The sequence below is a fragment of the Macaca mulatta genome, chromosome X (genome assembly GCF_049350105.2).
Source record: "Macaca mulatta isolate MMU2019108-1 chromosome X, T2T-MMU8v2.0, whole genome shotgun sequence".
Taxonomy (NCBI): domain Eukaryota; kingdom Metazoa; phylum Chordata; class Mammalia; order Primates; family Cercopithecidae; genus Macaca; species Macaca mulatta.
Window position 1 is genome coordinate 84311967 of NC_133426.1, and position 62016 is coordinate 84373982.

The 62016-nt window shown below is 41.3% G+C and overlaps 1 protein-coding gene and 1 long non-coding RNA gene across 7 annotated transcripts; one reads left to right on the top strand and one right to left on the bottom strand.

Moving 5' to 3' along the window:
* Positions 1–34162: 34162 nt before the first annotated feature.
* On the bottom strand, positions 34163–37960 carry LOC144338775 (uncharacterized). Its single transcript, XR_013413155.1, has 2 exons — positions 36758–37960; positions 34163–35100 (listed from the first exon to the last, which is right to left on the bottom strand). It is a non-coding gene; the product is annotated as an uncharacterized LOC144338775 (long non-coding RNA).
* Positions 37961–38188: 228 nt separating this feature from the next.
* PGK1 (phosphoglycerate kinase 1) lies at positions 38189–60641 on the top strand. Of its 6 annotated transcripts, none has more exons than XM_077987838.1 (11): positions 38189–38530; positions 43862–43943; positions 47832–47987; positions 48104–48248; positions 51395–51498; positions 52133–52252; positions 57187–57301; positions 57547–57726; positions 59242–59419; positions 59696–59794; positions 60160–60641. In XM_077987838.1, exons 2-11 carry the CDS (start codon positions 43912–43914, stop codon positions 60198–60200), a joined length of 1170 nt encoding a protein of 389 aa, XP_077843964.1. In that variant the 5' UTR covers positions 38189–38530; positions 43862–43911; the 3' UTR covers positions 60201–60641. The 6 variants fall into 6 exon arrangements, with proteins under 6 accessions (XP_077843964.1, XP_077843963.1, XP_077843962.1 ...); XM_077987837.1 differs by having other exon boundaries at positions 38189–38406; XM_077987836.1 differs by having other exon boundaries at positions 38189–38375; positions 43893–43943; positions 59696–59819; positions 60123–60641.
* Positions 60642–62016: the final 1375 nt, after the last annotated feature.

Here is a 62016-nt window from a genome sequence, read left to right on the forward strand (position 1 = left end):
TACAACATTCGTAGACTCGGATATTCATAATTAGGTAGATTTAATTATTGCTTCTAAAATAATGTTCATTGTAATTGTCAAGGTAAAAAAAAACACAGGCTCTGGAAGTTACATGTGTGTTCATTTAAAACAGTAAGCAGGGAGACGGAGCAAGATGGCTGAATAGAAGCCTCTTTTCATCTTCCCCAGAGAAACAGCAAATTAAACAGCTATCTATACACACACACAAAATCACCTTCATAAAAAGCAAAAATCAAGTGAGCAATCACAGTGCCTGATTTTAACTTCATATCAGTGAAAGAAACACTGAAGAGGGTAGGAAAGACAGTCGTGAATTGCTGGTGCCACTCCTTCCTTATCTTCAGAGAGCAGTCACGTGGTGCAGAGAGTGAATTTGTGCAGTTGTGGGAGGGGAGAAAGAGTTCAGTGATTGTGGGACTTTGCATTCGAACCCAGTGCTGCCTATCACAGCAAAAAGTAACACTGGGCAGAACTCAGCTGATGCCCACAAAAGGATCATTTAGATCATCGCTACCCACTGGGGAATTGTCCATCCCGGTGGTTGGAACTTGAGTTCTGGCAAGCCTTGCCACAGACAGCTAAAGTGCTCTGAGGCACTGATATGGTTTAGCTGTGTTCCCACTCAAATCTCACCTGAATCATAGCTCCCATAATTCTCATGTGTTGTGGGAGAGACCCAGTGGGAGATAATTGAATCATGGGGTCCGTTTCCTCCATGAACACTGTTCTCATGGTAGTAAGTCTCACGATATCTGATGATTTTATAAGAGGAAACCCCTTTTACTTGATTCTCATTTTCTCTTTGCCTGACACCATGTAAGACGTGCCTTTGCCTTCCACCATGATTGTGAGGCCTCCCCAGCCATGTGAAACTGTGAGTCCATGAATCCTCTTTTTCTTTATAAATTACAGAGTCTCAGGTATGTCTTTATCAGCAGTGTGAAACAGACTAATACACTACATTAGTACCTGTAGAGAGGGGCACTGTTGTAAAGATACCCAAAAATGTGGAAGTGACTTTGGAACTGGGTAAAAGGCAGAGTCTGGAATAGTTTGGAGGGCTCAGAAAAATACATGAAAATATGGGAAAGTTTGGAACTTCCTAGAGACTTATTGAATAGTTTTCACCTTAATGCTGATAATGATATGGACAATGAAATCCAGGTTGAGGTGGTCTTAGATGGAGATGAGGAACTTGTTGGGAACTGGAGAAAAGGTGGCTCTTGCTATGTTTTAACAAAGAGACTGGTGGCATTTTGCCCCTGCCCTAGAGATTTGGAACTTTGAACTTGAGGGAGATGATTTAGGGTAACTAGCAGAAGAAATTTCTAAGCAGCAAAGCATTCAAGAGGTGACTTGGGTGCAGTTAAAAGCATTTCATTTTAAAAGGGAAACAGCATAAAAGTTCAGAAAATTTGAAGCCTGATGATGCAATAGAAAATAAAAATCCATTTTCTGAGGAGAAATTCAAGCTGGCTGCAGAAATTTACATACATAACATGGAACCAAATGTTAATTGCTAAGACAATTGGAAAAATGTCTCCAGGGCATGTCAGAGACCTTTGCGGCAGCCCCTCCCATCACAGGTCCAGAGGCCTACGAGGAAAAAATGGTTTTGTGGTCTGGGCCCAGGACCCTCCTGCTGTGTGCAGCCTAGGGACTTGGTGCCCTGCATCCCAGCTGCTATAGCCATGGCTAAAACAGGCCAAGGTACAGCTCAGGCCATGGCTTCAGAGCATGCAAGCCCCAAGCCTTGGGAGCTTCCACATGGTGTTGAGCCTGTGGGTACACAGAAGTCAAGAACTGTGGTTTGGGAACCTCCACCTAGATTTCAGAGGATGTGTGGAAATGCCTGGATGTCCAGGCAGATGTTTGCTGCAGGGTCGGGGGTCTCATGGGGAACCTCTGCTAGGGCAGTGCAGAAGGAAAATGTGGGGTCAGAGCCCCCATAGAGAGTCCACACTGGGGCACTGCCTAGTGGAGCTGTGAGAAGAGGGCCACCATCCTTCAGACGCCAGAATGGTAGATCCACCAACAGCTTACACTGTGAGCCTGGAAAAGCCACAGACACTAAACACCAGCCTGTGAAAGCAGCTGGGAGGGAGGCTATACTCTCCAAAGCCACAAGGGCAGAGCTACCCAAGACCACAGGAACCCATCTCTTGTATCAGTGTGACCTGGATATGAGAATATGAGACATGGAGTCAAAGGAGATCATTTTGGAGCTTTAGGATTTGACTACCCCACTGGATTTTAGGCTTGCATGCGGCCTTCAGCCCCTTTGTTTTGGTCAATTTCTCCCATTTGGAATGAGTGTATTTATCTAATGCCCGTAGCCCCATTGTATCTAGGAAGTAATGACTTACTTTTTATTTTACAGGCTCATAGGTGGAAGGGACTTGCTTTGTCTCAGATAAGACTTTGGACTATGGACTTTTGAGTTAATGCTGAAATGAGTTAAGACTTTGGGAACTGTTGGGAAGGCATGATTGGTTTTGAAATGTGAGAACATGAGATTTGAGAGGGGCTAGGGGTGGAATAATATGGTTTGGCTGTGTCCCCACCCAAATCTCATCTTGAATTGTAGCTCCCATAATTCCCACATGTTGTGGGAGGGACCTAGTGGGAGATAATTGAATGGGGGCAGTTTCCCCCATACTGCATTAGTGGTAGAGAATAAGTCTCGCAAGATCTGATGGTTTTATAAGGGGAAACCTCTTTCACTTGATTCTCATTCTCTGTTTGCCTGCCACCATGTAAGACATGACTTTCGCCTTCTGTCATGATCATGAGGCCTCCCCAGACACGTGGAACTGTGAGTCCATTAAACCTATTTTTCTTTATAAATTATCTAGTCTCAGGTATATCTTTATCAGCAGTGTGAAAATGGACTAATAGAGGCCCTAAAAAAACTTGAAAGGCAGTCTAGGCCACAAGGAATGCAACTTCTAGGCAAGTCCTAGTGCTGTTCTGGGCTCAGAGCCAGTGGACTTAGGGGGCACATGGGCACACCAGCCAGTGCAATCAAGGGAGTACATATGCTACCCCCTCCCAACTCTAGGTAGTGAAGCTCACAGTTCCAAAAGAGACTCATTCCTTCCACTTGAGGGGAGGAGAGGGAAGAGTAAAGAGAATTTTGTCTTGTAACTTGGATAGCAGCTCAGCCACAGTAGGATAGGCCACTGTACAGAGTCCTGAGGTCCAAATTTTAGACCCTAGTTCCCAGATGACATTTCTAGACATACCCTAGGCCAGAATCAAATCCCCCAACTTGAACGGAAGGACTCAGTTCTGGAAGGATTCATCACCTGCTGACTAAAGAGACCCTGGGCCATGGATAATCAGCAGTGGTAGCCGAGTAATACATTCTGTGAACCTTAGGTGAGACTCTGAGATGTGCTGGTCTCAGGTATGACCCAAGCACATCTCCAGCTGTTGTGGCTATGAGGAGAGACTCCTGCTTGAGAAAAGTAGAGGAAAGAGTCAATGGGACTTTGTCTTGCAGCTTAGGACCAGCTTAGCCACAATGGGGTAGAGCAATAAGTGGGTGCTTGGGGTCCCTGATTGTAGGGCTTGGTTCCTGGATGACATTTCTGGACCTGCCCTGGAACAGAGGGGAGCCCACTTTCTTGAAGGGTGAGTCCTGGGCCTGGCAGCATTCACCATAAGCTGACTGAAGAGCCCTTGTGCCTTAACTAAACATTGGTGATAGCCTGGCAGTGTTCCCCACTGGTCTGTGGTGGCGGTGGCCATGGGGAGAGAGTCCTCTGCTTGTGGAAGGGGGAGAAAAAAGTGGGAAGGGCTTTGTTTTGTTGCTTGTGTGCCAGTTCAGCCACAGTAGAATAGAGCACTAGGTAGATACCTAAGGCTTCCAACTCAATGCTCTGTCTCCCGAATGGCACCTCTAGACCTGTCTAGGACTAGGGAGAACTTGCTGCCCTGGAGGGAAGAGCACATTACCACCTGCTGATTATAGAGCCCTAGGTCCTTGAGCGAACATAGGCCGTAGCTGGGTAGTGGTTATAGTGGGTTTTGGGTGAGACCCAGTGCTGTTCTGGCTTTAGGTCTGACCCAGCACAGTCCCAGTGGGGGTCACAGGAGTGCTTGTGACACACATCCCCCCAGCTCCAGGCAGCTCAGCAGAGAGAGAGAGAGTCCCCATTTGTTTAGAAGAAAGTAAGGGAAGAGAACAAGAGTCTCTGCCTGGTAATTCAGGGAATTCTTGTGGTTCTTTTTTGAGATGGAGTCTTGCTTTGTTGCCAGGCTAGAGTGCATCTCAGCTCACTGAAACCTCTGCCCCCAGATTCAAGCGATTCTCCTGTCTCAGCCTCCCAGGTAGCTGGGACCACAAGCGCATACCACCACACCCAGCTAATTTTTGTATTTTTAGTAGAGACGGGGTTTCACCACGTTGGCCAGGATGGTCTCGATCTCTTGATCTCGTGATCCACCCGCCTCGGGTTCCCAAAGTGCTGGAATTACAGGTGTGAGCCAGCATGCCTGGCCTTCTTCTTGTTCTTATCCAAGGATACCAATGTGGTACTTCTATGAGTCTGCAAGAGTCACAGGATTACTGGGCTTGGAGTGCATCCTAATGCAAATATGGCTGCAGTGATAAAAAAAACAAAAAACAAAAAACAAAAAACAAAAAACTTAGATCACAACGCCCAAGTTCCTTCGAATGCCTGGAAAGCCTTCCCAAGATGGAGGAGTACACACAAGCCCAGACACCAAAGACTACAATAAATACCTAATTCTTCAATACTCGGACACCCCAGAACATCTGCAAGCATCGAGACCATCCAGAAAAGCATGACCTCAGCAAATGAACTAAATAAGTCACCAGGGACCAATCCTGGAGAGGCAGAGATATGTGACATTTCAGACAGAGAATTCAAAATTTTGAGGTTATGTCTGTTTTGAGGAAACCCAACAATATTCAAGATAAAACAGAAGAAATTCAGAATACTGTCAGATAGGAGCTCCAGTGGTGCAATCAGTTAGCACACAGTACTTACACATAATATTATGAGATAAATTTAACAAAGAGATTGAAATAAAAAGAATCAAGCAGAAATTCTGGAGTTGAAAAATGCAGTTGACATATTGACTTATGTATCAGCCTCTTAATAGCAGAATTGATCAAGCAGAAGACGGTATTAGTGAGACTGAAGACAAGCTATGTGAAAATACAGTCAGAGGAGGGGCTGGGCACAGTGGCTCACGCACCTGTAATCCGAGCACTTTGGGAGGCTGAGGCAGGTGGATCACCTAAGGTCAGGAGTTCGAGACCAGCCTGACCAACATGGTGAAACCTCGTCTCTATTAAAAATACAAAAATTAGCCGAGAGTGATGGTGCACGCCTGTAATCCCAGCTACTCGGGAGGCTGAGGCAGGAGAATTGCTTAAACCCAGGAGGCAGAGGTTGCAGTGAGCCGAGACTGCGCCATTGCACTCCAGCCTGGGCAACAAGAATGAAACTCTGTCTGAAATAAAATAAAATAAAATAAAATGAAATAAAATAAAATAAAATAAAAATACAAGAAAGAAAATACAGTCAGAGGAGGCAAATGAAAAAAAGAATAAAAAAGAATGGGACGGGTGTGGTGGCTCATGCCTATAATCCCAGCACTTTGGGAGGCCAAGGTGGGTGGATCATCTGAGGTCATGAGTCCGAGACCAGCCTGGCCAACATGGCAAAACCCAGTCTCTACCAAAAAATACAAAAATTAGCTGGGCGTGGTGGCACACGCCTGTAATCCCAGCTACTTGGGAGGCCGAGACACGAGAATCACTTGAACACCAGAGGTTGCAGTGAGCCGAGATCAGGCCACTGCACTCCAGCCTGGGTAACAGAGCGAGACTCTGTCTAAAAAAAAAAAGAAAAAAGAATAAAGCATGCCTACAAGATCTAGAAAATAGCCTCAAAAGGGCAAATCTAAGAATTATTGACCTTAAAGAGGAGGGGGAGAGAGAGAGAGAGATAAGGTAGAGAGTTTATGCAAAGGGATAATAATAGAGAACTTCCCAAACCTAGAGAAAGATATCAGTATTTAAGTACTGGAAGGTTATAGAACATGAAGCAGACTGAACCCAAAAAAGACCACCTGAAGGCATATAAAAATCAAAGCCCTAAAGATCAAGGATAAAGAAAGAATCCTAAAAGCAGCAAGAGAAAAGAAACAAATAACATGCAATGAAACTCCAATATATCTGGCAACAGACTTTTTGGTGGAAAATTTACAGGCCAGGAGAGAGTGGCATGACATATTTAAAGTGCTGAAGGAAAAAAAAAAATTTTACCCTAGAATAGTATTAGGTTGGTGCAAAAGTAATTGCAGTTTTTGCAATTACTTTTAATGGCAAAAACCTCAATTACTTTTGCACCAAGCTAAATATATCTGGTGAAAACATCCTTCAAACATGAACGATAAACACTTTCCCAGACAAACAAAGCTGAGGGATTTCATCAACACCAGACCTGTTCTACAAAAAATACTCAAGGGAGTTCAACACAATAAAAGCCATAAACAACAGACTCACAGCAAGTATCATACTGAATGGGGAAACACTGAAAGCCTTTCCTCTGAGATTGGGAACATGACAGAGTTGCCCATTTCCACCACTGTCATTCAACATAGTACTGGAAATGCTAGCTAGGGAAATCAGACAAGAGAAAGAAATAAAGAGCATCCAAATTGGAAAGGAAGAAGTCAAATTATCCTTGTTTACAGATGATCTAATCTTATATTTGGAAAAACCTAAAGACTCCATCAAAAAACTATTAGAACTAATAAATACAGTAAAGTTGCAGGATACAAAATTAATATAGAAAAACCAGTAGCATTTCTGTATGCCAACAGCAAACAATCTGAAAAAAAATCAACAAAGTAATCTCACTTATAATAGCTACAAATAAAATAAAACACCTAGGAATTAACTTATCCAAAAAAGTGGAAGATTTCTACAATGAAAACTATAAAATACTGATGAAAGAAAAGGAAGAGAACACCAAAAAATGGAAACATATTCCATTTTCATGGATTGTAAGAATCACTATTTTTAAAATGTCCATACTACACAAAGCAATCTACAGATTCAACGCAATCCCTATCAAAATATCAATGACATTATTCACAGAAATAGAAAAACCTATCCTAAAATTTATAGAGAACCACAAAAGATCCAGAATAGACAAAGCTATCCTAAGCAAAAAGAACAAAACTGGAGGAATCACATTGCCTGACTTCAAATTGTACTACAGAGCAATAGTAACCAAAATGGTATGGTACTGGCATAAAAACAGACATATAGATGAGTGGAAGAGAATACAGAACCCAGAGATAAATTGTTACATCTACCATGACCTCATTTTTGACACAGGTGCCAAAAACATACATTGGGGAAAGGACAATCTCTTCAATAAATGATGCTGGGAAAGCTGGATATCCATATGCAAAAGAATGAAACTAGACACCACTCTCTTGCCATATACAAAAATTATATCAAAATGGACTAAAGGTCTTAAATCTAAGACCTCAAACTATGAAACTACTACAAGAAAACATTGGGGGAACTCTCCAGGCATTGGACTGGGCTAAGACTTCTTGATAGATACTCTACAAGCACAAGCATCCAAAGCAAAAATGGACAAGTGGGATCACATCAAGTTAAAAAGCTTCTGCACAATAAAGGAAACAATCAACAAAGTGAAGAGACAACACAGAATGGGAGAAAATGTTTGCAAACTGCCTATCTGACAAGAGATTAATAACCAGAATATATAAGGAGCTCAACCAACTCTATAGGAAAAATTCTAATAATCCAATTAAAAATGGGCAAAAGATTTGAATTGACATTTCTCAAAAGAAGACATGCAAATGGCAAACAGATATAGGAAAAGGTGCTCAACATCACTGATCATCAGAGAAAAGCAAATCAAAACTACAATGAGATACCATCTCACCCCAGTTATGATGGCATTTATCCAAAAGATAGGCAATAACAAATACTGGAGAGGATGTGGAGAAAAGGGAACCATCAAATATGGTTGGTGGGAATGTAAATTAGTAAAATCACTGTGGGGAATAGTTGGGAGGTTCCTCAAAAAACTAAATGTAGAGCTACCATATGATCCAGCAGTCCCATTGCTGGGTATAAACCCAAAAGAAAGGAAATCAGTATATCAAAGCTATATCTGCATTCCCATGTTTATTGCATCACTGTTTACAATGGCCAAGATTTGGGAGCAACCTAAATGTTCATCAATAGATGAATGGATAAATAAAATGTGATACATACACACAATGGAGGACTTTTCATCCATAAAGGAGAATGAGATCCTGTCATTTGCAACAACATGGATGGAACTGGAAGTCATTACGTTAAGTAAAATAGGTCAGGCACAGAAAAACGAATATTGCATGTTCTCACTTACTTGTGGGAGCTAAAAATTGAAATAATCGACGTAATGGAGATAGAGAGTAAAAGAATGTATCCTTCACAACTGGGAAGGGTAGTTGCTGGATCGGGGAGGGGGGAATGTTAATGGGTACAAAAAATAGAAAGAATGAATAACACTTAATATTTGCTAGCAAAACAGGGTAACTTTAGCAAAAGATAACCCAGGCCAGGTGCAGTGGCTCACACCTGTAATCCCAGCACTTTGGAAGGCCAAGGTGGGCGGATCACCTGTCAAGAGTTCGAGACCAGCCTGGCCAACATGATGAAACCCTGTCTCTACTAAGAACACAAAAAATTAGCCGGGCATGGTGGCGTGTCCTGTAATCCCAGCTACTCGGGAGGCTGAGGCAGAATCACTTGAACCCGGGAGGCAGAGGTTGCAGTGATCTGAGATTGCACCACTGCACTCCAGCCTGGGCAACAAGAGCAAAACTCTGTCTCAAAAATAAATGGAAGGGTTGGCCTGCCCCTCCACACCTGTGGGCATTTCTCATCAGGTGGAAGGAGAGACTTGAGAAAAGAAATGAGACACAGAGACAAAGTATAGAGAAAGAAAAAGTGGGCCCAGGGGACCGGCGCTCAGCATACAGAGGACCCGCGCCAGCACTGGTCTCTGAGTTCCCTCAGTATTTATTGATAATTATCTTTACTATCTGGGAGAGGGGTAAGTGGCAGGACAATAGGGTCATAGCAGGGAGAAGGTCAACAGAAAGACATATGAGTAAAGATCTCCGTGACATGAATAACTTTAAGGAAAAATGCTGTGCCTTGATGTGCATATGCAAACATCTCCATAAACATTTTCAGTGAATAAAGAGTAGCATTGCCGCTAGCACGTCCCACCTCCAGCCCTAAGGCGGTTTTCTCCTATCTCAGTAAATAGAACATACAATTCGGTTTTACACCGAGACATTCCATTGCCCAGGGACGGGCAGGAGACAGATGCCTTTTTTTATCTCAACTGCCAAGAGGGCTTCTTTCCTCTTATACTAATCCTCCTCAACACAGACCCTTTACCGGTATTGGGCTGGGGAGCAATCAGGTCTTTCCCTTCCCACGAGGCCATATTTCAAACTATCACATGGGAAGAAACCTTGGACAATACCTAACTTTCCTAGGCAGAGGTCCCTGCGGCTTTCCTTTCCGTAGTGTTTGTGTCCCTGGGTACTTGAGATTAACAGAATGGTGATGACTTTTAACAAGCATACTGCCTTCAGGCACTTGTTTAACAAAGTACATCCTGCACAGCCCCAAATCCATTAAACCTTGAGTCACCACAGCACATGTCTCTGCAAGGACAGGGTTGGGGGTAGGGTTACAGATTAACAGCATCTCAAGGCAGAAGAATTCTTCTTAGTACAGAACAAAATGGAGTCTCTTATGTCTACTTCTTTCTACATAGACACAGTAACAGTCTGATCTCTCTTTCTTTTCCCTACAATAAATAAATAAATAAATAAATAAATAAATAAAAATAAGATGAAATAACTTAATTGAGCTGCATGCAGTGGCTCACGCCTGTAATCCCAGCACTTTGGGAGGCTGAGGTAGGTGGATACCTGAGGTCAGGAGTTCAAGACCAGCCTGGCCAACATAGTGAAACCCTATCTCTATTAAAAATGAAAAAAAAAAAATTAGCTGGATGTGGTGGCACGCGCTTGTAATCCCAACTACTTGGGAGGCTGAGGCAGGAGAATCGCTTGAACCCGGGAATCAGAGGTTGATGTGAGTTGAGACGACGCCACTGCCCTCTAGCCTGGGTGACAGAGTGAGACTGTTTCAACAAACAAACAAACAGAAAACCTAATTATACATTAAAAAATAACTAAAAGCATATAATTGGATTGTTTGTGTAACACAAAGGATACCCCATACCCCATTTACTCTGATGTGATTATTACGTATTGTCTGTCAGTATCAAAATATCTCATGTAACCCATAAATATACACACTTACTATGTACCCACAAAAATGTAAAAAACGGTCTACTCCGGACACACTGCCTATAGGTTAGCCCTGCTCTGCAAGGAACAGTAATTTTTAAAAAATGCAACCATTGAGGAAAATGTGGCTTCCTCACTAATCCTGCCTTGTGGATCCAGGAGAGAACTTGTTTGTGGACTTCTAGTACTGACTCCTGGTTTCCTTTTCCAAGTTTTCTCTCAAACATAAAAAAGCATACTTAATATTATGCATTATACACAAGTAAATTTATTTATGCATGTGTGTGTTTACAAAGTGTTGGGTAGATCTTTTGAATCATCTCTTTGAAAATGCAAAATTATAACCACTTGCAATGAACTGTGCTAACAAGATGAAGAAATGCTCATAATCCAATTTTCAAAATTTTTATTTTATTGTGGTAAGAGCTACATACCATAAAATTTACCATTTTAACCATTTTAAATGGTCATTATGTTCAGTGGCATAAGCATGTTAACATTTTGTGCAACTGTCACCACCATCCATTTCTGTAACCAGGCATCTTAACTTCAAAATGCATTTTAAAACTTTTTTTCCCTTTCTTTTGAGTTTCAAGATGTAACCTTGAAGCAAACTGGAGAAGTCTTTTGCCACAGCCTTAAAATAGACTCCATGTCTCTCCCTTTCTCACTGTATATACTCCCTTCACATTTCTCTAACCATGTGCTAGTATCTAATTATGTGGCTACTTAGAAGTCCCAGGGGCTAATCTTGAGACAGACAGAACATGCCTGCAGATCTAGCTGAAAATTCCTGAGATTACCTCAAGGCTGACTAGTCAACCCGTCCATTGTTTAGCTGATGCTAGTTCATGCTGTAAGTGGACTGAGACCCAAGATAGCCACCAGAACAAGACACATAGACATTGTGCTCAGCACAATTCTTGCATGCCTTTCATATCAAATTTTCCCTTTTTAAGCTCTTGCCTTCTCCCCAAAATTTGAAGTGATTGCTTTGAATGGAAATCCAGCCACTCCCCTATTACCAGTTTTGGCTAATAAAGTCACTTATTTTCCTAACAGACCTTGCTCTTGTTATTTTATTTATTTATTTATTCATTTATTTATTTTTGAGAGACGTAGTCTTGCTCTGTTACCCAGGCTGCAGTGCAGTGACACAATCTATCTCGGCTCACTGCAACCTCCACCTCCTGGGCTCAAGCGATTCTCCTGCCTCAGCTTCCCAAGTAGCTGGGACTACAGGCTTGTGCCACCACGCCCAGTAATTTTTCGTAGAGATGGGGTTTCACTATATCTTGGTCAGGCTGGTCTCAAACTCCTGACCTCAGGTGATCCACCCGCCTCAGTCTCCCAAAGTGCTGGGATTGCAGGCATGAGCCACCGTGCCCGGCCCTTGCTCTTGTTTTTTAATGTATAATTAGGTTTTCTGTTTGTTTGGACTCTGCAAGCAGCAAGCAACTGGACCTGTGTTCGGTTACATTTCCAGAACTTTTTATCATCCCTAAACTGAAATTGAAACTCCGTACTCATTAAACGATAAGTCTCCATTCCTCCTTCCCCCAACCTCTGGTAACCACTGTTCTGCATTCTGTCTCTATGAATTTGATGACTCTATGTACCTCATATAAGCAGAATCATACACTATTTGTCCTTTTGTATCTGGCTTATTTCACTTAGCATAATAAATTCAAGGATCATTATTTATTTTTAATATGAAAAAAGAAAAATAAGGGGCCAGGCGCAGTGGCTCAAGCCTGTAATCCCAGCACTTTGGGAGGCCGAGACGGGCGGATCACGAGGTCAGGAGATCGAGACCATCCTGGCTAATATGGTGAAACCCCGTCTCTACTAAAAAATACAAAAAAAAAAAAAAAAAACTAGCCAGGCGACGAGGCAGGCGCCTGTAGTCCCAGCTACTTGGGAGGCTGAGGCAGGAGAATAGCATTAACCCGGGAGGCGGAGCTTGCAGTGAGCTGAGATCTGGCCACAGCACTCCAGCCTGGGCGACAAAGCCAGACTCTGTCTCAAAAAGAACAAAAAAAAAAAAAAAAGAAAAAAGAAAAATAAGATCTATGTGTACTACCATGAAAATCTCTCTAACACATATTGAGTGAAAAAAAGCAAAACCATAGGTATATTATCCTGTAATTTTGTGAAAAACCAAGAGGGACTTGGAAGGTATGGAGTAAGAGGAAGACTTATTTTCATTGCTTATCCTTTTGTATGATTTGAATTTTAGTCAACCTATGTATGTATGTATGTGTTTTCCATTGTTTTTTCAATGCCCATATTCTTTGACCTAGTATTTTGAATGCAGGAATTTATAGTAAGGAAGTAACTGGACAAATACTTAAAGATAGGACTATTTCTTGAAGCATTAATGGTGAAAACTTGGAACTGTAATTATGGTTAGCCACAGCACACTGATAAAATAAGTTATATGTCCATATAATGGAATGTGATAGAGGCTTCATAAATGACAGTATTAAATTATATATTTATTGAAATGGAAAGATGTCACAGTATATTGTAAACTAAAAAAGCAGGTCACAAAATGGTATGTCAAGCATTTTTTCACTTTCATATACATGCATTTATATGTCTGTATGTGAAGGAGCATAGCTATAAGGATATGTACCAGAATTATTTATTTATTTATTTTGAGATGGAGTCTCGCTCTCCTGCCCAGGCTGGGGTGCAGCAATGAGATCTCGGCTCACTGCAACTTCCACCTCCCGGGTTTAAGTGATTCTCCTGCCTCAGCCTCCTGAGTAAGCTGAGATTATAGGGGTGTGCCACCATGCCTGGCTAATTTTTGTATTTTTAGTAGAGACGAGGTTTCACCATGTTGGTCAGGCTGGTCTCGAACTCCTGACCTCGTGATCTGCCCACCTTGGCCTCCCAAAGTGTTGGGATTATAGGCATGAGCTGTGCCCGGCCCAGAATTTCAACAGAGATGATCATTGAATGGTGAAACTTTGGGTGGTTTAAAATTTTTCTGTTAATATACCTGTATTTTCTAATTTTCCCTCAATCTGTATTATTTGTGTGTATGGTGTGTGTGTGTGTGTGTGAATGTGTATATTTTAAATTTAATATATATAAAATTTAATTTAATTTTTATGTAAAATTTTATATAAAAATTTGTATAATTTTATTTAATATATAAAATATTTTATTTATATTATATATTATATATATTTGTTTAAACCCTTAGCACTGGAAATACACCAATATATTAGTAATAGTGGGTGTCTTTGTGAGGTGGAACTGGGGGACAATTCTTCATTTTACTTTTTGTGTCTTCTAAATGTGCTATAATGAATATCTATATTTTATTTATTTATTTTTTGGAGACAGAGTCTTTGTCTGTCTGCCAGGCTAGAGTGCAGTGGTGCGATCACGGCTCACTGCATTCTTGACCTCCCAGGCTCAAACAATCCTTCCACCTCAGCCTCCTGAGTAGCTGGGACTACAGGTACATGCCACCATACCCGGCTAATTTTAAAATTTTTTTGTAGAGATGGTGTCTCCCTATGTTGCCCAGGCTGGTCTTGAACTTCTGATCTCAAACAATCCTCTCACCTCAGCCTCCCAAAGTGTTGGAATTACAGGCGTGAGCCAGTGTGCCCAGTCTTATTTTATATTATAAAAGGAATGATTGGAAAGTGATGTTAGGGACCATCTTATTTTGTTATCATTTATGATTATGTTTTCTTTCTTTCTTTCTTTCTTTTTTTTTTTTTGAGATGGTGTCTTACTCTGTCGCCAGGCTAGAGTGCAGTGGCACGATGTCGGGTCACTGCAACCTCTGCCTCCCAGGTTCAAGCAATTCTCCTGCCTCAGCCTCCTGAGTAGCTGGGATTACAGGCATCCGCCACCACGCCCAGCTAATTTTTGTATTTTTAGTAGAAACGGGGTTTCACCATGTTGGCCAGGATGGTCTCGGTCTCCTGACCTCGTGATCCGCCTGCCTCAGCCTCCGAAAGTGCTAGGATTACAGGCCTGAGCCACAGCACCTGGCCAATTATTTTTTCTTTAATGATCTCTCAGCAGAATCAGGGACCAGTTTTCACTTTTTACTTTATTTACTTCCATGTCATTTGAATTTGTGGCAGCAAGCATGTATTATTTTGTAATGAAAAACTAACATTAAAAATGTATTTCAGGCCGGGCACGGTGGCTCAAGCCTGTAATCCTAGCACTTGGGGAGGCCAAGGCGGGCGGGTTATAAGGTCAGGAGTTTGAGACCAGCCTGGCCAATATAATGAAACTCCGTCTCTACTAAAAACACAAAAATTAGCTGGGCGTGGTGGCTCGCCTGTAATCTCAGCTGCTCGGGAGGGTGAGGCAGGAGAATCATTTGAACCTTGGAGGCGGAGGTTGCAGTGAGCCAAGATTGCGCCATTGCATTCCAGACTGGGTGACAGAGTGAGACTCCATCTCAAAAAGAAAAGTATTTCAGAAAAACTCCTATTTTTAAATAAAAGATAAATCAACCACATAAAAACTTACACACAAATGTTTGTTTATAGCTGCTTCACCCATAATTGCCAAAATTTGGGAGCAATCATAATGTTCTTCAATAGATGAATGGATAAACTGTGATACATCCAGATAATATAATATTTATTTATTCAATGATAAAAAGAAATGCGCTCTCAAGCCACAAAGAGATGTGAAGGAATCTTAAACATGTATTGCTAAGTGAAATAAGCTAATCTTAAAATGATACATACTGTATGCTATGGTTTGAATGTGTGTTAAAATTTCATATGTTGAAACCTTAATCCCCAAATTCATATTTTGATGGTATTTGGTGGTGGAGCCTTGGGAGGTAATTAGGATTAGATAAAGTCATTAGTGTGGGACTGGTGGCTTTATAAGAAAAGGAAGAAAGACCTGAGCTAGCATGCTCTTGCCCTCTTGCCAAGTGATGCTTTCTGCTGTGATGCAGTAAGAAGACCCTCATCAGATGTGGCCCCTTGACCTTAGACTTCCCCGCCTCCAGAACTTTAAGAAATAGATTCCTTTTCTTTATAAATGACCCAGTCTCAGGCATTCAGCTACAGTAACAGAAAACGAACTAAAACACTGTATGATTCCAAGTGTATGACATTCTGGTAATAAAGCAAATCTATGGAGACAGTAAAAGGATCAGTGGTTGCCAGGGGTTAGGGAACAGGGAGGGAGAGATGAGCAGGTGGAGCACGGAGATTTTTAGGGCAGTGAAAATATTATTTATGATTCTGTAATGGTGGATATATGTCATTGTACATTTGTCAAACCCACAGAACATAAAACACAGAGTGAACCCTAATGTAAACTATATACTTAGTTAATAATAATAATGTGTCCAATATAGATTCATCACTTGTAATACATGTACCACACTAATGCAAGATGTTAATAGTAGGGGAATCTATGTATATGTGAGGGAGTGGGTAAAGGGGGATGTCTATGGGAACTTTCTGTACTTGCTGCTCAATTTTTCTATAAAGCTAAAATTGTTCTAAAAATGAAGTCTATTAATTTTTTTAAAAAAGGTAAATTATCACAAATGAAGAAAATCATGGAGAAGTTCCTAAGTGGCAGAGTTGACCCTCTCTTCAAGCTCTGTGAAGCTGCAGATTCAAGGCCCACATCCAGTGCCCTTGACAGGCATCTCCTGTCAGCTGTGGTGTGCAGTGTCCTGTGCAGTTCAACAGACAGTCTTCCTTTGATTTCCACAGGTTTTGCACTCAGGCAAGGAAATGTATCAGAATAAGCAAAAGTGATAGAGTTAACCATGTACTTCCTGATATTAAACAAGAACAAATATGTGAAATAAATGATTGTGATATTAACATTTTTATATAAGCAGACTGCTGTGGGCCTATGTCTGGATGGGAATGTGAAGAGGAAATAAAGGGAGATGGTAGAAGGTTAGGAAGCATTGATGGGAAAGGGAGAATTTCAGAGGTAAAATGAGGAATGAATGTACCTCGTAATATTGTTGAATAACCAGATAATACGTGTATTATGGGCTGAATTATGTCTCTTCAAAATTCATATGATGAAGCTCTAACCCCCAGTATCTCAGAATGTGACTGTATATGGAGATAGGGCCTTTAAAGAAGCAATCAAGTTAATATGAGGCTGTAAGGGTGGGCCTTAATTCAATCTGACTGGCGTTCTTATCAAAAGAGAACATTTGCACAAAGAGACACCAGGGATGTGTGTGCACAGAGGAAAGACCATATGAGGGCACAGTGAGAAGGCAGCCACCTGCAAACCAAGGAGAGAGGCCTGGGAATAAAATCAACCTTGTCAACACCTTGATCTTGGAATTCTAGCTTCCAGAACTGTGAGAAAATAAATTTCTGTTGTCTAAACCATCCAGTTGTTATGGCAGCTTGAGCAAACTAACACAACATGTAAAGCATTTTGCACAACGCTTGTTGAGTCTTAAGTACTCAATAATTATCTCCAGTTTAGTTAGAACTGATATGTGTGGTTACTATAACTCTGTAATATAATTTGAAGTCAGCTAATGTGATCCCTCAAGTTTTGTTCTTTTTGCTTAGTATAGCTTTGGCTATTCTGGGTCTTTTGAGGTTCCATATACATTTTAGGATAGGATTTGCTATTTTTGTGAAGAATGTCACTGATATTTTGATAGGGATTGCATTGAACCTATAGATTGCTTTGGGTAGTATGGACATTTTAACAACAGTGATTCTTCCAATCCATGAACATGGAATAAGTTTCCCTTTTTTGGCATTCTCTTCCATTTCTCTCATCAGTGTTTTATAGTTCTCATTATAGAGATCTTTCACTTCTTTGGTTAATCTTAGGTATTTAATGTTACATGTGGCTATTGTAAATGGGATTACTCTTTTAAAATTTCTTTTTCACATTGTTCGCTGTTGGCATATAGAAATGCTACTGATTTATGTATGTTTATTTTGCTTCCTGTGACTTTACTAAATTGTTTATCAGTTCTAATAGTTTTCCTGTGAAGTCTTTAGGTTTTTCCAAATATAAGATGATATCATTTGCAAACAAGGATTATTTGACTTCTTCATTTTCAATGCGGAGGCTCTTTATAGCTTTCTCTTGTCCAATTGCTCTAGCAAGAACTTCTAGTACTATGTTGAATAACAGTGGTGACAGTAGGCATCCTTGCCATGTTCCCAGTCTTAGAGGAAAGGCTTTCAGTTTCTCCGCATTCAGTATGATACTAGCTGTGGGTTTGTTGTATATGGCTTTTATTACGTTGAGGTATGTACCTTCTATGCCCATATTTTTGAGAGTTTTTATCATGAAGAGTTGTTGAATTTTATCAACTTCTTTTTCAGCATCAATTGAATGATCTGATATGGTTTTTATCCTTCATTCTGTTGATATGATGTATCACATTGATTGACTTGTGAATGTTGAATTGTCCTTGCATCCTAGGCATAAATCCCACTTGGTCATGATGAATCATCTTAATGTATTGTTGAATTTGATTTGCTAGTATTTTGTTGAGGATTTATACATTAATATTCATCAGAGATACTGGCCTATAGTTTTCTTTTTTTTGATGTGTCTTTGTCTGGTTTTGGGATCAGGGTAACACTGAATGTGTCGAATGAGTTTGGAAGTATTCCTTTCTCCTCTATTTTTAAGAATAGTTTGTGGTTTGACAAACCTGACAAAAACAAGAAATGGGGAAAGGATTCCCTATTTAATAAATAGTGCTGGGAAAACTGGCTAGCCATAAGTAGAAAGCTGAAACTAGATCCCTTCCTTACACCTTACACAAAAATTAATTCAAGATGATTTGAGACTTAAATGTTAGACCTAAAACCATAAAAACCCTAGAATAAAACCTAGGCGATACCATTCAGGACATAGGCATGGGCAAGGACTTCATATCTAAAACACCAAAAGCAATGGCAACAAAAGCCAAAATTGACAAATGGGATCTAATCAAACTAAAGAGCTTCTGCACAGCATAAGAAACTACCATCAGAGTGAACAGGCAACCTACAGAATGGGAGAAAATTTTTGCAATCTATTCATCTGACAAAGGGCTAATATCCAGAACCTATAAAGAACTCAATCAAATTTATAAGAAGAAAACAACCCCATCAAAAAGTGGGCAAAGTATATGAACTGACGCTTCTCAAAAGAAGACATTTATGCAGCCAACAGGCATATGAAAGAATGCTCATCATCACTAGCCATCAGAGAAATGCAAATCAAAACCACAATGAGATACCATCTCACACCAGTTAGAATGGCAATCATTAAAAAGTCAGGAAACAACAAGCGCTGGAGAGGATGTGGAGAAATAGGAACACTTTTACACTGTTGGTGGGACTGTAAACTAGTTCAACCATTGTGGAAAACAGTGTGGTGATTCCTCCAGGGTCTAGAACTAGAAATACCATTTGACCCAGCAATCCCATTACTGAGTATATACCCAAAGGATTATAAATCATGCTACTATAAAGACAATGCACACGTATGTTTATTGTGGCACTATTCACAATAGCAAAGACTTTGAACCAAACCAAATGTCCATCAGTGACAGACTGGATAAAGAAAATGTGGCACATATACACCATGGAATACTATGCAGCCATAAAAAAGGATGAGTTCGTGTCCTTTGTAGGGACATGGATGAAGCTGGAAACCATCATTCTCAGCAAACTAACACAAGAACAGAAAACCAAACACCTCATGTTCTCACTCATAGGTGGGAATTGAACAATGAGAACACATGGACACAGGAAGGGGAATATCACACACCGGGGCCTGTTGTGGGGTGGGGGAAGTGGGGAGGGATAGCATTAGGAGATATACCTAATGTAAATGACGAGTTAATGGGTGCAGCACACCAACACGGCACATGTATATATATGTAACAAACCTGCACGTTGTGCACATGTACCTTAGAACTTAAAGTATAATAAAAAAGAAAAAAATAATAAATAAACAAAATAATCCTAAAAAAAAAAAAGGAATAGTTTGTGGATGATTGGTATTAATTCTTCTTTAAATGTTTGGTAGAATTCAGTTCCCAGGGTTTTTTTTTTTTTTTTTTTTTTTGGAGACAGAATCTTGTTCTGTTGCCCAGGCCAGAGGGCAGTGGTGTGATCTTGGCTCACTGCAACCTCTGCCTCCCAGGTTCAAGCAATTCTCCTGCCTCAGCCTCCTGAGTAGCTGGGATTACAGGCACTCCCTACCATGCCCAGCTATTTTTTTTGTGTTTTTAGTAGAGATGGGGTTTCGTCATGTTGGCCAGCCTGGTTTTGAACTCCTGACCTCAAGTGATCTGCCTGCCTCGACTTCCCGAAGTGCTAGGATTACAGGCATAAGCCACCATGCCCAGCTGGGAGACTTTTTATTATGGCTTCAATCTTATTACTTGTTATTGTTCTCTTCAGGTTTTGGATTTCTAGGATCTAGTATCTAGGGATTCGTCTTTTTATTCTAGATTTTCTAATTTATTGGTATATAGTTGCTCACAGTAGCAACTAATGATCCTTTGAATTTCTGCAGTATTGGTTGTAATGTGTACTTTTTCACTTCTTATTTTATTTATTTGAACCATCTCTCTTTTTTTCTTAGTGTGGCTGAAGGTTTGTTAATTTTGTTTAACTTTTTGGAAAACCAACTTTTTGTTTCCTTGCCCTTTTGTGTTATCTTTTTCATTTTAATTTGATTTATTTCTGCTCTGATCGTTATTATTTCTTTTCTTCTACTAATTTTGGGTTTGATTTGCTTTTACTTTTCTAGTTCTTTATGATGCATCGTTAAGATTGTTCATTTGAAGTTTTTCCTCTTTTTTGATATAGGCACTTATAGCTATAAACTTCCCTGTTAGTACTGCTTTTGCTGTATCCCATAGGCTTTTGTATGTTGTGTTTCCACTATTATTCATTTCAAGATATTTTTTCAATTTCTTTTTCTTTCTTTCTTTTTTTTTTTTTTTAGATGGAGTCTTGCTCTGTTGCTTAGGCTGGAGTGCAGTGGCACGATCTTGGCTCATTGCAACCTCCACCTCCTGGGTTCAAGCAATTCTCCTGCCTCAGCCTCCTGAGTAGCTGGGACTACAGTGGTGTGCCACTGTGCCCAGCTAATTTTTTGTATTTTTAGTAGAGATGGGGTTTCACTGTGTTAGTCAGGATGGTCTCAATCTCCTGACCTCATGATCTGCCTGCCTCAGCCTCCCAAAGTAATGGGATTACAGGTGTGAGCCACTGCACCCGGCCTCAATTTTTTTCTGCATTTTTTCATTGCCTGCTGGTCATTCAGGAGCATATTGTTTAATTTCCATGTATTTGTATAGTTTCCAAAATTCCTCTTATTAATTTCTAGTTTTATTCCAGTTTGGTCAGATAAGATGCTTGATAGTATTTCAGTTTTGTGAATGTTTTAAGGCTTGTTTTGTGACATAACATATAGTCTCTTCTTGAGAATGATCCATGTGGGGAGGAAAGAAATGTGTATTCTGCAGCTCCTGGGGATTAAATGTTCTGTAAAGTCTATTAGATCCGTTTGATCTATGATGTAGATTAAGTCTGATTTTTTTGTTGATTTTCTGTCCAGAAGATATGTCTAATGCTAAAGGTGGGGTTTTGAAGTATCCAGCTAGTATTGTATTGGAGCCTATCTCTCTCTTTATCTCTAATAATATTTGCTTTACGTATCTGGGTGCTCTAGTGTTTGGTGCAGACATATTTAAAACTGTTATATCCTCTTGCTGAATTGACCCCTTTATCATTATATAGTGACCTTCTTTGTCTCTTCTTATAGTTTTTGTCTTGAAATCTCTTTTGTCTGCTGTAAGTATAGCTACTCCTGCTCTTTTTTGGTTTCCATTGGTATGGAATGTTTTTTTCCTGTCCTTTTATTCTCAGTCTACGTCTGTCTTTATAGGTGAAGTATGTTTCTTGTAGCCAACAGATCAATGGCTTTTGTTTTCTCAACCCTTCAGTCATTTTCTTTTCTTTTCTTTTCTTTTTTTTTTGGAGGTGGAGTCTTGCTCTGTCACCCAGGCTGGAGTGATTTAGCTCACTACAACCTCCCCACCTCTTGGGTTCAAGTGATCTTTCCATCTCAGCCCCCCGAGTAGCTGGGATTACAGGTGTCTGCCACCACACCCAGCTAATTTTTGTATTTTTAGTAGAGATGGGGTTTCAACATGTTGGCCAGGCTGGTCTGAAACTCCTGACCTCAAGTGATCTGCCCTCCTCAGCCTCCCAAATTTCTGGGATTACAGGCATGAGCCACCTCATTCAGCCTCCATTTTATGTCTTTTGATTGGATAGTTTAGTCCATTTACAGTCAATGTTATTATCAATAAGTAAGGACTTACTCCTGCCATTTTGTTATTTGTTTTCTGGTTATTTTGTGGTCTTCTCTTCCTTCTTTTTCTCCTTCTTGACTTCGTTAGGGAAGATAATTTTCTCTAGTGATATGATTTACTTTCTTGCTTTTTATTTTTTGTGTATCCATTGTATGTTTTATGGTTTGAGGTTGCTATGACACTTGGAGATACTATAACCCATTATTTTAAGCTGATGACAACACTGTTTGCATAAACAAGCAAAAAAAAAAAAAAAAACCCACTAATACTGTATGCCTTAATTTTATACCTCCACTTTTTAACATTTTATTGTTTCTATGTATATTTTATTGTACTGTCTGAGTCTTGAAAAATCATTGTAGTTATTATTTTTGGATTGGTTCATTGTTTAGTCTTTCTACTTAAGATAAGAGTAGTTACACACAACAGTTACAGTGTTATAATGTTCTGTGTTTTTCTGTGTACTTACTATTACCAGTGAGTTTTGTACCTTCAGATGATTACTTATGTCTCATTAATGTCCATTTTTTTCTGACTGAAGTACTCCCTTTAGCATTTCTTATAGGACAGGTCTGATATTAATGAAATCCCTCAGCTTTTGTTTTTCTGGGAAAGTCTATTTCTCATTCATGCTTGAAGGATATTTTCACCAAATATACTATTCTAAGGTAAACATTTTTTTTCCTTCAGTACTTTAAATATGTCATGCCACTCTCTCTTGGCCTTAAGGTTTCCACTGACAAGTCTGCTGCCAGATGTATTGAAGGTCCATTTAATTTTAACTGTTTCTTGTTTTCTTGCTGCTTTAAAATTTTTTTTCTTTACCCTTCATCTTTGGGAGTTTGATTAGTAAATGCTTTGAGGAAGTTTTCTTTGAGTTAAATCTGCTTGGTATTCTAGAACCTTCTTGTTTTTGGATATTGATATCTTTCTTTAGGTTTGTGAAGTTCTCTGTTATTATCCCTTTGAATAAACTTTCTACCCTTATCTCTTTCTCTACCTCTGCTTTAAGGCCAATAACTCTTAGATTTGCCCTTTTGAGGCTATTTTCTATACCCTATAGGCATGCTTTACGGTTTTTTATTAGTTTTTCTTTTGTCTCCTGACTGTGTATTTTCAAATAGCCTGTCTTCAAGCTCACTAATTCTTTCTTCTGTTTGATCAGTTCTGCTATTAATGGACTCTGATGCATTCTTCAGTATGCCAATTGCATTTTTCAACTCCGATTCTTTTTAATTATTTTAATGTGTTTGTTAAATATCTCTGATACAATTCTGCATTCCTTCTCTGTGTTATCTTGAATTTTTTTGAGTTTCCTCAACACAGATATTTTGAATTCTCTGTCTGAAAGGTAGCATATCTGTTCCTCCAGGATTGCTTCTTGGTGCCTTGTTTACTTCATTTGGTGAGGCTATGCTTTCCTGGATGTTGTTGGTGCTAGCAGATATTCTTTGGTGTCTGGGCATTAAGGAGTTAGGTATTTATTGTAGTCTTCACTGTCTGGGGTTATTTGTAGCTGTCCTTCTTGGGGAGGCTTTTCAGATATTTGAAAGAACTTTAGTGTTGTGATCTAAGTTATATCTACTTTAGGGGGCACTCCAAGCTCAGTAACGCTGTGGTTTCTTCAAACTCATAGAGGTACTGCCTTGATGGTCTAGGATAAGATCTGAGAGAATTCTCTGGATTGCCAGGCAGAGATCCTTGTTCTCTTTCCTTATTATCTCCCAAACATACTGAGTCTCTCTCTCTGTTCTGAGCCACCTAAAGCTGGGGATGGAGTGACACAAGCACCCCTGTGGCCATCACTACTTTGACTGCTTTGGGTCAGACCTCAGGCCAACACAGCACTGCATCTCCCCCAAGGTCTGCTGTGACCACTTCCTCGCTACTGCTTATATTCACTCCAGGCCCTGGGCCTCTACCATCAGCAGGTGGCAAAGCCAGCAAGGCCTGTATTCTTTCCTTCAGGGCCGCAAGGTTCCTCAGGCCCCAGGTGGGTCTGGAAGTGTTGTCTAGGGGCCAGGGACTACAGTCAAATATCTTAGATGTCTACCTGTAGTTTTACTGTATTGCAGCTGAGCTGGCACTCAAGCCACAAGATGCAGTCCTTTCCACTCTTCCCTCCGCTTTGCAAAGGATGATGAGCCCCACCCAGTGGCCACTACCACTCTAGGCCACGAGGACTACTGTCAGGCTGTAGCCGATGTTCCCTTAAGCCCCAAGGTCTCTTAAGTCAGCTTGTGGTGAATGCTGCCTGACTTGGGACTTACCCTTCAGGGCAGTGGTTTTCCCTCTGGGCCAGGGCATGTCCAGAAATGTCATTGAAGAGTTAAGTCCTGGAATCAGAGACCCCAAGTGCCTGCTTGGTGCTCTACTACCGCCCTGTGGCTGTTCTGGTACCTAAGCCCCTTTACTTTTCTTTCTGCTTTTCTCAAGCAGAAGGAGTTTTTCCTGGTAGCCACCACAGCTAGTAATGTGCTGAGTCTCATGTGAATTCAGCAAATCTCAGAGGCTCACTGAATGCCCTTGATGTAGTACCTGGGTATTGCTACTGTTTATTCAGGGCTCAAGGGCTCTTCAGTTAGCAAGTGATAAATGCTGCTGAGAACTGGGTCCTTTCCTTCAAAGCAGTGGGTTCCCTTCTAGAAATGTCATCTGGGAGCTAGGGTCTGGAACAGAGGCCTCACAACTCAGACCAGTGCCCTATCCTGCTGTGACTGAGCTGGTTTCCTAGATGTAAGACAAAGTCCTCCCTACTTTTCCTTTTCCTCTCCTTAAGTGGAATTAAGAGGTCTCTTTTGGAGTCTCAAGCTGTGCAGCCTGGGGTTAGGGGAGAGGTGATGCCAGCACTCCCTTGGCTGCCCCAGCTGGTGTCTCAGTATGACACATCGTGCCCCCTCAGTCCACTGCCTTTAGGCCTAGTTCAAGACTAGGGCTGCCTAAGAGTTGCAGTCCTTATGGCCTAGATTGTCTTTCAAGTTTACTTGGAGACATGGAGTGCTGTAGCCCTCGGTGGCAAGGTTTGAAAGCACTCAAGAAGCATCGCTGGGATTGGCGATTCCCTTCTGGCTAGGGTTGGTTTAAACGCTCACTCTGTGGGTGGGTGTTTATCTAAGTTTGATTCAGGTTTCCTTTCTACTCTAACAGGGTGGCACTGAGTCCAGTGCCTCACAATTGCTGTGCTCTGCCTCCCCCACCTCCCAGAGATGCTCTCCACACCATGCTTTTGCTACCAGGGTTGGGGAGGGGTGGTGTTATAGATCCAGCACTGTTTTTCCTATCTCTTCAGTGCGTCTTTCAGGAATACGAAGTTAAAACAACGTACTAGGAGTGTTTATCTAATTTTTGGTTCTTACGAAGGTGTTGTTTTCTGTGTAGATAGTTGTTAATTTTGTGTTTTTGCAGAGTGGGGGGATGGCCCGTAGAGCTTTCTGTTCCCCCATCTTGCTCTGCCTCGACTTATCAAGAAAAGGAATTTATATTTTACAGTCATGGAGGCAAAAAAGTCCAAGAGTGAGAAGCTACATCTGGTGAGGGCCTTCTTGCAGGTAGGAACTCCCTGAAGAGTTCCAAGATGGCACAGGGCAGCACATGGCAAGGGGGCTTACTGTGCTAGCATGCTAGCTCAGGTCTCTCTTCTTTCTCTTACAAAGCCACCAGTTCCCTTCCCATGATAACTCATTACCCATTAATTTATTAATTCATGAATGGTTTAATCCATTCTTGAGGATAGAGCCTACATGATCCAATCACCTCTTAAAGGCCTCACCTCTTAATACTGCTACATTGGGGATTAAGTTTCAACATGAGTTTTGGAAGCGACGTTCAGACCATAGCAGTATGCATCTCTAAAATATAAGGACATTTCCTCACATAATCACAATACCATTATCATACCTAAATTAACAGCAATCCCTTAATATCATCTAAAACCTAGCCATATGCATACTTCCCCAATAGCCTCTAAATGTCTTTAATGCACTCAGCATGAAAACATGTACTAGAACATAAAATATTAGAGTGTGTTGCAGGTAGAAAGGGTAAGCATTATTTCTTGAAAATGTGTCTGTGTGTGTGTGTGTCTGTGTGTATACTGGGTTGCAAAACTAAAATGTTTTCTGTTTGTTTTTTGCTGTGGGACATTGTAAAAAAAAGTTGAAAAACTTTTATGTAGATGGTGAAAGTGTCTATAAAGTCAAAAACAAAAGCAAGATGTTCAACAACACTGCTTCTCATCAACATTTTCTTGGAGGTTCCAGTCAATGTGAAAGAGAAAGAAAAATGCATAAATATTGTAAAGGAAGAGACAAAACTGTCATTGTTTGCAAACAATATAATTTTCTTCTGGAAAATCTGAGAGGATATATATCGCCAAAAAGCTTTGTCTTATTGCTTTTGAAAGTAATGTTGGTCGGGTATGGTGACTCACACCTGTAATCGCAGTACTTTGGGAGGCAGAGGCGCGTGGATCACCTGAGGTCACGAGTTTGAGACCAGTCTGGCCAACATGGTGAAACTCTGTCTCTATTAAAAATACAAATATTAGCCGGGCGTAACGGTGCATGCCAGTAATGTCAGCTACTTGGGAGGCAGAGGCAGGAGAATCACTTGAATCTGGGAGGCAAAGGTTGGAGTGAGCCAAGATCATGTCACTGCACTGCACTCTGTTGGAACCGAACTCTCGATTCCCCCCTGGGCAGGGGTCGCCGTGAAGGATCACCGACACGAGATTCACAGCAGAGAGTTATTTATTGCTAGCGCGTTAGGGTCCCAAGCTCTAAGTTGGCCCTGGGACCCCGAACGCTTATTACAGGCTGTTTATATAGGCAAACATAAGTTCAAACACAGCTTTTGGCGCGAAGTTCGAACAAAGCTTAAGGCGCAAGATGATTGGGTCTGGCTATGGCCTGAGCAAGGTGTCTGGTTCTGATTGGTCGGGGCTTGACCTTATGGGTTTCTTTCCTGGTATGGTTTAGGGCTGGACCTCATGCGATATTTTCCTAGAACTGTTTAGGGCTGGACTCCCTGATGTACATTCCTGGAATTGTTTTTCTGTTTGAGTTCCGGGAACATTGAGGGGCTATCCATGGCCATCTGGTGTTAATTTTTAAGTTTTATGAGGCCTAGTTTCAACTCCAGCCTGGGCGACAGAGCAAAACTCTGTCTCAAAGAAAAAAAAAAAAAAGAAAGAAAAGAAAAGAAAAGAAAAAGAAAGAAAAAGAAATACTGTCAAAAATTTAATTCACATTTGTTCAGTCATTCACATCCATATCCAAATTTTCTTCCACATGCAGTTCACAGTTATCTCTAGATTGGTGAGTGGGACAGAGTTGTTTGGTTTTCACCAAACTTACAGGAAAATGAGACAGTATCGGCTGGGTGTGGTGGCTCATGCCTGTAATCCCAGCACTTTGGGAGGCTGAAGAGAGAGAGTTGCTTGCAGCCAGGAGTTCAAGATCAGCCTGGGCAACAGTGCGAGACTCCGTCTCTATAAAATTAAAAAATTAGCTGACTATGGTGGTGTGTGCCTATAGCCCTTGCTACTCGGGATGCTGAGGCAGGAAAATGGCTTGAGCCTGGAGGATGGCTTGAGTCCAGGGGTTCAAGGATGTTGTGAACTATCATGATGCCACTGTACTCCAGAATGGGCAACAGGGCGAGACCCCGTCTCTCCAAACAAAACAAAAAAACAAAGGAAAAAAAGAAAATGAGATAGCATCTGTTTAGATATAATGTACTAGCATTGTTTATGTTTTGTTGTGTGTTCTTTCTGTTTTCCTGCTATACTTCTTCTGTCCATCCTTTATTTTATTTTAGAGACAAAGTCTCACTCTTTTGTCCATGCTGGAGTACAGTAGTGTGATCATAGCTCACTGCGGCCTCAAACTCCTGGGCTCAAGCAATCCTTCTGCTTCAGGTTCCTGAGTCGCTGGACTACAGGAGTGCACCACCACACTAGGCCTCCATCTTTTTAACCTTTCGATTGATGTATACATACATAAAAGCAAACATATTGTAAGATGATGAAATTCCAGAAACTGAAAACACCCATGTAATGGGCAGCCAATCAGCAAACAGAACATTGTTAGCACCCAGAAGCCTCCTTGTGTCCCTTTCAGTCATTACTTGCCCCTCAACTCCCCAAATAATTAAAACAAATTTGACAGATTTAAAGAGATGGCAACAAGAGGAATTATTATAAACAGAATCATACTGTAAGCACACTTGCTACAACGCAAAAAAATCTTTTGTAATTCGAGTAAACACCTGTTATCATCTGAGCTTTGATATATATTTGGTTTTGTTAAAGCAGAGCACATTTTAAAATATATTGACAGCCAAACTGATATTCATTTTGAATTATTTGATAGCTTGAATTATCTGACATTGCTCACCTCCATTGGTAAAAGTACTTAAATTACATATATTTAATTTATTGTCCTTTATGTTTAATGATAACATGGCTAATAGAGAAATGTGATGTGGTGGATGGTTCAGTGTATGACCACTAATTATTTTAATACTATGCATATGTGAACATTATCCTTCAGTTTGTGACCACAATAGTAGATTCTACTGGAATTTGTGAGTATGTGTTATAACCAAAAGAGGGTCTGGCTGCTTGATGGTTGCAGTAAGAAGTTAAAATAACAAGAGCCGGGTATGATAAAAAGAGAGTGAATTTTATTATCCATTGCCAGCAAAGGGGAAAGTGGCTGGAATCCTTTCCAAAAATTGCCAATTTCCAATTTCTGGAGAGATGGCAAGGGTTTAAGAAGAGGGGCTTGGAATGCAAGACAGGAAGGGGGCTAGGAGGTGCCAGATGGTGTGACTTGCTCTGAAGGCTTATCTTGAATTATTGTTCCATCTGGTGAAGTGGCTGGCACCATTGTGGACCTGACAGGTTACAAATCAATCACATTCAATCTTGCAGTCAATCTCTAGCCCACAGGGAACTCCAGTCTTGAAGTAATCTCCTGCTGGGGAGAGAATACTGGAGGTGCCTGTTTCCTGTCAGGATTTGGTCCTTGAAGCTTCTAAGGAAATATATGACCAGATAAGTGAGCCAGTGTGAACTTAACAAGCATCCGGGTAAATAAATATGCATAAGGCATGGGAGCATAACGTGGGAAAGGGGAGGAAGTGGAGTTTTAAAGCACATTCCCAGGCTGTATTTCAAGAAAAAAGAAAATACTTCTGTAGTTTGTCTCAAGGCTATGTCTTGAGACTAGAGAAATAAGAAAAAAAAATTAAAACATGGTTTGAAGCTAAGCTGCTCTATTACTCACTGATATAATTTTTGCAAAGGCAGTTTCAATTCCTTCATCTTATGATTAGACTAGTGTCTGTGCAAACTTGCCTTACTTTAAACTGTTCTTAAAATGTTTATTTTGCCCTCTCTGTTTTCATGTGTGTTAATTCCAGTCTTCGATCATGAGCTATTTGGCTACCCCACTCTCATTTGGGGAATTACGCATGTCCCAGGGCTGATCCCTTCAGAAACTACCTGACTGAAAAAATAAATTTATTTGCAGTGAGAAATATAACTGTCATGGCCAGTAGATACCAGAAAGTTGCAGTTTGCGAGGCTTACTGTGCATTAGATTCACCTGGGGTACTTGAGAAGTTTTATAACTTCCCTTTAAGTGCATTACATTGTTGTTCCATTTGGAATTTCACAGGACATATGATTTAATAAACCTAGGTGGGGCCGGGCGCGGTGGCTCATGCCTGTAATCCCAGCACTTTGGGAGGCCGAGGCGGGTGGATCATGAGCTCAGGAGTCCGAGACCAGCTTGGCCAACATGGTGAAACCCCGTCTCTACTAAAAATACAAAAATTAGCTGGGCATGGTGGCGGGTGCCTGTAATCCCAGCTCCTTGGAATGCTGAAGCAGGAGAATCGTTTGAACCCGGGAGGCGGAGGTTGCAGTAAGCCAAGATCGCGCCATTGCACTCCAGCCTGGGCAACAAGAGCAAAACACTGTCTCAAAACAAAAACAAACAAAACAGATGAATAAACAAACAAAACACTAAACCTAGGTGGGGCTTGTACATCTGTGTAGCAAACTACATGGAACTAGGCAGTTTTTGTAATGGCTCCTCCATGACCAGGTCTGTACCTTGTCATTTCCCAGACTCTCATGTTTCATCCCCTTCCCCAAACCCCCATTATTGTTACTCTCCCAAGCCTGCCCTCTTCTGATACTATTCATTGCACTATTCCTTTTAGCCTTTATTTCAGCATGAAAATCTAATAACTTATTGTTCACATTTCAGAACTCTAGTTAACTGGCCAATGCATAATAAGGTGTTACTGGGTGGTAATTGCCTAATATCATAACTCCCCAACTCACTATTTAGCCAGAGCATTCCAACCTTTTACTCAATCATTGCCTTAAAGGGTAACATTTGTATCCTTGGTAGTTCAAGGCGGAAAATCTGAGCAAGGGAGCTACTTAGCCTATCGGAAGTCATTTGAAGATCATTATCAATTCTCCCTACACATCTAGCTGTCTTTGCATATATCCCAGAGGCTAAGTGATTCAACAAAAGCTCATTGCGTTTTGTGATCTCATTGTTGATGGTCTCTGCTATTTTACTATGCGGTCTAAAGTGACTGCACGTGAAACCATACTTGATGACAAGAAAAGGGACAGAAAAGGGACAGAAAGAAGTCTCATCTACCACCATAGAGAATGCTAAACCCATCAACTTCTGTGTGAATTTCTACTGTCGTTTCATGGTATCTGGATTCTCTAGCCAGTTTACAGCCCAACGACTTGCCAGTTTTCTTGATTTCCTTTTCCGTAGGTTCACTGGGGGCACACCGGTATTCAGTGAGTTGTTTAAGTAGCAGCGACTATTGACAGCTTTAGCCTCTCAGAAAATCTTGGGCTTTCCTAATGTAGCTTATGGATGATCTTGTTTCTCTAACCCCGATTTTTTTTTTAAAGTTACTTATTTATTTTGAATAAGTAATACATTAACATGGATCAAAAATTAAAGTAATAAGTTTTACATTTAGAACCCCCATACCTACTCCTGTCCCCATCTTTACACTTTCTACTCCAATAAATAACATTATTCGTTTCTTATATATCCTTTCAGTGTTCCTTCTTCTTCTTCTTTTCTTTTTTGTAGAGACAGGGGTCTTGGTATGTTGTCCAGGATGGTCTCGAACTCCTTGCCTCCAGCGATTATCCGGCTTTGGCCTCCCAAAGGGCTGGGATACAGTCGTGAGCCACCATGTCCTGCCGGTGTTTCTTTAGGCAACCACAAGCTATATATATATATATTTTAATAGAGACAGGAGACAGGGTTTCTCTCTGCCACCCAGACCAGAGTGTAGTGGCGCCATCATAGCTTACTGCAGCTTTGATATGGAATGAGCTCCCTCATTCTTAAGCTTCATATAGTACAGTATTCAATTGTATTGATGTACCATAGTTTAACTAGTCCTTTATTGACAGACACTTGGGATTTTTCCTGTCTCTTGCTATGACAAACAACGAGAAAATGTACATACATAAATACATAAAGTCCAGATCTATCCTTACACTAGATTCACAGAAATGAAACTGCTGGCTCAAAGGGTAAATCTATTAGCTCTTTGTGTCACTTAGAGTTTACCAGCCATATGTGTGAAGAAGAGATCAATTTTTTTTTTTTTTTTTTTTGAGACAGAGTCTCGCTCTGTCGCCCAGGCTGGAGTGCAGTGGCGAGATCTCGGCTCACTGCAAGCTCCGCCTCCTGGGTTCACGCCATTCTCCTGCCTCAGCCTCCCGAGTAGCTGGGACTACAGGCGCCTGACACCACGCCCGGCTAATTTTTTGTATTTTTAGTGGAGACAGGGAGACGGGGTTTCACCGTGTTAGCCAAGATGGTCTCAATCTCCTGACCTCGTGATCCGCCCGCCTCGGCCTCCCAAAGTGCTAGGATTACAGGCGTGAACAACCGCGCCCGGCAAAACTTTACCTTTTCTTTTTCTTTTTTTTTTAATACAAATAGAAACATCTTTTTATTGAAATAAGTCAAGGTATTAAATGAAGAGTTATGTTAAACATACTACAATGGATTATAACTGTCTATTAAATTATATCCCCAAAGAAACTATAAACTTCTAAAGGCAAGAAATATATCTTTCTGCTTGGCATAGAGCAAGTATTCAACATATGAATACCTAAATTAGTACAGGAGCAGACACAGGAACATTTATGTTTCCTTACATTCAAGGCAAGAGTTTGATTAGTACCATAGAGCCAAACTGAAGTGACAAAAATAATATTATTTATGTACGATTAAGGCAGCTTATGAAAAAAGTCATGTTTAATTATGATACTAATTAACACTCATTGAACAAAATGGAATTTAGACCTAAGATGGAAAGGAGTGGTATTGTTTGTTCGTAACTCACAAAGAAGCCTGTGTTTTCACTTAACCTCTAAAGGAATTCTATTTCACTGCCACTTTATGTAACTTATTTTCCTGGTTTTTCCACCACTCTTATATCCTTCGATGCTGGTATTTTCTAGGTCAAGATGAGATTTAAAGTAAGTTCTTTTAAAAAGCTGATTCTAAAGAATAAAAGTTTAGCCTCCTATGTTAGAAAATTGGTTAATGTAGAGTGACAGATATAATACCAAAGTGTTGCAACAGTCTGATATGGACATCAAATGGCCTGAATACACCAAAGAGGATTTTTGGGACTCTCGTGGTAAAAAAATATAGTACAACCTGAATATTAAAAATCCTTTTTTTCGGTTTAACAAACAATTGTGCCACATCACTATTTCTATCATCACTGAATAAGCTTTTTCTTGTTAACTGTATCACTACCGTTTGCATGATTTTTGGCCAGAATTTTCAAAGCTGCTGTCCGAGGGGACTAGAGATGCCAGGATGCTAACACTTCCATGGTCAGCCTCCAAATAAGGTCTGTTGTTGTTTCCATTGCATAGTATAATTTAGAAGAGATTTAAATATTTATAATCTTTACAAGTTATATAAGAGTATGCTAGTGAACAGATAAAATGTTTAGCGATGAACTGTTTAAATGTACTTGCTGTAGAGATGATATAATTAATTTTCTGTAAAAAAAACTTTTTTCTTTGCTAAGAGACACTGAAATATTTGTTGGACGATAAAAGAGACAAATTTATTTTGTTTATTTATAGGTGGCAAAAAATAAAATTAAAATTTATTAAAACATATTTGCTGTTTATATAACAAAATATATGGTTTGTATCTAATTTTATAATTAAATAAAGAAATCTAGAATATCTAGATTGTGTAAAGTGAAAATCTATATGCTAAATATAATGCTTGGAAAGTATCTCAAATAAAAACGGGGAAATGAAGTACAGAATATATGAGAAAAACATAATATATAAAATTTACATTTTAATAGCATCTGATTTCCAGCTCTGTAATTTAATTTGCATATCCTGGCCCTACTCCAAAAATTCTGATTTAATTGGTTTGGGGTAGGGCCACAACATTGGTATTTTTTTTTTTTTTTAAAGCTTCCCAGGTAGTCCTAATGTGCCACCAGGATTAAGAATTGTTGCCCTGAAATATAAAAACTTTACCTTTTCTATATAGCTATGCTGTTGTCTCAAGACCATTGATTTAAAATAAAAGTCCATTATTACCCCACTGATTTGACTCGGTACTAATTTTCTATATGCATTTGGTTCTATTTATAGACTTTCTATTCTGTCCCATTGGTCTTTCTACTCATGTTCCAGTGACTCAATGTGTGCGTTTTTCATTTTGCAAGGTTAGCTCACCATAGTTTTATTAGGGAGGGGACCGGTACTGTAACAAAGATTGTACACAAGCAGTTTAAACAAGATAGAAGTTGATTTCTCTGTCATGTTAACAGTATAGAGGTAAGTGGTCCAGGGCTGGTGAGAAAGCACTACCATCACTGAGGCCAAGGTGGCTGCCCCAGCTTCTGCCATCTCCTAGTCAAGGGCCAAAAGACAGCATGAACTTTCCTTTTCAGGGTCACTATGTGGCAATGGCTTACATCAGTTGTCCAGAACTTGGTCACATGGCCACTCCAAGCCACAAGGAAGATGGAGAAATGTAGTCTCTTGCTGGATAGCCATGTGTTTGATTAAAATTTAGGAGTTCTATTAGTAAAGAAAGGGAAAATGGTCTCTGTCACAATGGTGACCTGATGGTAAGGACCCCAATGTAGAAGGTATTGGGGCATTGTAACGTAAATAATGGCATAAACTTTCCTCCAGGAATTCACAATAGAGGATTGGTACAGAGGAGTCTAGGATTCATATAGGCTCTACCTCTTACCTTCACATTTTTGGGATTCTCTTTGCTTAGAATTGTATTTACTATTTGTTAGAGCTCTTGCACACTCTTTCTCTTTTTCTGCATATGTTGCTGTATGTGTGCATTTTTTTGTTGTTCTTTTCTCACTGCTTTACTCACATGTCCCCGGAGTTATCAATCTATTTTTGAGGCAACTCTTGGGGCTTGTTAATGAATTAATTGGCAAAAAGAAGCCTCTCAGGGAACAAAAGCCCGAGCCTGTTTATACCTCTGAACTTCCTATCTCCTCTCCTTTGCTATCTCCTTTGAACGTGATAAAGAATAGACAATTTAAGTGGCTCAAGTAAGTGGCTCTTTTATATTTACAGAAGGCTACACTTGTATATAAAAGGGGATCTGGGTAATAGATAACGAAAGGATAGGAAAAAGCCACAAAGGAAAGATTCTATAACCTTAGAGAGACCATATGATTTACCACCTAAACTGGGATACTTTAAAGAGTTTAGGTAGGCTGGGCGTGGTGGCTCACGCCTGTAGTCCTAGCTACTTGGGGGACTGAAGCAGGAGGATCCCTTGAACCCCGGAGGTTGAGCCTGATTGCAGTGAGCTGATTGCTGGACTGCACTCCAGCCTGGGAGACAGAGCAAGGTCCTGTCTTTCAAACAAGCAAACAACACCCCCCACAAAAAAAAAATAACCACACACAGATTTTTTGGGGGCATACACGTATTTTGATCAGTTGCTTAGCTATCTCTGTCTCTAATACCATGTTACTGGTAATTTTCTGAAAAATGTATTTTTTTCAATATGGTCTTATTGTTTTAAGTTTTTTCATAAAATTGCCTGCAATCTGTCTCACGATTGCATTTTATGGTTAACAAATTTAACATTACAGGTATCTTCAATTGATTTTTCTCTATAGATCATGTCTACCTAAAAGGAAGAAGTGTAGGCAAAATATGGAGAGGTCATTTCGGCCATGGCTGAGAACTGCAGCCTGGGACACACTTCCAGGTTGCCTTGAACAGTACTCTGGAGAACAATGGGGAGGTTCAAATTTTTTAAGAAAAAAGGATGAATCAGGGGAGGGGGTAATTGCAAAGTTGTTTGTCAAGAATTCTCATTGGTTTAAATAAATTACATTGGGCTGGGTGTGGTGGCTCACACCTGTAATCCCAGCACTTTGGGAGGCCGAGTCAGGAAGATCACTTGAGGTCAGGAGTTCGAGACCAGCCTGGCCAACATGGTGAAACTCCGTCTCTACTAAAAATACAAAATTAGCCAGGTGCGTTGGCATGCACCTGTAATCCCAGCTACTCAGGAGGCTGAGGTATGAGAACCGCTTGAATCCGGGAAGCGGAAGTTGTAGTGAGCCGATATTGTGTCCCTGCACTCCAGCCTGGGCAACAGAGTCAGACTCCGTCTCAAAAAAAAAAAAAAAAAAAAAAAAAAACCAACAAGGGAGTCTCTCTAGACCAAACTAGAAAGATGGACTCTCATATCCACATCATAACCTCATCATGGGAGTTACATCTCATCACTTTTGCCACATTCTATTGGTTAGAAGCCAGTCATAGGTCCAGCTCACATTCAAGGGGAGGAAATTATAGAAAGATGTGAACACTAGAGGGCAGAGATCATGGGCACCATCTTAGAATTCTTCCCAGTGTTCCCTGGGAAATGGCTCCGAGATTGAGATTTGTGTGCAGGTGGATTACTGGGGGTTGCTTCTGGGAACAACACCTGTAAAGGAGTAAGGAAATCAGACTTGGGATAGAGAGGGATAAGTTTCAATAGAGGCTTCAGCCAACCCCACAGACAGTTCTGAAGCAGAGCTGGTCCTTTAAGAGATGTCCTGAAATGAAGCAAAGAAGCCAGGCCTTTAGAACTGCATTGAGCAATCACTGACGGATGCCCCAGGGAAGTGGGTATAACCTTAGGCAAGGCAGCTTCCTTCAACAGAGGGCAGTTTCTGGGGAGAGACTCAGCTGTGAGCTGTCAGTAACTAATACTCCCATCAGCTAATAATGAGTGCCTCAGTTCTGAAAGGGAATCTGAGTGATATATCATCATTACACTTGGTTAACTGGAATATCTCCTCAGTCAGTATACATATTTTCCCAGCACCGTGAATAAAAGTCAGTTGAATGAGAAATTGAAAGTACCTCTGATTGGTCCCCTCCTGCAACCAATCAGGCTGGTGGCAGGCCAAGTTTTCATTTGTATAGGAGTGTAACTGTGTAACTTCACTTCAGCTTCTGATTGGTCGCTTTCTGCAACCAATCAGACTGATCATGGACCACTACTTCATTTGCATGGGGTGTAATGGGAAACCTCTAGAGGGTATTTAAACCCCAGAAACTTCTGTAATCAAGCTCTTGAGCTGCTTGCTCAGGCCTGCTCTCGCCCTGTGGAGTATACTCTTGAAACCGCCTTTGCAAAAATCATAACTGAGGAAATTATGACAGTGAAAGAGATCAGACCTTACCTACCCTATCTTCCTTCTAACTTCTAAAATGTCTTTGTTCATTCCTGGGTATAGGGCAAACTAGCCTTGGGAAGGAATTTATAGTGTAAACTCTGAGACAAAATTGATAATAGCCCTTTCCCCTTCTTGGTGGGGACCAGATTAGAAATTACGGTTTAGGGACCATGCAGCCTTTGGCTGCAAAAGTCTGAACCTCCCCACATTGCTCCTGGGAATAACATCACCATTGCAAAACCTAAGATCAGTGCTTGAGATGTTTTGCAGCCCCTGCATTCTCATGCAGCAGAGGACACCACCCAGACTGATAATCTGGCTCAACTAGCTCCAGGATCCTACCCAGGAAGAACTCACTTTTGCAAGAATTCACTTCGACCCCCTGTTAGTTCATCTTCATTCCGACCAATTAGCACTCCCGACTTTCCCAACCCATACCCGCCAAATTATCCTTAAAAACTCTGATTTTGGAATGCTCAAGAAGACTGATTTGAGTGATAATAAAACTCTGGTCTCCCGCACAACCGCTCTGCGTGAATTACTCTTTCGCCATTGCAATTTCCCTGTCTTGATAAATCAGCTCTGTCTAGGCAGCGGACAAAGTGAACCCATTGGGCGGTTACACTTTCGTTTTCAATACATCTCTGCTTTTATTGCTTAATTCTTTCCTTGCTTTGTGCATTTTGTCCAGTTCTTAGTTCAAGGCTCCAAGAATTTGGACACCCCCACAGGTAACAAGACTACAGGTGCCCGCCACCACGTCTAGCTAACTTTTTGTATTTTTAGTAGAGATGGGGTTTTGCTATGTTGCTCAGGCTGATCTCGATCCACCTGGCTCGAGCAATCCGCCAGCCTTGGCCTCCCAAAGTGCCGGGATTAAAGGCCTGGGCCAAGGCGGCTGGCCCACTAAACTTCTTTGTGCATCAGCTACTTCATTTGCCTAATGAGGATGAAAGTAGTCACTTCTGCGTTTTGTGAGCTTTGGTTAATACACGAAAAATGCCATATCTGTTTGCCATTAGCATCCATCATGCCATAACCAAAAAAATTACATTGCATTTTTATTTTTAAAAAGGTGGGGGCCAGAGTGGACCTGGGCCTTTTCCAACTTATGAGAGGTCTCTTATTAAGCAAGCCTTAAGTAGCAGAATTCCATGAAGGGAGCTGGGAAACCAAGATTTTCTAAAAGGAGGTGGCATTTGCATTAATCCTGGCAGGGCAGCTGCGAATTCCACGGGATTGGGGGTGGCGCCTTTTCCAAGGCAGTCCTGGGCTTACGCTGGGCTGCGGCTGCTCCGGGCGCGTTTCCGGGAAACGCAGCGGCGCCGACCTTGGGTCTCGCACATTCTTCACGTCCGTTCGTAGCGTCACCCGGATCTTCGCCGCCTCACTTGTGGGCCCCTTGGCGACGCTTCCCGCTCCGCCCCTAAGTCGGGAAGGTTCCTTGCGGTTCGCGGCGTGCCGGACGTGACAAACGGAAGCCGCACGTCTCACTAGTACCTTCGCAGACGGACAGCGCCAGGGAGCAATGGCAGCGCGCCGACCGCGATGGGCCGTGGCCAATAGCGGCTGCTCTGCACGGCGCGCCGGGAGCAGCTGCCGGGAAGGGGCGGTGCGGGAGGCGGGGTGTGGGGCGGCAGTGCAGCCCCTGTTCCTGCCCGCGTGGTGTTCGGCATTCTTCTCGTCTCTCGAGCGCACGTCTGCGGTAGGCTCCCTGGTTGTCCGAATCACCGACCTCTCTTCCCAGCTGTATTTCCAAAATGTCGCTTTCTAATAAGCTGACGCTGGACAAGCTGGATGTTAAAGGGAAGCGGGTCGTTATGAGGTAATTCTGCACGTTTGCCCGCGTGGCCTCTGTGCTCTGTCGCAAACCTCTTTGGCCTGAGCCGACTTGTTCTCTCGTCTGCTCTACGTCGCTTTTTGCTTTTGGCTGGGCCCCACGGGTCCTAGGCTTGGAGGGCGAGGCTGCTCACGGGTTTGGTGGTTTCTAGCCGCATTTTCTGCAGCCCAGAAAGCAGCCGAAACCCCCTTCGGGGATGGGTCCCACTAAGGAAGGGCTGAGATTGCTGCTGGGACCCATTTTGTCCTTTTTCCTATTGGTGAAATGCAGTTCCGTTGCCTCCACCTCCCAATCGGCGAGATGAGACTTAATGCTTATCCTGCAAATCTCTAGGCTTCAAGGAAGGACCTTGAAAGGTCATTTTGTTAATTTCCCTTCCCCCACACTCCTAGACCGTCGCAGACAAATGAGAAACGGCCCACATCTCACAGGTCCCTGCACAAAAAGATATCTTTCCAAGAGGATGTTGATTTAACTGTTCAGGAGTAGACCCCCCAGTCCCCCGCCCCTAAAGAATTGGGGTGGGAGGGTAGGGCGGGGCGCACCGGAGGAGGCCCTGCAGAGCTTATGTAATAGGCTTCTGCTGCCCTGCAGCGTGGTATCGTTGGACTCTTGGGCACAGGATTTGCATCAGGATTGTGACATACTAGGTAATGGTAGAGCAGGGTGTGGCTGCTCATACTTGCTGGCCTCCAACCTCATCCCCACGTGTGGCTAGAAAAGCAGAATTTTGAAAGTGGGGGAAGGTTCCTTGTGCACTTTGGGTGTCTTACTCTGCTCATGTTGATCTCTGGTCACTTGCCAACACGGCTTCTCTCTTATCTGCCAGAATTGTTGGTATAGTGTGGAGCTTTTACCTTTATCCTTTTTGTCACGTGTGGTATATTTGTGCATGCCAGGAGCAAGGTGCAGGAGGATGAGTCGGTATGTAACTGATGGACTTGACTGTTCATATACCTTAACAGGATCCAAGAGTGGTGTTTTTGAGGGGTCATAAAGGTTTCTGTTGATAGCATTTTGCAACCTTGACCTTTTTGGGAAGTGGTTGATTGATGGGTAGGCATGTGGCTGGTGTAATCTAGCCCCTTTTCCAATTTGGGCTGGTTCAAATGAGGGCTTGTGTTGGATATTAACAGACACATAAGTCAATAGGAGATCTCCCTTTAACTTTAAACATGCGAGGACACGTTTGAGTTAGGGAAGTGTATGGGTACTCTAAGAGTACATGTAGCTCTCCCCTTCTCTCTAATTTCACTTTGGTCAGTATTACTTTGCAGGTAACCTCTGCCCTGCTGTGGAGATAGAATAACCCAATAATTTATGTCCATGAAAAATACCTGATTTCCACATTTCCCCAAATGGCATAGGCCTTTGCAATCTGGACAAAGTAGGAATCACAGCCATGTTAGTACTAGAAGAGTGCCCTTTCTGGCCCTCATATAATCCTAATAAAAGGGGATAGACCCTGTAAAAAACAGGACAGGTGGACATTGGCATGCAACTAGCTTTTAGGTTTTAATTAGTTCCTTGCATCTCCCCTGTGTTCGAGGCTGATTCTTCCAGATGCATGGACCAACTAAAAGACAAGGAGTGGGACATCATGCGGATAACCTTCCTATAATTGCAGTCTTGGGCTTTATTTCCTCTCTCTGTAGGGAAACTGGCTTGAAGAAGCTAGCTGGGGGTGGGATTGTAGGAGCTGCTTAACTTTTCTCCTTCTGGACCTAATAAAGTTTCATTTAGCACACACCAACCCAAAGCCTTGAAATGATTGGCTAGTCATGTTTTGCCGATGGAAAATGACCTGTTCAGGGTTACTGAACTACTAAGGTGGTGGTGGCAGAGCTGGGAGTAGAATTTGGGTCTCCTTGGCTATCAGCTAGATCCTCTAGATCAGCTAGATATTCGAGACAATATCAGCTAGATATTCGAGACAATGACCAAGGATACGTTGAAATAGACCTTTCTCCTGTAATCTGGATACCTTCTTATTTAGGCTGAGGACAGGAAGTTACATCGTTCCCTGATTATTAATGTATTTCTTTTGAACAGAGAGTTTCATTGTAGGCCTACTTTTTTGGAGGTGCCTAGGCAGCCACGTGGTGTCAGCTCAATTCTTTTTTGTTTCAACGTGGTGGTTGCTGGCAGTGTTTCCGGAGTGGGGCTTCCTGAGTTGAGTAGTGGCTGCCTCATTTGTCGTCTTTGTCCTGCAGAAGTGAACTCTGGTATTTGCTGACTCTTCTGGTCCACTGGTTTGGATTGCCAAGGGAAATTGATTTGTTGAAGGAAAACAGGGTAGCCAGAAACCTCTGACTTGTTAATTACCAGGTTCCATCTTAGTTTTTTAGGACTCCCCAGTTGACTTTACACCCTCTTTGAATACACTTCTGCTTATTTTTGTGGTAATTTCCTTTCTTTCTCTCATAGGTTGCCAGTCATCCTTTGCTTGCACTTCCTTTTTGCTTGCTCCTGCCTGTTTTTTTTTAAACCTCACTGGTTTTCTCCAGCCTGTTGTAACTTGTAAAGAAACTGCTTTGATGTAGTAGGAAGAGAAACAGGAAAAAATTGAGAGCAGAGAAAAAGTCTTTAAGACACCCACAATATCCCAGTTTTCCATGTGGGGCAGTGAAGGACATGGTTCCTTTGAGAGTTTTTAATGGAACTGGACCTGGGACCTGAGATTTCAGGGGATAGAGACTTGATATTCTTATTCCAGCTAAACCAGTATATTTTTTAATGTTTTATTTTGAAATAATTAAAGATTCATGGGAGGTTACGAAGTTAGAGAGGTCTTGTGTTCACCCATTTTCCCCCAACGAATGCATCTTACCTAATTATAGTACAATATCAAAAGTAGGAAATTGCATTGGTATAGAGTGTGTATGGTTCTATGCCATTTTTACGTGCAAAGATTTGTGTAACCACCACCACAATCAAGATACAGAACTATTCATTCAATCACCACCAAGATCTCCTTCTTGCTGCCCCTTTATAATAATAACCAACCCGTTTCCTAACTCCTGGTAACTACTGATCTATCCACTGTTTCTAAAATTTTGTCACTTCAAAAATACTATACAGATAGAATCACGTGGTGTATAACCTTTTGGGATTAACTTTTTTCACTTAGCATAATGTCCTCAAAATTTATTCACATTGTCACATGTATCAAAAGTTCATTCCTGTGTATTCTTGAGTAGTATTCCGTGATATGGATGTATCATAGTTTCTTTAACTATCATTGAAGGGTATTAGGGTTGTTTCTGATTTGGGGCTATTACAAATAAAGCTGCTGTGAACATTTGTATACAAGTCTTGGTATGGACATATGCTGTCATTTTTCATGGGTAAACACCTAGGAGTGGAATTGCTGGGCCACATCCTTTTGAGGTATCCTCAGACTGTTTTCCAAGGTGACTGCAGCATTTTACATTTCTACCAGCAGTATGTGAATAATGAGTTTCTCTGCATCATTACCAGCACTTGGTGGTGCTATTATTTTTTATTTTAGTTATTCTTCGTTCTGATGGCTATGTAGTAATAACTGACTTTGTGCCTGAAGTAAAGCTCAGGAGTGTTATAAGGAAACGAAAAAAAAAAAAAAAAAGGAAATTGTGCATATTTTATGTAAAATGGAACCAGTAGAATCTGTAGGCAAGAGCAGTTTCTGTGTTGGAGTCCTCAGAGGAGAAGTAAAAGCAGAGCTGTTTGAGTGTAGGAGATGAGGGGAGGTAATCCAGAGGGCATTGAGGAGAGAGTATAAACCAAGTCTAATTCATTAGTAAGCTGACACCATGGCAGCTAGGGTAGATGAGACAGATTCTTAGGTGTCTCTGCCCAAAGATATTCCTCTCTGTAAGGGTCAGGGGTAGAGAGTAGCACTGCAAGAAGTGGCTTGTGCCCATCCTTTTGCCATTAGTCCTTTTGAGCATAGGCCTTCTGGGAGGTTGCATGGGGCAAAATGACCCATGGTAATGGGATACTCTCTCTTCTTTGGAATGTACTTTAAGGCTGGCAGGCACCTTGTTCAGGATATTTAAAGAAGACAGAGAATCAAGTGGCCTGAAGCAAAGTAGAGTGTATTTCTTTCATCAGAGGCTTACTGCCTTTAATTTTGAAGACTTTAAAACATGTTTTAATATAGAATTATTTTTCCTCAACCTACCTTTGGAAAGGCTGTTTCTTCAGTGAGGTGCATTGGAGTTCAGGCCTAGTGGATACAGGAAATTGGTGGTCTTCTCAGTATGTCTGTAGGAGTTTGTAATTGCCTTAGCCTTAGAGAGGAAGGGGTATTTAAAAAGGCAGATGAAAAAGATGGAGGCTTATAATCAAGGATAGCAGCGGTCTTCTTGATTAGGTCATACTTCGCTGTAGTCCCTTTGCAAGTGTTGCTAGCTAGCTGTTTTTAGTAGTGGTTGATGTACTTGTCAAATCACAGAATTACATGTTGGAGAAACATATAACAACAACTAACACTTTTATGGCACTTACTGTGTGTCAGGTACACTTCTAAGCACTTTACAAATTGCTGGCTGACTTAAGTCTCTCAATAACTACGAGGTAGATACTGTCATCCCCATGAGAAAAAAATCACTTAAAAATGATCATGGTAGGCACAGACCTTAAAAATAGCTACTATGCATTATTGTTTTCATTCACATTGAAGTAGGCTGAGGTTCCAAGGAGTTCAGAATAATTGGTTCTTAAGAATGGTAACACAGTAATCTGTTGGGTAAGAGAGACTGCAGTGCATTATTATCTTGTGTCATCTTGATTACTTCCCTTCTAATTTGCCTGTTTGTCAGGTGGGCTGGGGCACATGTCCCACCCTCTCTTCTCAGGCTTTTTGAAAGAGGCTGTCTTATGTTAGTGTGTATTGCTTGAAGGACCCTTAGTCTTAAGGCCCCAGACTTTCTCCAAAAAGAATGATTTTTCTCTTAGTGTGTTTTATTTTTCCAGTTAATTTTTTTCTCCAGTCATGTTAGTTTCACAAGGACCCAGAAATAGTATCAAGGGAATTAGGATCAAGATGCATTTCTTATTATTCCTCACCCCTCCAGCTGCTACCCAGATACTATCGTGCCAGACCCAGACAGATATCTTTTTAGATGAAACTGGCTTTAGCTTCCCAGATCTTCAGGGCTAGTTCCTGTGATTTAAGTTAGGTTTTATTTTTTTAAAATTCTTTTAAAAGTATGAATACATACCTAAAAGGGCACAAATCACAATTTCAAAGAATTACCACAGAATGAGCACATTTGTATGATCACTGAGGTTAAGAGATAGAACATTACCAGAACCCCAAAGCCTCTGGTGTCCTATCCCAGTCACCACTCCCTCCATCCTCCCCACGACTAACCACTATTTTAACTTTTAATGCCACTGATGATTTTTAAGATGAGATTTGAATTTCCGACTTATTTAACTGGTTCATTAAAAGTGCATCTCCTAATCTTTGATGGAACAATAAGTTGATCATGGTCTTGAATCTTTCTTTTTTAGAGTCGACTTCAATGTTCCTATGAAGAACAACCAGATAACAAACAACCAGAGGTAAGGTCCCTGCTAAGCCTTGGGCTGGGTTTAAATGTGTGGGTACATAGGATGAAATGTTTTTCCTTTCATATTGTGTTATGGAACTGTAGCAACTTGAAACATATGATTTTGGCTTTCTATCAACCCACTATCTGATCTGCTTTCTTGTTTATGAGAATATACAAATGTAAGCAAAATCTTAAGAAAGTGTAAGAATATACAAATGTAAGCAAAATCTTTTTTTTTTTTTTTGAGACGGAGTCTCGCTCTGTCGCCCAGGCTGGAGTGCAGTGGCCGGATCTCAGCTCACTGCAAGCTCCGCCTCCCAGGTTTACGCCATTCTCCCGCCTCAGCCTCCCGAGTAGCTGGGACTACAGGCGCCCGCCACCTCGCCTGGCTAGTTTTTTGTATTTTTAGTAGAGACGGGGTTTCACCGTGTTAGCCAGGATGGTCTCGATCTCCTGACCTCGTGATCCGCCCATCTCGGCCTCCCAAAGTGCTGGGATTACAGGCTTGAGCCACCGCGCCTGGCCCCTGTAAGCAAAATCTTAAGAAAATTAGAAGAATTTGGAGTTCATTTTCTTTTTTTGAGATAGGGTCTCACTCTGTCACCCAGACTGGAGTGTAGTGGTGTGATCACGGTTCACTGCAGCCTTAACCTTCTGGGCTCAAGCAATCCTCTGGCCTCAGCTTCCCGACTAGCTGGGAAAACAGATGCATGCCACTACGCCTGGTTAAATTAAAACAATATGTTTTTGTAGAGATGGGGTCTCACTGTGTTGCCTAGGCTGTTCTCAAACTCCTGGACTCAAGTGATCCTCCTGTCTTGGCTTCCTAAAGTGCTGGGACCACAGGTGTGAGCCACCACACCTGGCAGAGGTATTCATTTTTAAAGAATATAAAAGCTGGCTGGATGCGGTGGCTCATACCTGTAATCCCAGCACTTTGGAAGGCCGAGGCAGGAGGATTGCTTGAGGCCAGTAGTTCGAGAACAGCCTGGCCAACATAGTGAGACATCATCTCTATAAAACACACAAAAATAAAAAGAATATAAAAGTTTAAAGTTACTTGGCTTCTCTTGCAAAATGAAGAACTATGTAAGAGAAGGATTTTAAAAGTACCAGTAGTTATTAAGGTTATGTGTAGTTTTACAAGCCCTCATTCCAGATGGCTCAGATAAAGTCAATTTTTGAGAATTTTCATCTGTTTTTGCTTCCAAAAAACAAACAGGAAAGACTTCGGAAGTACATTTTCAGTCAGTTTAGCTGCTCCAATGTCTTGGATCCTAGATTCAGAAACAGAAATTTTAAGTGAGAGTACTGTTCTTGCTTTTGACTAGATTGTAAAAAGTCTTTATTTATTTTTGTCTTTACTTTTTAAGTTTTGATTTTTGTAGAATATATATATATATATATATATGGGTTACATGAGATATTTTGATACAAGCATGCAGTACATAATAATCACATCAGGTTAAATGGGGTTTCCATCAAGAAGGTTTTTATTTAATTTTTTTTTTTTTTTTTGTAGAGACAGGGCCTTGTTCTGTCGCCCAGGCTGGAGTGCAATGGCACGATCTTGGTTCACTGCAATCTCTGCCTCCTGGGCTCAAGTGATCCTCCCATCTCAGCCTCCGAGGGAGCTGGGACCACAGGCGTGGGCCACCACACCTGGCTACTTTTTTGTATTTTTTTTTTTTTGTAGAGACAGGGTTTTGCCATGTTGCCCAGGCTGGCCTTGAATTCCTGGACCCTGCCCACCGTGGCCTCTCAAAGTGCTGGGATTACAGGCGTGAGCTACTGTGCTCAGCCTATTTTAAATTTTAAATGAAGGGTTGTACTGGCAAGGTGCTTTCCGATGATGTAGACCAGTGGCATCTAATAGAAATATAATGTGAGCCAAATTGTATTAATTAAATTAAAGGGACATTTAACTTTTTTGGTACTAAGTCTTCAAGATCTGGCATGTGTTTTTATACTTACAGCACATCTCAATTTGATCTAGTTATATATCTAGTACTGAACAGACACACAGACTTAAATGACTGTCATATTGGATGGTGCAGGTCTAGACCCAGAACATTTTCAGGTATTCGTCCCAGAATAGAGCCTGTCATTTTGCCAAGCACATCCCTTATATCTGTTAAATATTAATAGCATAAGATATTTTAGAAATACAACTTTTTTAATCATTCCATTCTTTGCTCAGATGTCATCTTATCACACTGTCCCTGGCCATCTTATCTAAAAATCTCCTCTACCATTGTTCTCCGATTATTTTTGTCCTCAAAAGTAGGGAGACAAAAATGAGGAACAATGGTGTGTTTTTTTCTGTATCTCACCATCTGATGTATTACATGTACACACACATACGTACATGTTTATTGTCTCTCTCCATTAGAATTTCACTTCCATGAGAACATAGACTTTTAAAAAAAGTTTTCCGTTTCATTCTCAGAACCTGGAATGATGCCTGGCACAAAAGAAGCATTCAGTAACTATTTGGTGAATAAATAAATGCTTTTCTTTATCAATTTTAATTTCTTATAAACTGGAAAAATGGCAAGTTAGTAGCAGGTTTGTAACAAAACTTTTAAATGTCTAAAGGGAGTTAATTTTTTGATTAATTTATAATGTAATAAACGTGATACATTATGGAAACCAAGCTCTGTACAGTGCAATTATTTTTTCCTACATAAAAAAGTGACTTAGTATCTATTAATATAATAGGTGCAGAAAAGTTACTACATGTTTTTGATTTTTCCCCAAATTTCCTTTGATGGTTTCAAGATTTGAGAATTTTATGTATTTTCCATAGTCATATAAGAAGAGTGTGTTCAGGGGTCCCCCAGGACCACCCACATATCTCATGATGATTTAATAGGGTTCAGAGTTGTTCTCATGGCTGAAGTGTATTACAGTGAAAGAATACATGACAAGATTAGGAAGAGGAAAAGACCATGGGGCAGTCTAGAGAAATCCATGGGCTTCCAGTTTCCCGCGAGGGGACACATCAAGTGTTTTTCTTCAGCTGTGAAAAATGCAGTAATTGTCTGCAATGTTTCTGCCTGGAGAAGCCTGCTAGAGACTCAGATCCCAAGATTTTTGTTGGGAACTGGTCATGTAGGTATCCTCTGCCTAGCAACTACCAAAATTCCAAACTTTGGCTGGGTGTGGTGGCTCATGCCTGTATTCCCAGCAGTTTGGGAGGCTGAGGCCGGCAGATAACTCGAGCCCAGGAGTTCAAGACCAGCCTGGACAGCATGGCAAAACCCCTACAAAAAATACAAAAATTAGCTGGGCATGGTGGTGCATTCCTGTAGTTCCAGCGACTTGGGAGGCTGAGGTGGGAAGATCACCTGAGCCCCCGGGGAGGTTGAAGCTGCAGTGAGCCAAGATTGTGCCTCTCCACTCCAGCCTGCTGGGTGACAGAGTGAGACCCTGTCTCAAAAAAAAAAAAAAAAAAAAAAAAAAAAAAAACTAGACTTCTAGAGTGGGGCAGGTGTTCAGCATAAATCACCATGTTTGTATAGACAGTCTAGGAAGAGTGAATAGCCCTTGTCGGTCTTGTCACTTGTCAGTTAACTTTGAAAGCCAAGTTCCCAGATACCAGCCAGGATCCAATCTTGCAAACAGGCCCTTCTGTAGATAGCAGCCTCAGGCCTGCTGTGTTAACTGTTTTCTGTGAAAGGGGCAGATACATAATGAGATTGTACAATCCTAGGTGGAGGGTTGGCATTGTATTTAACTTCTTCCCCTAAGGACCACCACTGAATTACTGATAAGTAGATTTGAAGGAACTTGGAGAAGAAAAGGAACTTTATGCTTTATGAGGTTATCAATAAAGTAGTTCCCACTAATTTCTAGGACTAACTTCCTTCTGTTTGTTGTCTCTTTTTGGTTGCAGGATTAAGGCTGCTGTCCCAAGCATCAAATTCTGCTTGGACAATGGAGCCAAGTCGGTAGTCCTTATGAGCCACTTAGGCCGGCCTGATGGTGTCCCTATGCCTGACAAGTACTCCTTAGAGCCAGTTGCTGTAGAACTCAAGTCTCTGCTGGGCAAGTAAGTGCCAGGCTCTGGTGCTGGTAGACTTTGTGGTGGGGGAGGTTGTCAAGCACGTTGTTACTGGTTCTTAACTTTCAGACTGCTCAAGTGTCTTCATTTCTTCCTCTCCTCAGGGATGTTCTGTTCTTGAAGGACTGTGTAGGCCCAGAAGTGGAGAAAGCCTGTGCCAACCCAGCTGCTGGGTCTGTCATCCTGCTGGAGAACCTCCGCTTTCATGTAGAGGAAGAAGGGAAGGGAAAAGATGCTTCTGGGAACAAGGTAGGACCTGTGATTTTGACATTATTGGGGACGAGGGCCTGAGTCTGTAAGAGACTGTGGTTGAAGAATAGAGAAAGCTCATTTATTTTTCCTTAGACACCTTTTATTGAAGTATACAGTGCACAGCTTGATGGAGTATCTCAAAGTAAACACACTTGTGTAACCACCACCTAGGTCAAGGGATAGAATATTACCAGCATCCCAGAAGCCCTCCTTTGTGTTCACGTGGTGTTTAAATATGTTTGAAAAATATGTGAACACCTTTGTTGTGGAAGAGTATTCAAAAGTGAATATGATGGTCATGATGATGTCACCTTGGATTTAAGGCATTTTCTTAAGACGTATAAACCATGTTCCTTTAAATCTCTCTTTAAGATAAAGAGGTCCAGGTATCACCTTATTTCATAAAGAAACTAAGCCTCAAAAAAAAAAAACTTTAGTTTCTGAAAGGCAGTCATATGATTAAAGTTAGAGGCAGTGGTGCTGTTGGTGGGCTTTAGAGCTCAGCCCATTCAATCAGCAAACTTTTTCTGTAAATGGCCAGATAGTTAATATTTTAGGCTTTCTGTGTTGTGCAGTCACTTCCGTCTGCATATAGTCTCTGTTGGAACTACTCATCTCTGCCGATGTTGTGCAAAAGCAGCCTAGATAACTCACCAGATTACTGTGAACTGACAACTGGAATTCAAATATTCAGTGATAAAACTGTCTCTTTGCAGATGATTTTGAATTTGCCCATTGGCTAGAAAGGAAGCTGAAGGCATTTTTTAGTACTTTCCACTATTCTGGTCTTTAGTGTCTCAGAGAACAAGTATCTCAGTCTCCTTTGGCTTCTCACATTTCTTAAGGTCATTGGGAGTGCCTGCTTTCAAGCAGTTTCTTTTTTTAGCACCAAAGGTGCTGGTCTTGCCTTATCCTGCTTTTGGCATGGTCTTACTACAGTATTAGGAGTCAAATGCTGACCTAAAATTTGGTGTCCTTTTAAACTGGAATTCATGATGCATGAACTCTAGGGCTTAGAAGTGGCAGGAAACAACGGGCAAATTGAAGCAAAACTTTTTATTTAGGAAATGATGAGCTGACTGTGCTAGTCTATGACTGTTTTATTTAATTGACTTGACATTCACTATCCAATGGCTTTTAATACCTGAAATTTCAGGAGTCAGTCCCAAGTTCAAAATGGATTAAAAAAACAAAGTAAGGCTGGGCACGGTGCCTCACACCTGTACCAGCACTTTGGGAGGCTGAGGTGGGTGGATCATGAGGTCAGGAGTTCGAGACCAGCCTGGCCAACATGGTGAAGCTCCGTTTCTACTAAAAATACAAAAAAGTTGGGCATGGTGGCAATTGCCTGTAATCCCAGCTACTCGGGAGGCTGAGGCAGGAGAATTGCTTGAACCGAGGAGGTGGAGGTTGCAGTGAGCCGAGTTTGCGCCACTGCATTCCAGCCTGGGTGACAGAGCAAGACTCTGTCTCAAAAAAACCACAAAAACAAAGTGAGGACATGAGGACATAAACATTTTCCCTTTATCCAAAGTGCCCACATTGATCTTTTAAGGGCCTTCTCTTTCTTCTAGTTATTTGCAGATCAGTAAATGAGAAATGAGTTCTGATTGATACTGTTTATTTCCATGGCACCTTTATTCATGAAGAGCTTTCAGTTTACCCCGTTTTTCCTTAAATATCTTTTTAAAGAGACAGGGTCTTGTTCTGTTTCCCATGGTGGAGTGCAGTGGCATGATCCTAACTCATTGCAGCCTCAAACTTGTGGGCTGAAGTGATCCTCCTGCTTCATCCTCACGAGAAGCTAGGACTACAGGCACCTACCACTATGCCCAACTGACTTTTACTTTTTTTTTTTCCTGGTAGAGACGGGGTCTTGCTATGTTGCCCAGGCTCATCTCAAACTCCTGGGCTTAAGTGATCTTCCCATGTTGGCCTCCCAAAGTGTTGGGATTATAGGTGTGAGCTACTGCCCCTGGCCTCCTTAAATAGTTCTTAAACGGAGGGGTTGTTATGCCTTTTTGACAGAAGGGAAAATTTCAGAGAGAGCAACTTCCCAAAGGTTACACAATGAATTAGTGTCAGAGCTGGACATAGAACTCAGGTCTCCTTACATTTGAGCATTGTTATCATTACTACATGTGTCATCTTCCAATCACTAGTGGCAGATGTTATTCTATTCTAGAGAGGTTATGGGAGTGCCACAATCTTCAATTTTAGCATTAGTGCCTCAGCAATTCTTTGGGTCTTTAGGGAAAAGCCCCATTTTTTATGGCAGTCCATAAAAAATGGACTCCTTGATACATAGGAGCATAGGAGTGGGCAGTGACTAAAATGAACATCCGCTTTGTGCTGTGTACTCTTCTGTGTCATGTCTCCTTTCATCTGGCTTGCTTCCTGTGCATCTTTGCTTAATCTCCTGCCAGAGACTCTCTGTTTTGCTTATCCTCCCATCTTGCTTTCTGTCCCTTTTGGGGTATCCCTTGATGGCAAGCTGACATTTCAAAGCTCTATGTTTAACTTCTACATTTTCTTCCTCTCTCTTTTTGTAGAAGTGTATTTCTTGTGTTCTCAGATGCCTAGCTTCCAGAGAAGACCATAAAATACCTCTTTGTCAATGTAAAGTGTTTCTGAAGTCCTTTTCTGTTGTCATGTTTCCATCTGCCTTCTCTGTCCCAGCTTGCCCTTGTTGCTTTTATAAGGAATATGTGTGAGAGCCCCTTTCACTTCGCAGAAAGGCCTTGGTAGCCAGCAGCTTGAGTCAAGTATGATACTATCACAAGGAGAATGTTTAAAATGAGGAACTAAGTCAAGGAGAGGGAAGGATAATCAGAACCTTGAGCTGAAGGCTGGGGAGAGGCTAGTGGGATGTTGTTAACTTCATGTGATTAGAGGTTAAGCCATTGTTCAGGAATATTAGGTTTGCAATTTGAGGGAAGTTAAGGGAGAGTAGAAACATGCAGAAATGACCAAAGTACCTGGAATATTTGGAAGAAAGAACACATCCTACTGCTGGTTGTAAAAAATCACTGTCCCACCTACTCGGGGTCTTTAGAGATGTTTAAGAGGACTCTTGGTGTATGAAATGCTTTTATAGTTGTCTTTGGAGCCATCACATTTTCTGTTTTTGTTTTTCTCTACAGGTTAAAGCCGAGCCAGCCAAAATAGAAGCTTTCCGAGCTTCACTTTCCAAGCTAGGGGATGTCTACGTCAATGATGCTTTTGGCACTGCTCACAGAGCCCACAGGTACCAAGAACCTTGTTGACTACCACACTAAGAACAGCATTCCTGTTTACTTGAGTAGCCCAAGCTCTGGGTTGCTTTTGGAGAGTCCTGTATTATACTGTAATCCTTTCAGCTTCTCTAATTGGTACTGCCACTGTGGCTCTTGTTGAGTAGCTCTCATCCAAAGAGGAAATAAAGGTAAAAAAATGTTGGTGACTGTAGAGCCTTTTGTGGAGTTTCAGGAAGAGGTTGCTCTTTCTCACCTTAGATACTTTGTACAGAGTTATCCTTTTATGAACGTTATAAGATCAGACTCTCATGCTGTCGGTAGGAAGCAAATTGAGGAATCCTCTTCTGCTATCATCAACCGGCCAATTACTTATCTGTGATTTGCCCTTTGGCCTGCTGAAGAGTGTTAACTGGGTATCTTAAATTCTACCGAAGTTCAATACTTTTTACTCTTTCCCCTTGACCTTGCACTATTAGGTAAAAATCTTATCTTGTACCTAAGTGTTTTTTGTTGCAATGTAGGGATGAAAACCATGATTTCTTGCAGTCCAAAAGTAGAACTGTTTTAGTGATAAGGAGCTGGCCTCTAGGACTAGGAGGAATAATAGGGATTGACTAGAATTTGAATGTCTTTGATCTTTTCTAGCTCCATGGTAGGAGTCAATCTGCCACAGAAGGCTGGAGGATTTTTGATGAAGAAGGAGCTGAACTACTTTGCCAAGGCCTTGGAGAGCCCAGAGCGACCTTTCCTGGCCATCCTGGGCGGGTATGAAGAACTCTTTAACTCTTTAAGATCATGCTTTAAGTATTGTTTGCCTGGTAGTAGGCCATAACTTGGGTGGTTTATTGTCATACAGCTCAGTCACACTGGGTAACTGAGGAGAATTTAATAAAGGAACTACAGGCTGGGCATGGTGGCTCACACCTGTAATCCCAGCACTTTGAGAGGGCCCAGGCAGGAAGATCGCTTGAGCCCAGGAGTTTGAGACGGGCCCAGGCAACAAAGTGAGACCCTATGTCTACAAAAAAAATTAGCTGGGCGGTGGTGGTATGCACCTGTGGTCCCAGCTACCAGAGAGGCTGAAGTGGGAGGATCACTTGAGCCTGGGAGGTAGCAGCTGCAGTGCACTGTGATCAAGCCACTGCACTTCAGCCTGGGTGACAGAGCAAGACCCTGTTTCAAAATGAGTGAATGAATCAATGAATGAATAAATAAATAAATAAAATACAGAGGTGTGGGTAGGGTTCAGGGAAACCGCAAAGGGACAGTACAGTAATTTGGGGCTAGCAACAGGCATCACCATCTCTAGGCCTGAAGGGACAAAGGGAGGGGAATGGTTATCAGAATTCAGAGAGGACAGTTGGTATGGAGACAGCTATCCGACGGGAACTGTAGCCTTTGGTCAAAGGACACAAGATCTGGTAGGGAGGGGGAGTGAGGGCAATAAATACTCTAATCTTTCAGTCTCCTGCTGCTGCACTCCCTCCTACCCTCAATTTGGCTGAAACCCAAATGGAAACCAGAGGGCAAGAAAACTCCTTGATGTAGTCCATGCAGGTCCGCCTCCTGTGACACAACAGGGTAGAGAAGGATAGAAGATGGCTCTGCAGGGAAGAATGGGAAAGATCCACTATAGGTGCTCATCTAGCAATTTTGAAGTGCTTGAGCCTTTTACATACATACAACCTGGCAGGGTATAACTATGAAAACCTCTTCATATGTGTTTAATATATAATTTAGACCTAATTTCTCCAGATTACATACCTATTTTATTTTTTCTCCTATAGGGTAAGGCAGCAAGTAGATAATGATTTTCTAATGGCTTAGTTAAAAATAGAAATTTCAGAATTGAGGGTGGAGAGGAGGATAAATTTTAGGTGATAAAGCAGGGATAGAGAGCCAGCACTGCTTGGATAAGACAACTTCCTGTGACTTGGTGTGGTGATCTAGGTAACAGCCTCTTTATGGCTGGAGGCCCATTACCCTTCTATGAGCAGAGTTTTTTCCCCCAGGGGAGTGGACATACTATTTCCTGATGAAAATTGACTCTGGAGTTGGGTGTCAATTTCAGGTAGTATAGTTGCTTATACCGTTTGGCTCTGTGTCTCCAGCCAAATCTCATCTTGAATTATAATCCCCATGTGTTGTGGGAGGGACCTGGTGATTGGATCCTGGGGGCGGTTCCCCCCATTACAGTTCTTGTGATAGTGAGTTCTCACTAGATTTGATGGTTTAAAAGTGTTTGGGGCCGGGCGCGGTGGCTCAAGCCTGTAATCCCAGCACTTTGGGAGGCCGAGGCAGGCGGATCACGAGGTCAGGAGATCGAGACCATCTGGCTAACACGGTGAAACCCCGTCTCTACTAAAAAATACAAAAAACTAGCCGGGCGAGGTGGCCGGCGCCTGTAGTCCCAGCTACTCGGGAGGCTGAGGCAGGAGAATGGCGTAAACCCGGGAGGCGGAGCTTGCAGTGAGCTGAGATCCGGCCACTGCACTCCAGCCCAGGTGACAGAGCGAGACTCCGTCTCAAAAAAAAAAAAAAAAAAAAAAAAAAGTGTTTGGCAGTTCCCCCCTTGCTTGCCTCTCTTTTGCCAGTAGTAAGATAACTTGCTTCCCCTTTGCCTTCTGCCATGATTGTAAATTTCCTGAGGCCTTTCCAGGCATGGGGAACTTTGAGTCAATTAAACCTTTCTTTATAAATTACCAAGTCTCAGGTAGTTCTTTATAGCATTGTGAAAATGGGCTAATACAGTTGCTCTCTAGGCTTTATGAGCCCAGTTTCAGAGTCTTAAAAATAACTCACGTAGATACAGGTTGTTGTGTCTTGTTCTTGGAAAAAGATATATATTCCTGGGCTTTGTTCTCCAACTTTCTGTAGACCTGGAATATGGGAGTGAGTGCCACCTAGTGCCACCTTATGGTTAGGTTTTTAGGTTCAGACTGAAATAGCTGTTATGGGGAAGTGGATATGAGATTTTTTTACCACCTTTCTTGCAGTGTAGTTTCCCTAGGCCATTAACAGTTTTTGGGAAAACTTTTATTTTTTATTAAACAAGCTTTATTGTAATAAACACTCATATGTACAGAAGTTGAGAGAATAGTATAGTAAACTCCCAGGTACCCATTACCCTGTTTCAACAATTAATTGACATTTTTGCTAATCTTGTTTCTTTTATGTCCTAACTCTGTTTTGTCAGGAATGTATATACACATATATATACACACACACATATATATGTATATATTACTGACAAAGTGAATACAAGTGAGATAAATATGTGTGTTATGTGTGTATCTCTCTCTCTCTCTCTCTCTCTCTCTCTATATATATATATATATATATATTTTTTTTTTTTTTTTTTTTTTTTTTTTTTTCTGCTGCCCAGGCTGAAGTGCAGTGGCATGATCACAGCTCACTGCAGCTTTGACCTTCCGGGCTCAAGCGATCCTCCCACCTCAACCTCCCGAGTAGCTGGGACTACAGGCATGCATCACCATGCCCGGCTAATTTTTGAATTTTTTTTGTAGAGACAGGGTCTCACTATGTTGCCCAGGCTGGTCTCAAACTCCTGGGCTCAGGCGATCTGACTGCCTTGGTCTCCCAAAGTGTTGAGATTACAGGTGTGAGCTTGTGCCTGTAATGTTTTTAAGTTAGCCTTAGACATCATATACTTTCACTTATGTAGGTTTGAGTATCTCTTATCTGAAATGCTTGGGACCATAAGTGTTTTGGATTTCAGATTTATTTTTGGATTTTGGAATATTTGCATGGTACTTACTAGTTGAGGATCCTAATCTGAAAATATGAAATCTGAAATGTTCCAATGATATTTCCTTTGAGCTCAAACAGTTTTGATCTTGGAGGATTTCAGATTTTTGGAATAGGGATCCTCAACCTGTAATACTCCTGTATACATCTTGTAACTGATAAGCAGATTTCTTTTAAATAATCACCATATTATACCTAACAAATTTAGCAGTTTTGTTACTATCATCTAATACCCAGTCTGTATTCAGATGTTCTTGATCATCTCAGAAGTGTCTTTTTACAGTTGGTTTGTTTGAATAAGGATTCAGATGAAGTCCATGCATTGCCTTTGGCTGTTAGGTATCTCTTGTAATAATCCGCTATTTATTATTTTCATTTTGTTGATTTGTTGACGAAACAGGCATTCGAGCTGTAAGCTATTCTTTAGAAGAAATTGAACTCCTTTCTAACTGCTTTCTTCTGTGTGTGTGTGTGTGTGTGTGTGTGTGTGTGTGTGTGTGTGTATGTGTGTGTGTGTATGTGTGTATGTGTGTGTATTTAAAACAATCTATCTTTATCCTTGGTGGTAACCAACCTTTACAACTGAAATAAATAGTAAATAGTTTCTTGCCATCCGTTCACCCACATCACTGTTGTTTCATACCTCCTTTTCACAAATCCTAGCATAGGGTCTCTCACCGGATAGGCATTATCTTGTTTATTGAATGAAGAAAGAAACAGACGCAAGGTGATTTGTCCATGTAGGTGGGATTTAGTTATATGGGAATATTTATGGAAGGCAGGCTATTACTTTGTTTCTCTTTAGTTTGGATCTTTTTTGTCTCATAGGGAGATGAAAGATAAATGTGTGTTTATCTTATTTCCATCTACTAGAAAATAAACTCCCAAAGGGTAGGGTTCTTTCTGTTGCCTTTGCCCTCTGATGTTTCTCAAAGACCTAGAATAGTGCTTGGCACAGAGTAGGTGCCCAGTAAATGTGTTGAATTGGGTGATCCAACAAAAATAAATGCCATAATGAAAATATCCCGGCTGGGCATGGTGGCTTAGGCATGTAACCCTAGTGCTTTGGAAGGCCAATACAGGAGGATCACTTGAGCTCAGGAGTTTGAGACTAGCCTGGGCAACATAGTGAGATCTTGTCTCTACAAAAAAATTTAAAAAGAAAAATTATCCAGGGGTAGTGTTGTATGCCTGTAGTCACAGCTACTTGAGAGGCTGAGACAAGAGGATTGCTTGAGCCTAGGAGTTCCAGGTTACAGTGAGCTATGATTGTACCACTGCACTCTAGCCTCGGCAACAGAGGGAGACTTTGTGTTGAAAAGACAGAGAAAAAAAATGTCCCAGCAACTGAGCATAGGGTATGACTTCAGGAATATCTATTTTTGTTCAGTATATATTTATTTAGTATACAGTCTGATCCCTGCTCTAAGGTTAGGATAATTCTGAGTGTCTCCAGGATCCCACAGTTAGCAATCGTGCTTAGACACAATTAGCAACCTTGATGCTCTGAATTGTGTGTGTGTGTGTGTGTGTGTGTGTGTGTGTGTTGGGGAGTGTGCAAAATAGATTTGGAACCCATAGTTTCCTTAGATAAGAGTAGGTCTTCTGAGCCCTACTTAAACAAAGAATATGGATTTAAATCTGTTGTCCGTCAGCTTCTAGGTGGAATTAAAAAAAAAAATGTACTGATGGTAATTGGGGTGAGGAATTTTTAAAAAGAGGTACTGATGTCTGGAGCCATACCTTAAAAGGATTTCTTAGAAATGGATTGAGTTTTTGGGTTGGAGAAACATAGAGCAAAGTTAGGCAGTACTTTTGTCACTTTGAGACTTTCTTTGTTCCTGTGCCTTGAAATAGAAACACAGGTTCTATGTAATATCACTTCTCTAGTCCATTGTTTTTTAAGTGATGATTCTTGCTTTCTCTTCTAGAGCTAAAGTTGCAGACAAGATCCAGTTGATCAATAATATGCTGGACAAAGTCAACGAGATGATTATTGGTGGCGGAATGGCTTTTACCTTCCTTAAGGTGCTCAACAACATGGAGGTAGGAAACCAATGCCAAGTGGATGTGAAATAGCTCTCCATGATAATAGCAGGTTATATAAATGTAAAAAGAAAACAGTCTTTTAACATGAGCCCTGTAAACTCCCATTTTTATTTATTTTGGCAAGTCTTTTGTCTTTGCATTGTTCCTTTATACTGTATTGTGTCTGGTTCCTGTCTGCTTTGTGAGGCAGTCTTGTTCTTAGTATAGATGCTGACCTCCATCATTTTGGCTCCCCTATGTAGATTGGCACTTCTCTGTTTGATGAAGAGGGAGCCAAGATTGTCAAAGACCTAATGTCCAAAGCTGAGAAGAATGGTGTGAAGATTACCTTGCCTGTTGACTTTGTCACTGCTGACAAGTTTGATGAGAATGCCAAGACTGGCCAAGCCACTGTGGCTTCTGGCATACCTGCTGGCTGGATGGTGAGTCACTTGAGTGGGTTGGTAGTGTGAGTGAATAGAAACTTTGTGGTATCAATCATTCATTGATTCAGCCAATCAACAAGCATTTTAAAACAATCTCTATCAATCTCTATAGGAGATCTCTGCCAGAGAGGGCTCTGAATGTTGCAGTGAGTCCCTCATTATGGAAGAATCCGTGGGAGAAAAGCAGTGCTATTGGATTACTGGCCTTCAGTAATGTGTTGCAAAACCTTTTTTTTTTTTTTTTTTTTTTTTTTTTGAGTCAGAGTCTCACTGTGTCACCAGGCTGGAGTGCAATGGCACGATCTCAGCTCACTGCAACCTCTGCCTCCCAGGTTCAAGCAATTCTCCTGCCTCACCCTCCCCAGTAGCTGGGAGGTGTGCACCACCATGCCCAGCTAATTTTTGTATTTTTCGTAGGACGGGGTTCCACCATGTTGGTCAGGATGATCTTGATCTCTTGATCTCATGATCCACCCACTTCAGCCTCCCAAAGTGCTGGGATTACAGGCGTGAGCCACTGTGCCTGGCCCATTTTTAGTTTTATCTGTTTTTTCTTCATCTGTTTAATGTGTATTAAGTACTTACTATGTGCTGGAGATAGTGTCATGTACTTTCAAGGTTTGGGTTGTTTTGGATTATGTTGCTATCTAGAAAGCTATATAAGAAAACTTTCTCATATGAAAAAATTAATAAGTATACTGATTACAATCAGGGAGAAATGTAAGTGTATATTAAAGACTAATATAGTTGATTTTAGGGTGCTCCAAATATCATTTTGATTGCTGTGTAAAATTATATCATGTTTTTACCATGCTAGTTTGCTTATTTTTCTTTTGTCAGGCATTCATGTATTATTTAGTTCAGTGTTTCTCAAAGTGTGTTCCTAAGACCAGCAGTATCAGTATCATTTTTGGAACTTGTTAAAAATGCAAGTTCTTGGGCCCCACCCCAGACCTACTGAATCAGGAACTGGGGGTGGGTCCCAACAGTCTGTGTTTGAATAAGCCCTCCTGGTGATTCTCATGCGTAGCAAAGTTTGAGTACTACTGATCTGGTTCACTGTCATTCTCAACACTACTGACATCTGTTTTTTTGTGGGGGACTGTTGAATTGTAAGGTTGTTGAAAGCATCCTTGGCCACTAGATGCCAGTAGCACCCTCCCAAGTTGCAACAACAACACTATCTCTAGACATTGCCACATGCCTATCTATTGTGAAGAGGCAGAACTGACCCTGGTTGAGAACCATTGATCTAGTCTTCACTAACATAAATAGTGTGGCTAAGAATGTCTTTATTAAATAACTTTTGAGGTTTTCCTTTAGTCTTGATCTTCCATACAGCAGAATTTTTTAGTACAAAGGGCATGAACAGGTTTATAATTTTAAAGACTGAAGGGTACCATTTGGTTCTAGAAGAAACTTTGATGTGCAGCCCTGAGTTCTGTTCTTGGTGGAGGTGGTGTTTAAGTAGCTTTTCTTGATAGCTCATCTTCTCTCACCTCTACCCCTCAGGGTTTGGACTGTGGTCCTGAAAGCAGCAAGAAGTATGCTGAGGCTGTCACTCGGGCTAAGCAGATTGTGTGGAATGGTCCTGTGGGGGTATTTGAATGGGAAGCTTTTGCCCAGGGAACCAAAGCCCTCATGGATGAGGTGGTGAAAGCCACTTCTAGGGGCTGCATCACCATCATAGGTAAGTGGTACTATACAAAGCCACTACCAGTCTAAGCTGGCAGAATTCTGATCAGAGGAAGGTGGAATGGAGAACTTCTGTGTCTCTTTATTCTGGATAAATCTTAAGAACTAAACAGGTAGATAATTTACAGAGAAGCCTCTTGGTAAGATAGAGTTGGGGTTTATCAGCTACCTTTTGGATTGGAGAGCACACTGCCTTACAGTTTTGGTGCCAATCCGTTTTTTTTCTTTTCTTTTCTCTCTCTTCCCTTTTTACCTGGCTTTCATTCAACAGGTGGTGGAGACACTGCCACTTGCTGTGCCAAATGGAACACGGAGGATAAAGTCAGCCATGTGAGCACTGGGGGTGGTGCCAGTTTGGAGCTCCTGGAAGGTGAGGTTCTTCTGTTTTTTGACTTGTTTGGGAGAAGGGCGGGACTGTGTAGTGAGAGGTGGGCAGAATGGAGTGGAGAAAGTTAGTAGGTAGTGTTGTCATTAGCAGTCGTTACTAGCTGGGCAGTACAGAGGAACTTCAGATAAAGCTTCTGGCATCCGCTGAGGCGGGGAGGGACAGATAGAAATTTGTTCTGAGAGTTATGGTCTAGTAGACCTGGAATCCAAAATGTAAAAGTTGGCCAACTCCTGGCCATATATCCTAAAAAAGAGCTGGCATGTTATTGGGAGGATAAAGTGGGGGAGATCTGGCTTACTGGGCACTATAGTAATGTTGTCTATGTATGTGTGCTCTCTCAAAAACAGGTAAAGTCCTTCCTGGGGTGGATGCTCTCAGCAATATTTAGTACTTTCCTGCCTTTTAGTTCCTGTGCACAGCCCCTAAGTCAACTTAGCATTTTCTGCAACTCCACTTGGCATTAGCTAAAACCTTCCATGTCAAGGTTCAGCTAGTGGCCAAGAGATGCAGTGCCAGGAACCCTTAAACAGTTGCACAGCATCTCAGCTCATCTTTACTGCACCCTGGATTTGCCTACATTCTTCAAGATCCCATTTGAATTTCTTAGTGACTAAACATTGTGCATTCTAGAGTGCATATATTTATATTTTGCCTGTTAAAACCAAGTGAGCTGTGTTAGCTTAGTTCTCTTTTGATGTAGGCTATTATGATTAGCTTTGTCACTGTTTCACTACTCAGCATGGAAACAAGATGAAATTCCATTTGTAGGTAGGGAGACAAAATTGATAATCCATTAAATAAACAATAAAAGTGTCCACTGAAACCGTGATTTATTTTTTCCTGTCATACTTTGTTAGGAAGGGTGAGAATAGAAACTTGAGGAACGGATCAGATATCTACATTGCTGAATGCGAGAAGTGGGGCAGCAGCAGTGGAGAGATGGGACAATTAGATAAATGTCTTTTCTTTATCAAGGTCCTACTTTATGGCAGACATTATGCTAGTGCTTTTATTCCAACTTTTATGTCTATCAGTTACACATGATCATAATTTAAAAAGTCAAGGCTTGTAACAAAAAAGCCCCAGCCCATTCCTCCCATTCAAGATTCCCACTCCCCAGAGGTGACCACTTTCAACTCTTGAGTTTTTCAGGTATATACCTCCATGTTTCTAAGTAATATGCTTATATTGTTCACTTATTTTTTTAAATTTTTTAAAGAAATCTATCTTTCATACCATGGAGGAAGGCTCTGTTTCACATATATTTCTATTTCTTCATTCTCAGTATAGTTTTGTCACAATTATAGATTAGATCAAAAGTCTTCATACCTAATACTCACAGCTGAGCTATGCAGTATGCATGATTGAATTTACTTATGTAACTTTTATTGTCTTTGGCATTAACAGTGTTTAAAAAAATTTTCTTTTTCTGTGTATACCCATCAGTGATTCATTCCCAAATCTTCCAGAAGCGTGTCTCAATATATTAAAACATATTGAATAATCCTTGTTAGAGTTATCCCTGCAGGAGTCCTTGGTGCTCCTTTTCCAATTTGTACTTGATGCCCTCTAAGTAAGCTGTACAGCTAGCTATTGCTCTGGGATTTCCTGTAACCTTCTTGGGGATTCCTTTTACCTCCTGTGTTAGACTCCTGTTTTCTGGATTCCCCCTTTTCCCTCTTTCTTGGTCTACTTTTTGTAGAACACAAGACTCTACTAGCTTCCTGAGAAAGGGTGCCTGGGAGGCAAGATCTCTGAGACTTTGTAAGTCTGAAAATATCTTTATTCGACCCGTATGCTTGATTCCTAGTTTGGCTATATATAGAATTTTAGCTTGAGTATCACTTTTTGAGACTCGAAGCCACTGTTTCATTGTCACTGTTGAGAATCTAATGGCCATTCGGATTCTTTCATCATATTTATAATTTTACCTTCCTATCTCTTTCCTGTCCTTTTAATGGAGTTTTGGGAGAGAGCAAAGGTAAACGTGATTTGAAAAAGCCATGTCTGACCAGAAATTCTGTGCTGGCAAGATATGTATTTCACCTTTAGGGACAAAGAAATAGTTAAACTTTTGGACAGGACCACAGAGCTACTGAGTAACGGCAGGGATTCAAGTCCAGGTTTTTCTGGTTCCAGTGGCTGTTGCTTTTCCAATGTGCCTCCCTCCCTGACATGATGCTTCTAGACTATAGATGCTTCTA

What these genes read in the sequence shown, in the direction of transcription:
- PGK1 (XM_077987836.1), top strand. Translation starts at nt 38,311, where the DNA reads ATGTCGCTTTCTAATAAGCTGACGCTGGACAAGCTGGATGTTAAAGGG. An exon ending in AAGATGCTTCTGGGAACAAG is followed by an intron (nt 48,249 to 51,394) that starts GTAGGACCTGTG and finishes TTTTCTCTACAG; the next exon opens with GTTAAAGCCGAGCCAGCCAA. An exon ending in ACTGCTCACAGAGCCCACAG is followed by an intron (nt 51,499 to 52,132) that starts GTACCAAGAACC and finishes GATCTTTTCTAG; the next exon opens with CTCCATGGTAGGAGTCAATC.